Source organism: Ochotona princeps, chromosome 2 (assembly GCF_030435755.1).
Source record: "Ochotona princeps isolate mOchPri1 chromosome 2, mOchPri1.hap1, whole genome shotgun sequence".
In the NCBI taxonomy this organism is placed as follows: domain Eukaryota; kingdom Metazoa; phylum Chordata; class Mammalia; order Lagomorpha; family Ochotonidae; genus Ochotona; species Ochotona princeps.
In genome coordinates, this window is record NC_080833.1 from 119,185,068 (window position 1) to 119,256,178 (window position 71,111).

Genomic DNA, 71,111 nt, shown 5'->3' on the forward strand with positions numbered 1-71,111 from the left:
GACCGGGCAGGGCCAAGCAAATCTCAACTCACAAGGAAGAACAGAAATCAGGATGGAGCACAGGTCATGACAAGCTAGGTTCTTACATCGACTGGTTTGCATGAGCCAGGGATGCCAGGCTACTATCCAAGGCAAAGGCCAAGACAGGTGAGGGGCTATGCCAAGCTGGGTCAGAGCAACCACTGGCACATGTGCGATCTAGGGCTGGGTACAGCCTGGTTGGGGAGCTAAGAAGACACCCTTGCTGGGTTGGGGTTTCCACGGGAGAATGCAGGGACCGGAGTGGTGGCTGCATTCTGGTCTGGATATGGCTGCAATCTCCCTTGGCACAAGTGTGGACTGGAGCTGGGTGCACCTAACCAGGCTGGATACCAGCACCATCTGGTGCTCTGGAGAACCTGGCTAGATGTAGGACAGACTTGGCTAGGTCTCTGCCCCTACTGAGTCATGTGTGAGCTGTGTCTGGGTATGGACAAGCCTTGGCTAGGCTGAAACATTCAACAATAGGAACCAGATTGGATTGAAGGCCAGCAAGGAGGACTGGTCCATGGAACCACCAGTACACGCAAGATCTGGCATTGGGAGAGGTTCTGATGGAGGAACTTGGGAAACTCCTGTCGGAACACATTCCCTACAGATGAGCACAAGAATCACAATAGGGAGCAACCCAGACCAGGCAAGAGAAAGATACCCACCATCATACATATGGCATAGGTTGGGGGCAGACCAGGCTGACCAGTTCACATCACCCGCTGGCGAATCCGAGCACCAGAATAGAGTGTAGGTCGGGCCGGGCTCAGTCATGACACAAACCAGTGCACATTACAAAAATGCCAAGGTGGGGTGAGCTGTACCAGACTAGGCTGCTGTAAGGAGTTATTCCAATACCCTTCCCTGGACGGTGCCATTACTTCTTCCTCACAGCTCATGAAATTCCCGCTGGCCTAGCTACCCACCAATCAGATGTAACCTGGCTTTCCACCTGAATCCCACCTCCCAATCTTCCAGCCTCCTCCCCAACCTCGCCCACTCACCAATCATCCCCAGGCACTAATCCCCTGGGGCCTGCCCCCAAGACCTCCCAACCCCGCCCCCACACCTTGCGGGCCCACCTGCATAAAAAGGCCCCAGGTGCTCCCTTCTCCCCTTTTTTCTTCTCCTCCTGATTTTCACCACCTCTACCCGTTCCTGCCCCGTTGGAATAAACCTCCTAAGATATACCTCGTTGCGTCTGGTGTGTTTCAGCTCACGGTAAAGAACCAGGTTGTGGGAATTAGCTGCGCGTAATAATAGCGTAATAATATCGTAATATCGTATGAACTAGAACTCTCATCTTTTTAAATAACTAACAGCTGCAGTGCCCAAACAGCACACATGAGAAGCAGGAAGAAGAGGGCAAAGCTGGCAGGGGGAATGTGGGCTCCCCTGCTGCACAACCACTCCCACTGAAGAGTGTGAGTTGGGATGGGGGCAGACCAGACCAGGCAGGGCTGCAGCACCTCTGGGTCTCATGTAGCTAGATAAAGGAAGGGCCAGGTTGGGCTGTTTCGACTGGTGCAAGCAAAAATTAGAGTAGGTGAGGGTTGGTTGGGCTTTGTCGCAGCATCAGCTGGCACATGCTGGTATACCCTAATTTTGTCCGGCTACACTGCAGAACCACTTGGAAAGTGCATGATCCAGGAATTGGAGTGGGCCCAGTAGGAAAACACTAAGGCACCTCCCTCTTGGGTTGCCACTCCGACTGGTGAGTATGCGAACCAGAACTGGAACAGGCATGACTAGACACAGTGGCACCCGCCAGCACATGTGTGAGCTGGATACTGGGGCTGGTTGGGTTGAACAGGCTTCAATGCCCATCGGCATCTATGAGAGCTAGATGGGATGTGGGACAGACTTGACCAGTGTGTGGTACATACTGGCAAGCACATGAACCACGGCAAGGGGAAGGCCTTGTGAAGGTATTGTGGGTCGCTACAACTAGGCTACAACTCCCACTAACGTCCGTGAGGGCCAAGTGTGAGGTGGGCAGAATCAGGCTTGACTGCAACACCCATTGGTTTGTGTGGAAGACAGGGCTGGAGACAGAACTGACCCAGCAATTGCAACCACCAGCATGTGCATAAGCAGACTGGGTGACGAACTGTGCCAGACCCTGTACTGGCAAGCACATACAAGAATCAGATCTGGGATCGCCTCAAACAAACTTTTTTGGAGATTCCCTCCAACTGAACTGCTGATCTCAGAATCCCAACCATGAAGAGACTATGTAAGCCAGAGGATTCTGAATAGATTTCATCACGATTGGAACAGCAAGACTGGCAGAAATTCAGGACTGTTAAACTATCAAAACTGCTTAGGCAGGACCCTCAGAGCATGCCTCAAATCAGAGACCTGGGAGGTGGGAGGCTGGGTGGGGCTTCTCCCTTTGTTTCTCCCCTGACCCCAGAAACAGGGGAAAAATTATGAGATTAGTATGGAAACAATGGTCTTACCCACTTTACTGTAGCCCTTGACCCTTTGTACTGTAATCAATTAAATAAGATTATTTTTAGAAAAAGGAGACAGGGCTGGAGACAGAACTGGCCCAGCAATTGCAACCACCAGCATATGCATAAGCTGACTGACACGATGGATGGTGCCAGACCCTGTATTGACAAACACACACAAGAATCAGGTCTATAACCATCCCAGATTTTTTCTTTGGGGATCCTCTCAACTGAATTGCTAGACTCAGAACCCCAACCATGGAGAGAATTGCAGATTTCATGGTCTGACTGTGGATTGCATGTGTCAGAGCTGGGCCTCCTCAGTGGCTTAGATGGAGCAGTGGACAGCAGTGGACATGGAGGACATGGCACTATGCTGGAGTCTGCAGAGGACACCTGGCACCACAACAGAGTATGGTGGACAGAACTAATTGATCAACTACTGCAGCCAAGTATTGGCAAGTTAATATCTAGGCAAACAGAGACTCTAGGGTGGACTGTGTCAGCTAGTGGATTCTGGACAGATTTCATCATGCTTGGATTGGTGAGATCAGCAGCAATGCAGAACTGCTGAACTATCAAAACCACTTGAGCAGGACCCTCAGAGCAGAGCCACACTGGGGAACCTGGGGTGGTTGGAAGGCTGGGTATGGCTTCTTTCCTTGTCTCCCCTATTTCCCAAGATATAGGAAGGAAAAAAGACAATGTGGAAATAATGGTCTCACCCACATTCCTGTAGCCCTTGACCCTTTTTACTCTAATCAACTATGTAAAAATCACCAAAAATAAAATTTAAAAATAAATTTTTTAAAAAGTGGAAGTTCAAGAAAATGAGTAATATTTGAAAAATGCATGGATTTCAAATTTTTTGCATCAAAATAAACATCTTTTTTCTTTTTTTTTCCTGTGTACATTTTTATTTTTTCAAGGTAACAGGAATTGTATATAAATGACAGTAGACCCTTGACTCTTTTTCTAAATAAAAGATAACTCAGGATGAATTCTCAAGAAACGAAAAAAAGCTATGTACACAAGGACTGTATCTTCCTTCATCGTCTACTTGGAACTGGTAGTTGTGTTGCCATCATAGAATCAGGAAACAGGCTGTGAGAAGCTGGAAGACATGCATATGCTGCTGTTATCATTTTCCCAGCAATCCACCTGCCATGCGATGCATTCACGGCAGCAACAGTTGCAGCAATGGGTGGGCACTTCACACTGTCCTGAGCTGAATTCTTGTCAGCATAAAATGAATCATTCCTCCATGTTTACTATACTCTTCAATCACATCATCCTTAATCCCTGTATCCCATCCAACTTCTTCTGTTTGAGGGTTAAACATGTCTGACAGCTGGAAACGCTGTGTTTCAAGTGGCTGAACAGAGGCAGCAGCACCTAAAGCGGAAGCTTCAGTCTGTCAGGAAAGTCTTGTTTGCAAATCTGCCACAGCACCAAATGCCAAAGAACCACTCATTTGCAGTGCTCGCTGTGCTGCCGGAGGAATCTGCAAACCCATATCCTCTGCAAGTCTTGCCATTAATTGCAAATGACCAGTTGTCCCCAGGCTAATTCCAGTCCTTTCCAGTCATCACTCTCCAAGAATGAACTAGCACTTGCCAGAGGCCAGCTCCAGCCGAGTTCAGAACTCGAGAAGGGTGTGTGGAGTCAGTGAAAAGAAAAGACATGGACACTGTCACTTGGTGCCCTCTCGTTACAGCTCAAGAAGCTGTCCTTTTTATTTTCTCAGACACATCACAAGCCTCTGCGCAAACGTTTGATTGCTCTATTTTTACTTCATGAATAAGTGGGTATGCACAGATGTTTGATTATTTTATTTTTGACTTCATGGTCAACCAGGTGCTTATAAAGATAATTCTGTAAGTTACCATAATCATCTTCTTCAAAGCAAGTCATTATTCATTCTTCAGTAGTAGCCATTGGACAGGACTCCAAGGCCTTCAAGGCACATGCGCTTACCTACTAATCAGTAATACATTCCTACTACATTTCTATTTCCACAACTTGCCCATCATTTAATTGGAGGAATATGTCACAAGGGAAAAAACATAAAAATCCAAGATGAAAGTTTCAAATATTAAATGCCCCTACAACTATAGATTCTACAACTCCATAAACAAATAATACTTAAAAGCTGTAAGGAGTTATTCCAATATCCTTCCCTGGACGGCGCCATTCCTTCCTCACAGCTCATGAAGTTCGCGCTGGCCTAGCTATCCACCAATCAGATGTAACCTGGCTTTCCACCTGAATCCCACCCCCCAATCTTCCAGCCCCCTCCCCAACTCCGCCCACTTGCCAATCATCCCTAGGCATTCACCTGCAGGCGCCAATCCCCTGGGGGCCTGCCCTCAATCCCTCCCAATCCCCACCCCCTATACCTGGCCGACAAAAGGCTCCCCCAGGTGCGGCTCTCTCTCTTTTCCCGGCTCTTATCCCTCCCCCTCTTACCCCGCTCTTACCCCTCTCTTCTCTCTCTCTCTCTTCTCCCTTGCTTTTCTTTGCTCTCCCGTTCCCCTCTACCCATTCCTGCTCCGTTGGAATAAAACCTCCAAAAGATACCTCGTTGCGTCTGGTGTGTTTCAGCTCACGGTAAAGAACCAGGTTGTGGGAATTAGCTGCACGTAATAATAGCGTAATAATATCGTAATATCGTATGAACTAGAACTCTACAATCTTTTTAAAATAACTAACAAAAGCATATCTCTTTAATAAAAGCATCCTTAATTCCTCTAATCAAAAATTGTAAAGGTGGTTTAAAAAGCTTCATTTTCTATGCTCCAAAGAAATTGCAAAGACAGGCTAGCCTTTAAGGTCAAGGTAACTATATTTATCGCCATAGCAGTTTCAGCTCATATTCCCATCATTTTCATTAATATTTAGGATATTTATCAAGCCCTTTCCCAGAAGATGTGTTACATGTCTGGGCCAGATTTTGAGGCAATAGTTAGGCACACAATAAGGTGTCCAGAAATGGCATGGGCTTAATTGTACTCCTGTGAGTAAATTATTAAAGGCCCACTCACCAAGACATTATCAGCAACATTAACTCCTGGGCTCCAGGTTGGTTGCAAAAAACATCTCACAAGGGCAAATAACAATGTCTTAATAGATTACAGAATTCTTAGTGGAGTGATTGTCCGTGCAAAAGGTGGCGAGATTGTGTCAAGGTTGTCGGAGAGACATCTGCTGGGCCTTGCCAAATGGCTGGAAACTCCTCTGGGCTTTGCCACACAGGGGAGCTGTTCTTTTCACACCTTCGTGTCATCCACACCGACTGCAAGGACCCCAGCAAGCACTGAAAGCATCAGCCCACTCAGTAACATGGTCAACCTGCATCGGCCTCCTGCTAATCCATTCAAATTCATTAAGTTGTTCCAAAGCCTTGTTGGCACATTCTGATTCAGAAAATGTAATAAATCCATATCCTTTCGAACGACCTGTTTCACTATCCATCATGAGCTGTATACTTTCAATCCTTCCAAAAGGTTCAAAGTTTCCTGCAAACATGTCTTCTGTTATGTTAAAGTGTAACGAGCCCACATAAAGTCTCATAGGTTCAGCACTCCCCTTTTGTAAATTGTTCGCCATTGCTGCAGCTCTGCTTTTTTCTGCCTGTGAGGCCTGTACTGTGATTGGCACTCTTAAAACTTGCTGGCCGGTTAACTGTACTGCTAGAGGCACTGATCTCACATCAACAAACACCACATAAGCAGATCCCTTGGAACGTCTTGAATTTCTATCAGAAATCACCGTCCTATCTCAAACTTGCTAGAACATGTCCCACTTAGTGAAAAAAGGCCAAGCGGTGGACACTGGCCCTTTCCTACTGTTGAAAGGAATTCTTCCAAATTCCGAATATCAGGCTCCAAGGGCAGCTAGGCTGGAGCGAATCTAGAAGTAGCAATGGGATTACAGGAGCCCACGTGGGACAGCAGGATGGCGGCTTTGGCAGCTCGAGATCCACCCCTGGATCCCGTGGACAAACTCCCTGAAATGGCGGTTGCTGCATCCCCTTTACTCACACACACAAACACACAGGGCTTCACTAAACATCTTTTTTTTCATGAAATACTTGTGTTTTCATACAACAATTAATCATGTAACAGCTTAAATTAGTCACTGTTTACAAAGAAACCTCCATTTGGCTCATGAGAAAATTTAAACAAAGGTGACAAGTATTCTGTCCAAGATCTTGTGTAAGGTAAGTGTTGATACCTGGCTTGTAATCTAGCAAAACAGGATCCACCAGACTAATCATATTACTCCGTCTTAAAATACGAACATCTTTTAATTCCATGTTTCCAAGAACTTCTTTTAATGTCTTGTGCATCCAATAATAAGCATAGCATTACTTGTGAGTTTATGGGAATTTGACACACTGTTTAAGATAAGGCTTTGGGGCTGGTACTGTGGAGTAGCTGGCTAGCCCACCTGCAGCCCCAGCATCCCTTATTAACACCCATTCAAGTCCTTACGGCTCCATGTCTGATCCAGCTCCCTGCCTATGGCCTGGGAAGGCAGAAAAGCATAGTCCAAATTCCTGGGACTCTGTACCCAGGTGGAAGACCGGGAAGAAGCTCTTGGCTTCAGATCAGCTCAGCTTTTGTCACTGTGGCCATTTGGGAAGAGAATCAACAAATGGAGGCATGCTCTCTCTGTGTGCCTCTCTTTCTCTATAACTCTGCCTTTCAAACATAAATAAATAAACCTTTTTTTAAAAAGATTATGCCTTGCTAAGATATATTTTCTTTTACACAATAGAAAAAGATTGGAAGAATGTACACAAGATGGCAGAACTCTAATAATGCAATTATAAATTATTTTATTCTGTTATGCTCCTGATTTAGATTTCCTAAAGCTTGAACTATAAATATCTATTTTTCATTTAGAAATATGTCTCTTATATTGAAATATGGTAGAAACAAGGCATAGACATATTTGACTTTTAAAAGTGAAAGAACAGAGAATCAAGATAGCAGAATAGGGTAAGGACACGTTTAAATGGGTGGAAAAACATTTAATCAGGATGAAGCAGAGAGGTCATATTCAAGGAAATAGGAGAGGACAGAACAACAGCAGAGGGGTACCTGGAGACTGACAGACACAGGAAAGCAGCGGACACAAAAGTGTGGTGTTGCAGTGACTGATACTCCAGCAGCATTCAGCTAATAGCAATCTGAACTCCACCAGCAGCCAGAACTCCACCAGCAACCAGGTGGGAAGGGACTTTCACTGCGAGCTTGGGAGGTGAACCCAGACTAAGAACTGTCTGTCCTGCTTGTCCGTTTGATTTGACCAGGAGCAGAGAGAGAGCAGCAGATCCCAAATGGGCAGTGCAAGAACAGCGTGGATTACACAGCCCAGTCAGCCCCCTAGAGCCGAATTGGGTGCCATTTTGCGTAAGGAGGCAAAGGCAAGGGAAAATACTGAGCATACACTGAGCTGGGAGTGAACTCATTTCTGACTTGGTGAACTGCAGCAACGTGGCGTTCTACAGGTTCCACCCAAGACAGGTCTGGGTAGCCCTCAGACATGATGGCCAGCAGATCAAGAATTCCAGTAGTGGTACATCAGGCATCATTTTGTACACTGTGGCAATAGCTTTAGGACTGCAGGGACAACAGTGAACTGCGCATGTGCTGAGCTCGCGAGAACTCACTGAGGTCCGTGGATTGCACTGGTCCTGCTGCAAAGTAAGACCGACTGTGGCATTGTACCAGTCAAAACAGGTCTGTGTGGCACCCAGACCTAACGTCCAACAGGTTCCAACAAGATCAGGGTGGGTTGGATTGCAACACCTACTAGTTCACATGACACCTAAAGGTGGGCCAGGCTGGACTAGTTTACTGTACCCATTGGCAAGAGCTGGGACTGGAGTGGGCCTTGCTGAGCCAAGCTCCAGCACCTGCTGGCAAATACCAAGACTGGTGCAGGCCGTCCCAGGCCGGGCAGCAGCAGCCACTGGCATGCAAAGACTCAGGGCTAGGAGCATGCCTGGGAGTGGGGCTGGCAGGGGAACTGTGGACACTCCCCTGCTGGGCTGCAGTTCCCACTGGTGAGCATGAGAGCCAGGGCTGGGGGTAGACCAGGCTGGTCAAGGCAGCAGCAGCACCCATCAACAAATGTGGGCTGGGTCTGTGAATGCATCAGGCTGAGCTAAGCTGCAGGCACCCATGGGTGTACACAAGAGCCAGAGGGGATGCAGAATGGACTGTGTTAGGCCACAGTACATGCTTGCACCCACGAAAACTGGGGCTAGAGGTGGACCTAGTGGAGGTTCCTGGGAGTCAACCCAACTAGGCCACAGTGCCTGCTGGTATGCTTGAAGACCATGATGGGCTGGGCTGAGTTTGGGTGCAACATCCATCTCTTTGTGTAAGCAGTGGGGCTGAGGGTTGAACTGACCAGGTAATTGCATCCACGGGTATGTGGCACATGCACTGGTTGGTACAGGACTGACCCTGACCCTGAACTGGCTGGTGCACACAGAGTCGAGTCTGAGGTCACCCAGGCAAGGTTTTTTGGGAGACTCCACAACTACACAGCTAGACTCAAATCCCAGACACATGTGGTCCTGTACCAGAACCAAACCTCCTTAGTTGCTGATGCTTATGCACATTATGTTCAGATGCACATGCAGGACATGAAGGTCAGCTCTTCTAGGCCAGCAGGAAATGTCGAGTGCCTTGTCAGACAATGGAAAGCAGAACAGACTGGACCACTCTCCTGGACAAGCTTTGCAGCATGTCCCTGGGCCTGGGAATGCACTATGGTGGAACTGATCAGCCAACAGACCTTGAAAAGATCTTCTCAACCCTACAGCAACAAAACCAACTTCCTAGAACTACCAAAACCACATAAGTAACACCCTCAGAAATCTCTTCCCCACATCGGGGTTTCCAATGTGTCATCAAATGGCCATTCCTCAGCCCCCCAGGGGCTGATGTAGTTTGACAGCAAGGAAAGGCCTCCCTCCCCATCCCCATTGTGGACAAAGGAGAAAAATAAACCTGAAACATTTGTCCTTCTCACCTTCCTCCATACTTCAACTATCCCCACCCTAGTCAGAGACCCACATGTGTATGCATCCCTTTCAACTATGCAAACAATATTTTAAAAATATGGTAAAACTGTGGTATTAAAGGCTTTCTTGTTGATGAAGGGTGGGTGCTGTTTGGGGTTTGTTTGTTCTTGAGTTTTTTCAGTTTAAAAGGCAATGTTATAGACACACAGGAAGAGACACAGAGAAAGATGTTGCATCCACTGGGTTACTCCTCAAATGGCCACAGCAGCCAGGAGAGGGCCAGAGCCAAACCATGGTGGCAGGACTCAAACTCATGGGACATCGTCTGCTGCCTTCCCAGGTGCATTAGCAGGGAGCTGGAAGCAGAGCAGCCAGGACTCCAATCAGCACTCTAAGATGTCAGCATCTCAAGCAGCAACTTGATGCACTGCCTCACAATACCAGCCCCCATCCCTCTACAATTATTATTTACCATCTTACTAAAAGGTAGAGTTTTCTCTTATTTATTTACACATTTATTCAATACAGATTCACAAATCTATGTAGCTCAATGGTTTGTAGCTGTTACTACTACTCTTTATTGTGGTGCTGAAATCACCCCAGGTTTGTTCAGTGAAAGTTGCAAACCGACTCCCATGTCCTTTGAATAACGGGAGTAATAACACCCTTCTTATTGTTTCAGCAAGTTTTACTTTCTGGCATAAAAATATCTTCCAGGTTTATCTTATCATTACTTGTGCCATATCTGGAACTAATCTTTTATTCAAGGATCTCTGGGTCCTTTTCATGGAAAACAGCATTTGGAAACTAACATTCAGACCCTAGACATGTTCATTGCCTCTTGGATGCCACTGCTTTCATGTCTTCACAAAAGACAGTGCTAGAAACATATAAACACATAAACTCACACACAGCCTACACCTATCAGTTTGTGTCCACATTCCTGATTCCAAATCAATCCTATACAGTATTTTCCAGCCTTGGCCTTTTTCTATTAATTCACCTTTCAGATAGCAAGAACTGGGTTCCATTACTCTCAAGAAGGACACACAAGGATTTCTTTTGTCAGCACCCGTGTGCAACCAATCTTCTTGTTTCTCGGACTTTCTCCCCAGCCAGCCCCAACCATGCTGGCTGAACCATAGGTCCCTGTTCCACACAGGATGCTAACCACAGCCTTGGCACACTGGCTAATTCTGCAGCAGTGGAACCATCAGTTATACCACCTGATTTCCCAGCCCCTATTCTGCCGACCACTTTGGCTGTACCAGTCAAAAAGACCACATATAGGGGACCAGCACTGTGGTATATTGTGTTAGGCCTCTGTTTATGGTGGTGACATTCCATATGGGTGTTGATTCTAGTTTTGATTGCTTCACTTCCAATGCTGGCTCCCAGCTCATGGCCTGGGAAGGCAGCAGAGGATGGTTCAGACGATGGTGCACCCATGTGTGGGAATTGCAAGAAACTCCTGGATTCTGCCTAGCCCAGCCCCAGCTATTGCAGCCATTTGGGGAGTGAATCAACAGATGAAGGTCTCTCTCTTTCTCTCTCTCTCTAACTCTTCCTTTCAAATGGATAAAATAAATCTTTGAAACTAATTAATTTTAAATAAGCACATTTGCTAAAAATTCAGAAAATGCTGTCACAATTAGAACAGTATTGGACAATGAAAAAAATTAGTGAGAGATAATAGAGAATCTAGAAAGAGACCTAAATAACAATAATCCTTAAAGTGCATGAGAAAATGAAAAATGGCAACTTTATTTGGGTATAAAAATTCCTGTTCAGCCAGAATTCCTTTATTATATGCATTTTCAGTTAACTTTCTGAAGACTCTGCAGCAAAAATGCACGAATTTAATTTTTTGCATCCAAATAAATTTTCCCTTTCTCTTCTTTATTTTTTTTTTAAGTTTTATTTATTTGCTTCTATTTATTTGAGAAAAAAGAGTGAAGAATGAAGAGAGAGAAGCCTTCCATCCACTGGTTCACTTTCCCAAATTCCACAACAATTAAGGCTGGGTCAGACCAAAGACTACCACTGACTGGTAGGGAAGGTAGGTACCATTGACATGTAGGGTTCAAGAACCCAAATAATTGAGTCCTCGTCTTCTGTCCTCTAAAGTTCACACTGACAAGAAGCTGGACTGGAAATGGGGAGGGCTTTGGTCCCTGGCACTGTGGTATAGATGTAAGCATTCCAAGTGGCAACCTAACCATCTGTGCCACAATGCTCACCCCAACTTTTCTCTTAATTGATTTGAAAGGCAGAGAGACACACGGAGACCTCCCATCTGCTGGCCCACTCACCAAACACCCCACAAACAGTTGGTACCAAACAGAGTGCCAAGTTAACATCAGAAGCCAGGCCCTCCATGAGGGTGGCAGAGGCCCAACTACTTGAACCATCACCAGCTGCCTTTCTGGGCACAAACTAGCAGGAAATTGAAACAAGAAACAAAGCCAGGTTTCTAATGGGAGTCCCACTATGCCAAATGCCCATCTCTAAACTTTCCATTTTTAAAAAATCTATCTATTTATTTTCCTTTAAAGTCAGAGTAATGGGTGAAGCAGGGGAGGGAGGGGAAAGGGGAGAGACAGAGAGATGCTCCAGCCACTGATTCACTCTCCAAATGGTCGCAACAATCAGAGCTGGGCTGATCTGAAGTTGGGATCCAGGAGCTTCTTCCAGTTCTCCCACAGGGGTACAAGATCCCAAGGTCTCAGACTATCCTCTGTTGCCTTCCCAGGCAATTAGCAGGGAACTGGATCAGAAGCGGAGCAATCATTACTTGAACAGACACATATATGGGATGCTTGTGCCACAGGCAGAGGATTAGCTTGCTATGCCACTGCAGCATCCCCTAAACTTACCTTTTAATTCCACTTTCCAGAAATTTGTTTATGTACCTTCATATATACAATATTTTAGTTCATATACAAATGTTACTTCTAGTCAGCAAACATTCATATAATCTAGTCGATGGGTAAATAAAATATTGAGATTATTGGAGAAGAGTTAGGAAAAATAAAGATGGATTTCATAGCTCACTGTTTATATCAAAATTAACTGTAGATGTATTAAAGATTTGTGCATAAAGCAAATTATGTAATTTCTGAATAAAGCATACATGAATTTATATAATAATAAAATCAAACAGACTTTTCCAAATACATCAAGTCAGTAGTAAGACAGAAATTTGCTAAATTTAGCCACACCAAATCGGTACAATTTGGTTTAATCAAAAATAAATACATAAAGCCTAAGAAGCATTGGCAAACTGGGGAAAGATATTTGCAGTACAGTAAATCAATAATGAGTATCTTCAATTTAGCCATAAAGGTTGACAAAACAACAAATGAGAAACTCAAAGAGCTCATGCAAAACAGAAAAATGCAAGAAAGGATTCATAAGTAATTTAAAGAAAACAGTAGGCAGACAATATTTTCAGCCTTGCACAAAGGTAAAGAAATAAGTCTTGGGTCTGCACTGTGGCACAGTGGGTAAAACACCGCCTGCGGCATCAACATCTCATGTGGGCATTGATTTGAATTCCAGCTGCTCCTCTTCCAGCACAGCTCCCTGCTAGTGCAACCCGGGAAGGCAGCATACAGCTGTGAGTGGATTATCTTTTCTCGGGTTTCAAAAGCTGCTTCACAGCTGTCTGAAACATCAAGTGTGGTAGGAAAGCAGGACAGGTATTCTTATCTTTGCTTTCGTACTGGGGTCCTTTTGACTAAGAAGTCTTATGGAAGTTCCTTGAGCAAAAGAAGTTTCACTGCCTGATACATGATAGGAATGATTCAGAGATGCCCCCAATTCTGTACTCTGCCTGATCCTTCTCTACAGAAAATCAAGTCAGTTATTGTCTGGACTTATCTCACTCTCAATAATTCAGGTCCATAATCACTTACTCATAATTCCAACATCCAAAAAAAAAAAAAAAAAAAAAACCTCTGAAAGCGTTTTCTCTGCAGCTTAATTCTGTAACTGGTAACAAAATGAACTAAATCAGATGGGATATCTATAATCTTTACTTATCCCACTCTGTGTGAATAATTACACATGATCATACATTTCCCTGCAGAAAACAGTCATGTGATTGATTCTGAGATTCTACCGCAAACTTCGCTAGGGTATCTTGCACTGTATTAGACAATATGCACCCTGTTAGCTGCCTAAATCTTAAAAATTCTGAATTTGCAAACATCTGACTCCAAAGTTTGGGAAGCTGTACTTTGCTAAAGGCAGCAGGCAGCAGCCACTTATCATGAAGCTCTTTCCAATGACCTAGCCCATAAATACAGATGAAGAGGAAGTGGATATGCCTTCCCAACTAGCCATGCTGCTCAACTGATAAGTCAATGTTACAAATTTGACTCTTTATTATGACACCATTCCATTACTTGCTCCAGTTTTTGTATTTTAGAGTAATTTAATCAGTTCCAATAAACACAGCTTCAGATAAAATGATTCATAAAAAAAAATCCTAATTTCCCACTCACATAATTTTCTAGAGAACCTATTTCAGGTTGTCACGCAGATCTGCTCCACATGCAGAGAACGAGACCGAGGGTAGATCTGGCAGTCAAGAGGACTCAGCTCATTACCATCAGAGCTCAAGAGAAGAGAAGAGCAAGACCAGGTAGTGTATGTGTCAACTGCCTGCAACCCCAGGTTCCCAAATGGCCTGTTCCACTTCCAAACCCAACTCCCTGATAGCCTGGGAAAAGCAGCGGAAGACAACCCAAGTTCTTGGGCCCTTGCTATCCACACAGAAGACCTGGATGAAACTCCTAGATCCTGGCTTTGGGCTGGCCCAGCGCTGGCTGTTCTGGTCAACTGGAGAGTGAGCCAGTAGGTAGGAAATCTTTCTCTCCCTCTCTCCTTTTCTCTCTCCCTCTCTCTGTCTTGCTTTCTCTCTCTTTCTCCCTCTCTTCCTCTCTTCTTCTTCTTTCTCCCCCGCTCTCCTGATCACTCACTCTCTCTCTCTCTTCTTCTCTCTCTTCTCTCTCTAACTCTTAATTTCAAAATCAATAAATAGCTTTTTTAAAAATCTGGAAATAGAATGCTTCATTTTCCTTTACATTCCATTATGGAGCACTAGTTCACACAGCCTCGCCTATCTACAAAAGTGATTAACAAATGTTGTATAGACACACACAGCCACACAGCCACCACACAAGCAGTCCAGACTGGCACCCATCTGGCCTAGTTATCTGAGGGTTTTTTTTTTTGAGATAGAAAATGAAGCAGAAATAGAAGAGAAGAGGACCAAAGGTCATGTCCTAAAGAGAAAAATATAAAGAAAACCACGGAAAGGATTGACAGCACTAACATTAGATGAAAAACAGAAAGAAGTGGAAATGAGGCTTTTGATATTATTGTAATCCATAGATGCCTTTCATGATGTTTGGTAGAAATGCAAGAAACATTTGGATTGTTTAGAAATTGCTTTTTGATGAATGAGCATTCACAGAAATATTTCTTTGAGCTACAATGGGTCATGATTTACACACATAAAACAAAACGCCAAATGTAAAAGTTTGACTGGAACATCAAAATCTTAACACTTATCAGACAAAAAGGAATGCCAAAGCAATACCATGTAGAGAAATGCAAGGTAGTTTCAAAAAAAATAGCTAAATAATTAAAACACACCAAATTTTTAAAACATCTATTTTCATCAGAAAGGCAGATCAGATTTAAAGAGAGGAGAGACAGAGAAAGATCTTCCATCCTCTCATTTACTACCCAAATGGCCACATTGGCTGGAGCTGACCAATCTGAAGCCAGAAGCCAGGAGCTTCCTCTGGGTCTCCCACTTGAGAGCAAGATCCCAAGACTTTGGGCCATCCTCTGCTACCTTCCACAGCCCACAAACAGCGAAGTGGAGTAGATGGGACCTGAACCTGCACCCACATGGGATCCTTGCAAGGTGAGAATTTGGGCACTGAGCCATCATGATGAGCCCAACCATCCCCCCCCCCTTTTTTTAATGTTTGGGAGAATAAGTATTAGAAAGGATTTAGGGGGGTTCGACAGCGGGGCTTGTGTAAAGGAGCCCTCAGCACAGTGGCAGCTGCAGAGGGTACCCAAGCCACATCAGACCCAATGCCTGGGACTCTGGCCATGGACACTGTCACCACGCGGTGAGTGAGTCCTGAGTTTCTGGCTGGCCAGCTCGCCACTTGGTGCATGGTTCCACCTGCTGACCACCTGGCAGCGAGCTCTATGTAATTGCTGCCTAAAGACATCCATGGATAAGGTCAATGTGAGTGTAGGTGAGAGATGAATCCCAGCGACAGGGTCACTGAACTTGCTGGCAAGCATGGGGACTGAGACCTGAGGTTTGGAGAGGAGAGTCCGTAGATCTGTTTGGGTCAGACTGATTCACCAGCCCACATGGTAGTCCTGAGATGGGCTGTTAGTGCACAACATCACCGACTGCCACACACCAGCCCACGCGAATGCTATGGCGGAGGTCATGTCTGGCAGGGCTAGATCCCAGCACCTGACTGAGTGTTGGAACAGGGGATGGGTCACATGAGGAAGGGTCATGACATGACACCAACTAGCACACAAGAGAACCAGGTCTGGGGGTAGATTCCATGAGGGACTTGTGGGCCCAACTCTGTAGAAGTACAAGTCCCGCTGGCTAGCTTAAGAGTTGGAGTGGTGTTTCACAGAATCTGCCATCACTCACTCACGGGTAAAGGAACTGACAACAGTCTAGGAACATCAATGCAGCAGCACCTGAATATGCATCCTAAAACAGGGTGTAGGGTGGACCAGGCTGCAATGTTCACTAGTTCATACAAGGCACGAAGAAAGGGTAGATTATGCGAGGCACTGGCCTAACATCCACTGGCAGGTATGAGATCTGGGACGAGGAGTGGATCAAGTGGGGCCATAACTCCCATAATGATCACATAGTCCAGGCCTAGGGATCGGACAAGCTGGGCAAAGTAGCTCCAACTGTTGAATAACGTGTGGGTTGGTTATGGAAGGGGGCAGACCAGGCAGGGCCAAGCAAATCTCAACTCACAAGGAAGAACAGAAATCAGGATGGAGCACAGGTCATGACAAGCTAGGCTCATACATCATACAGGTTACTGTCTAAGGCAAAGGCTAAGACAGGTGAGGGGCTATGCCAAGCTGGGTCAGAGCAACCACTGGCACATGTGCGATCTAGGGCTGGGTACAGGCCTGGCTGGGGAGCTAGGAAGACACCCTTGCTGGGTTGGGGTTCCCACTGGTGAGTGCAGGGGCCAGAGTGGTGGCTGCATTCTGGTCTGGATATAGCTGCAATCTCCCTTGGCACAAGTGTGGATTGAGGCTGGGCACACAAGCTGGGCTAGACTCCAGCACCATCTGGTGCTCTGGAGGAGGACCAGGGTAGATGCAGGACAGACTAGGCTAGGTCTCTGCCCCTACTGAACCATGCGTGAGCTGTGTCTGGGTATGGATGAGCCTTGGCTGGACTGAAACATCCAACAATAAGAACCAGAATGGGTTAAAAGCCAGTCAGGAAAGGCCACTGTTCCTGCCAAAACAGGAGGTGGACTAAACAGGGCTGGCCCATGGACCCACCGGTACACATGAGATCTGGCATTGGGAGAGGTTCTGATGGAGGAGATTGGAAACTCCTCTGGCAGGACGCAGTCCCTGCAGGTAAGTGCAAGAGCCACGATAGGGAGCAGCCCAGACAAGGCCAGAGAAAGGTACACACCAGTATACATTTGGCACAGGTCGGAGGCAGACCAGGCTGAACTGGCAGACCAGTTCACATCACCCGCTGGCGAATCCAAGCACCAGTGTGGGCTGAGCCAGGTTATATTGCAACACATACCAGTACACATTAGGGCTGGGATTGGGTGCCATTTGGGCTGGGCTAGGCTGTAGCCCCCACCAGTGTCAGCTTGAATTAGGCGGGGACAAGGCCAGGCCAGGCTACAACACCCACTGGTAAATGCTGAGGCAAGGGGGCCGTGCCAGACTGGGCCACAGCACTCAACTAGCACACGTGAGAAGCAGCGGGGTGGGGGGGGGATGGGGCAAAGCCAGGAGGGGGAACCTAGAGGACTCCCCTGCTGGACAACCACTCCCACTGGAGAGTGTGAGTTGGGATGGGGTGCAGACCAGACCAGGCAAGGCTGCAGCACCTCTGGGCCTCATGTGAGCTAGATCAGGGAAAAGCCATGCTTGGCTGACTGTCCCTACTGGTACAAGTATAAATTAGAGCAGGCGAGGGTTGGTTGGGCTTTGTCGCAGCATCAGCTGGCACATGCTGGCACAGGGGACTCATTGTGCCAAGCTACACTACAGAACCGCTTGGAAAGTGCATGATCCAGGTGTGGGAGTGGGCCCAGTAGGGAAATAGTGGGGAACTCCCTCTTTGGTTATCACTCCCACTGGAGAACATGAAAACCAAGACTGGAGCAGTCATGGCTAGATAGAACGGCACCTACCAGCACATGTGTGTGGGCTGTATAGTGGGGCTGGTTGAGTTGAACTAGGCTTCAATGCCCATTGACATGTATGAAACCTTAATGGGATGTGGGACAGACTGGACCAGTGTGCTGCCCATACTGGCAAGCCTGGGAACCAGGGCAAAGGGCAGACCTGGTGGGAGTTATTACAGGTCACTCCAACTAGGCTGCAGCTCCCACTAATGTCTGTGAGGGCCAAATGTGTGGTGGGCAGAGTCAGGCTTGACTGCAACACCCATTGGTTCGTATGGAAGACATGACTGGAGGCAGAACTGACCCAGCAATTGCAACCACCAGCATATGAATAAACTGATAGGGGCGACGACTGTGCCGGACCCTGTATTAGCAAGCACATAGAAGAATCAGGTCTGGGACCACCTCAGATGAAGTTTCTTTGGGGATCCCTCTAACTGAACTGCTGATCTCAGAACCCCAACCATGAGGAGAAATGCAGGTTCCACAGTCTGACCATGAGTGTATGTCAAAGCTGAGCCTTCTCAGGGCTCAGATGGAGCAGTGGAGAGCATATCCAGGTACACATGGAGGATATGGCAGTCCATCGGAACCTGCAGAGGACACCTGACACCACAATAGAGGATGGAGGACATAACAAATTAATCAACTACTCCAGCCATGTGTTGGCAATGAAAATCTGAGCAAACGCAGAGTCTAAGGTGAACTATGTCAGGCAGTAGATTCTGGAGATAATTTCATCATGCTTGGAATGGCAAGACTGGCAGTAATTCAGAACTGCTGAACTATCAAAACCACTTGAGCAGGACCCTTGAAGCATGCCCCAGTTTGGGAACCTGGGATTGGTGGGAAGCTGGGTCTGGCTTCTCCCTTTATCTCCCCCTTACCCCAGATACAGAAAAAAAAATAATAATCTGGAAAGGATGGTCTGACCCACTTTCCTGTAGCCTTTGACCCTTTGTGCCCTAATCAACTATTCAAAGATTATCAAATAAAATAATTTTTTTAAAAAAGATTTAGGGGGCCCAGCGCCATGGCCTAGTGGCTAAAGTCCTCATCTTGAATGTGCCGGGATCCCATATGGGCACCAGTTCTAATCCCAGCAGCTGCACTTCCCATCTAGCTCCCGGCTTGTGGCCTGGGAAAGCAGTTGAGGATGGCCCAAAGCCTTGGGCTGTCTGTACCCGCGTGGGAGACCCGGTAGAGCTCCTGGCTCCTGGCTTCAGATTGGCGCAGCACCAGCTGTTGCAGTCACTTGGGGAGTGAATCATCAGACGAAAGATCTTCCTCTGTATCTCTCCTCCTCTCTATATGAGTTCGCAATAAAAACAAAATAAATCTTTTAAAAAAAAAAGGATTTAGGGAAAGGATTCTTCTGTACTGAAGCTCCCATCTGCCCTAAGGCATTCAAGTGGGTGATGGCTCCCACTCGCCATCAGCACAGTGAGACAGCCTGGAAGGCCTCCATTTGAACTGAAGAGTGCAGAAAATTCCATTCAAATGGGTGAGAGATGGGACTGCATTGGCAGCCAGCTCCTCTCCTTGGTGGTGAGGAAATGACCCACAATTATTTACATGGACCATCTGTGGCTCACAACAAGGAGCTGACCTAGAACCCTCTAAATTCCACATTCAGAAAATATTCTAGAAGTGGAGTGGGGCCTCTACAAAATGTCTAAATGATACTACAGAAAAACCAGAGGCTTAGAGACTGCAATACATCACCTGTGGCTGAAGAGGCATCAGCAAAAGAGACAGCAGGCTGGGCACAGGGAGTCAGTCATTCTCCCCCACCAAGCCAGGTTACAACTTAGTCCTAACCCCATGTGGGAGACCCAGATGCTGGAGTTCTGGACTGCTGTCTCTGGTCTGGCTCAGCCTCAACTGGTACAGGCAATTAGGGAGGAAATCAGAAGGTGAAACAGCACACACTGTCTCAAATAAATACAAAAATAAATATTTATTGTGCACCAACCATGTGCTAGACACTGTTTGAGGCTTTTAGCACATATCAATAGAGTCCACATCCTTTAAAGAAGTAGTGGGCGAGGAAAGTAAATTAAAAAGAGTGTGGTAAAATCCCTATGTTCTTGATTTCTAAATGTGTTTCTCAAGCTTAGCCCCAACAGCCAGATTCCCATTCCCACCAGCAGGTCTCTCTTTTCTTTGGGGTATCTGCCAAGCATCTCAGGATAAGAAGCGTTGGCACTGACTGGCTCACCTTTCATCCAATGCTTTTTGCTCAACATTTTCCAGTTTCCCAGGCAGCTAAAAACAGCTCTAGGGCAGAACAGATACAAGATAGAAAAAGCTTGGATTCATGAGTGAATGCATAAAGCATTATCCCCTGGATACCTACCTACGTTGAGCTGTTTGATAAAACGCATGTTCAGCTGCTACTGTTCTCAGGTTATTTGTAACACCATAAACCTACTCACACTTCTAAAGAAGTCCCAAACAGTTCTCCCTTGCCCAAATTCCTTCCCCCACTCATCTTCTCTCTCTTGGTCATCAACATCTTTCTTCAATCTATTTTTCTCTTCAATCTACACTTTTAGTCCAAAAGGTCTGTTAGTATTATATTTGTATTGTCATGTTTCCAGAACAACAAACAAATCCAAACTCTCAGTGGATAACAATAAATACGTATACTTTTTTAAGAGTTGGCTTTCCCCAGCTGTAGCCAACTGCCTAGGTTGCCTCATACCTATCCAAGTGTTACACTGCCAGATGAAAAGCTGCTAATGGATCACGGGCACTCTGGGCCTGGCTAATGCCAAATCTATGTTAACTATACCAGTATGCCAGGGTCATTGCCTGTTCTTTCTTTTTTTTTTAAGATACACAAGGAACTCTCTGCACTGACCCAAAGGAAGGTAAGCGACACCAGGTCAGGACATACCACCTCATATCTCAGGCACCTGGCACATTGCTAAGCTGCAGGGCAGCTGAATATTGCCCAGGAAAGTGGATCTGGGCACATGTTGGAGTGGGGGCCACTGGGCACATGTTTGACAGGGAAGAAATGACTTCTATGGAGGTTCCACAAACCAGATCATTGTATTTGCACACAGCAAGGGAGCTGAGACAGGGTGGTTTAGAGGAGGAACCCAGAAGGCATGTCTAATCAGACCAAGGTGCCCGGCCACGTGGGAGACCTGCACTAGGCCAAGCGGTAACTCCTGCTACCTGTCCGCACATGTGAAAACTAAGGCTAAGAGGCATGCCCACCTGGGCTAGGCCACAGCACCTGCCCAAAAGTTTCAGGGCAGAGGACAATCACATCAGGCTGCGCTGCAGCACACATTGGAATGTGAGAAAACTGGATCTGGGGGCAGATTCTATAGGGAACTGTGGACTCACCTCTGTAGGATTGTAGAACCCACCAGTTCTCAGAGGGATGGGGCTGGTGATAAGCTGAGACAGGCTGGATCCTGGAACTCACAAAACTATTGGGAGTCAGGGCTGGAAGGAGGCCAGGTTAGGAGAGGCTACAGCACCCACCAGCACATGCAAAGGCCGGGACTGTGGAAAGGTCAATCAAGCAGGGCTGCTGCTCTCACCAGTACACATGAAAACCAGTGCTGGGAGTGGGTCTGCTAGGGGAAGTTGGAGAACTCTCCTACTAGGCCACAGCACCCATTGGTGAGCAAGAGAGCTGAGGCTAGGGGTTGGTGGGTCAGGCAAGGTTGCAGCATTTGTCAGCCTATGTATGGGCTTGGTCTGGGGGCAGGCCAGGCTGGGCCTGACTGCAGCATCTGCTGGCACATGCAAGAGACAAGACAGGGTACGGGCTGTGCCTGGCTAGGCTAGGCTGCAATACCCACTAGTGAGAGATGATACTGGGGGTGGGCCATGCCAGGCTGTGTCAAAGCACCCGTTAGCATGTACAAGATCCACAATTGGGAATGGGACTAGTAGGAGAACTTTGTAGACTTCTCTTCTGGGCCGTAGCTCTTACTGGTGAATGCAAGAGCCAGAACTGCAGGTTGACTGGGCTGCACAAGGTTACATATGAACTGGATCTGGTGACAGACCCTATCAGGTTGGGCCAAAGAACCTGCCAGCATATGCCAGATCCAAGCCTGGGTGTGTGCCTGTTAGGGGAACTTGGGAAACTCCCCACTGGGTTGCAGACCCTGATGATGAACACGAGAGCCAGGGGTGGGGACAGACCAGTTCAAGCTGGCCCACTGCACCTGTTATAGGCATACATGTGAGCCAGATCTGGGGTGGGACAGGGTAGGCCTGTCTATAGCACATACTGGCACAAGCAGAACCAGGAAGGGGTGAAGTCCCGGCCAACCTCATCGGCCAGGTCTTGTGAGCATCAGGGTCAGGAAAGGGCCAGGCTGAGCCAAGCTGCCTGCCGATGAAAAACCAGTACCTGCAGCAGGCTATGCCAGACTGAGCTAGCAGTCTGCTAGCATGTGCAAGACCTGGAACTAGGAGTGAGCTGGTAGGGGAACCTCAGGTAATGCCCTGCTAGGCTGTTGCTTCCACTGGTAAGTGTGAGAGATGAGACTGGATGCAGGCTGGTCTGGGCAGGGATGCAGCACCCATCGGCCAGCATGTGGACTGAGTTCAGGCACCAGCCAGGCTGGGCTAGACTGCCACATCCACTGGTACATGTGAGAGCCAGAATAGGTGCAGGTCAGCCAGGCTAGGCTACAGCACCCATTGGTAAATGCTGGGATTAAGTGTAAGTCCTGTCGAGCTGAACCACAGTACTGCTGGGTACAAGGGTACACACAGGATCCAAAGCTTAGGATGGGCATAGTAAGGGAACTGTGGACACTCTCCTGTCAGGCTGTAGCTCCTGCTGGTGGGCACAAGAGCCAGGACAAAGGGTGGGACAGGATGAACAAGGTGGCAGCATCCAACAGCATACTTGCGGGCCAAATATGGGGGTGGGGAGGTCTGAACCAAGCCGAAGCACCCATGGGTATGCAAAAGAATCAGACAGAATGTGGGTCAGGCTAGGCACAGTGTCTGCTGGTATGCATGAGAACCTGGCCTGTGAAGGGTCTGCAGTATCCATCAGTTCACCTAAGAGGTGGAGCCTGAGAGATGCAACTGACCAGGTAACTACATCCACTGGTGTGTGGCACGTGCACTGATTGGTACAGGACTGAACCTGACCCTGCACTGGCTGGTACACAATCAGGTCTGAGGTCACCCAGGCAAGGTTTCTTGGGGGATTCCTTAACTAGATGGCTGGACTCAAATCCCAGACACAGGGAAAATCACAGTACATGTGGTCTGACCTCAGAGTGCAGGTATCAGGACTGATGCTTGTGAAGTACACAACACGGCCAGATGCACATGCGGGACAAGACGCCAGCTCCTCTAGGCCAGTAGAGCACACAGACTGTCTAGTTAGAGAAGAGAAAGCAGAACAGACTGGACCACTCTCCTGGACAAGCTTTGCAGCATGTCCCTGGGCCTGGGAATGCACTATGGTGGAACTGATCAGCCAACAGACCTTGAAAAGATCTTCTCAACCCTACAGCAACAAAACCAACTTCCTAGAACTACCAAAACCACATAAGTAACACCCTCAGAAATCTCTTCCCCACATCGGGGTTTCCAATGTGTCATCAAATGGCCATTCCTCAGCCCCCAGGGGCTGATGTAGTTTGACAGCAAGGAAAGGTCCCCCTTCCCTTCCCACTGGTTGGACACAGGAGGTGAAAGAAAAAGAAAAAAGAAGAAACCTGAGCATTTGTCCCATCTGCCTTCCTACACACTTCAACACTCCCCACCCTAATCAGAGGCACACACGTGCAAGCATCCCTCTCAATTATGTAGACAATATTAAAAAAATAATAAAATTTCAAAATTTTTAAGGTTTTAAAAATGGGAATGAATTTACTCTCACAGCGTCCAACTGTTTATCATTTGATGATATGTCAAAAAGATCCTTGTCTCCGTCCAGTGCCTTGATCCCGCACTTCCCGTACTCTACAACAGCAAGTAACAATTTCTGCTCTTCACAAATCCCTTAGTGAAAGGAATTTTTTTTACAAGTGCAAAATGCCCATACACAATCACTTCAATGATTACCTTTCTGTTTCTACTGACAGGTTCCTTTATTAAAATGTAAGTTCTCTTCATCTCTAGTATCCAAAAGGCACTTAGCAAATGCTTACAAAATTATATAAAATGGGAAGACTCTGGATATGGGTGCTTGACACAATGGTTAAGTAGCTGCTTCAAATGTCTGCATCCCATATTGGAGTGCCTGGTCCAAGCTCCTGCTTCCGATTCAGTTTCCTGATAATGCAAACCTTGAAAAGCAGAAGATGATGCCTCCAGTACTTGGGGCCCTGCCTTCGATGTGGGAGACCTGGATGAACTCCCAGCTCCTGGCTCCAGCACAGTAGCTGAATGGGTTGGGATTGAATATGGACACCAGTCCTTATCCCAGCTGCTCTGTTTCCTATCCAGCTTCCTGTTTATGGCCTGAGAAGGCAATGAAGAATGGCCCCAAAGCCTTGGGACTCTGAACCCATGGGGGAGACCTGAAAGAAGCTCCTGGGCAGTCGGGGAATGAGGGAACAGACGGAAAAGATCTTTCCCTCTCTCTCCTTCTCTGTAAATCTGCCTTTCTGATAAAAATAAATGAATCTTTTTTGAAAACAAACTAGTAAGGAAAAGGGAAGAAAAGGGGAAAGGAAGGAAGGACAGAAGGGAGAGAGGGAAGAAGGGGAAAGGAAGGGAAGTGAAGAAGTGAGCTCCTAGCTTCAGCCTGATTCAGCCCTACCTGTTACGGCACTTGGGGCAAGTCGATAGCGGCAAGTTTTGTCTCTGTCTGTCTTCAAATAAAATAAAAATAAATTTTAAAGAATGGAAGATGTTGGAAGAAGAGTTTGACATGCAAGGATGTGGAATTGCCAGGTTTGAGAATTTAGCCTTCACCCTACAGGCACGGGTCACAGATGTGGGAGAGAAGTTTTACTGAGAGAAGGATGACTGTGATGTCAGGTGGTGATGAGTTTGGGAAAGAAGCCAGTTAAGAGTTTTGTACACTTGTCCAGGCCAGCAGAGATCGAAGGCAGAGTAACTAGAAGGGACCCTCCCGGGATGGGCTGTTGACACAGTTTGTTATTAACTGCCTCCAGAGGACCCGAAGCCCAAGTCTATCTTCACAACAGCCAAACAAAACTGACACTTCTCTATTAATTTTGCAGATACAGAGCCAAAATACATTTCAGAGAACATATGTAATTGCCTCCCAAAGTTGTACAGCTGAATAAATGGCTCTTTGGGGGTTCCACCATAGGACTGATACCCAAATTTAAGGGGTGAACCACAGAGTGATGCCAAGTTTCTAGCTAAAGTAATTATATGGATAACGTCATTTTCTGAAATACATAAAGGTTTTATCGGAAAGGCAACGAATGTAGCTTTGGACACGCAGAGAATAAGACACCTGTAAGTTGATGGTCCTGCATGAAACAGAAACTGACTCTAGGTAACTTGCTGAACAGGTTGCTTGGAAGGTTATGACTTCCCATAGCCCAGGCTACCAGTACAGGCTGCATAAAAAGCTCTGGAACCCTGGGAGGCACAGAATGCCAGGCAACCAACACAGGCCAGTTAGTCACTCATGAAATGAACAGCTACTGGATGCCTGCTGTAGGCACTAGGGGAATGCAGTCAACAGACAGCCTGTGAGTCTCACCTTCCAATGACTTACACTGGAGTAGAGTAGCTACAGAATAAACACTTAGGATTGAAGTGAGCTGAGGAGTGCCTTTTTTGAGCTCACAAAGGTCTGTTACACCTACCACTGCCCCTACAAAGAATGAGCCCCCAAATGTCCCCAGGTCATTGTGCATTGTCTCAAGGGACAGTCCTGGAAGTATCATAACTGGAAAAGCCAAAGGCACACGTGTCTGGCACCTTAGCTCTTCCAAAATGAAGGTGAGGGAGAACCGGCCTTTAACTTATGTACTGCAGTAGCGACTACCTTCATAAAACAAATAAAAACTGAGGCAGTTTCTTAAAAGAGAAAGGAATTTGGATTCTAGAAAACCAAATTAGCTACAAGAATGTTTGTAATCACTAAGGGGGAATCAAAGAAGAGACACAAAAGAAAGAGGAAGAGAAAGAAATAAACAGTAGTTCAGAGTTTTGTTTTCTTTTAAGATGTATCCATTTATTCAAAAGATAGAGTTATACAAAGACAAAGGAGAACCAAAGAAAGGTCTTCCATCTGCTGGTTCACTTCCCAAATGGATACACCAGCCAGAGCTGGGCCAGGCTGACGCCATGAGCCATGAGCTTCCTCCAAGTCTCCCTTGTGGGTGCAGGGACCCAAGGACTTGAGCCATCTTCCACTGCTTCCCCAGGCACATTAGCAGATAACTGAATCAAAAGTGGAGCAGCCAGGCCTCCAGCCAGAGCCTAATGGGGTAGCAATGCTACAAAGTGTTGGCTTACCTCACTGAGCCACAGCACCTGCCCTTCATTTTAACAGATTCAGAGGTGAGGACAGGTGTTTGGTTTAGGCTTACGTCACTGATACCGTATCCGAACGCCCGGCCTTGATCCCTGTCTTCGCCAGTGTAGGCAACTGGAGGCAGCAGATGATGAGAGACCCAAGCTGAGTCCTAGGCTCCTAGCTCTGCTCTGGCCCAGCCCCAGCTGCTGAGGACATTTGCAAAGTGAACCAGTAGATAGCAGCTTCCTTTCTCCCTTTTTCCTTTGCGTGTGGTGTGTTTGTGTCTCAAAAAAAAACAGAATTTCTTAAAAAGAAGGCAGGAAAATAGAAAAGCACAGGAGAAAACAAAGGAACTAATGAGGGGAGAGCAGCATTTGTGAATCCAAAGATAAAGCCCACAGGGCAAAGGGTGACCTGTGAGAGAGCGGTCTGTGAAGAAGTCAGACTGTAATGGAGAAGGCATTAATGGTGAGTGAAACAGGGGCAGAGCACTCCCAAGCCAATGTGTGCCATAGTAAATCATGTTGTTGCAATGGGCCTTGCCGACTACATTACCCTGAGACAAAAAAGATGCAAGACTTTTGTGTAGTTCTTGGTACTCACTTTATTTGAACTGCACAATAACCTGGTGAGGCAAGGCTTACTGCCATTTGTTAACGGAAGGGGAAAACCGATTTATTTATTTGAAAGGCAGTTACAAAAAGAGATGGAGAGATCACCCATTTCCTGGTTTACTCCACAAATAGCTTCTATGGTCAGGGCTGGGCAGGCTGAAGCCAGGGGCCTGAACTTAACACCCAAATCTATTCTATGGGTAGCAAGGGACCAAATGCTTGGGCTATCATTTAACGCTTTCCCAGATGGATTAAACGGAAGCTGGATTATAATTAGGACAGCTGATACTCGAAACAGTATTAGTGCTAGCACTGCACACAGCAGTTAACCACTGTGACATGCCTTTTCAAGGAATATTCACTACTGGGAAATATTATAATATTTTCTTGGAGTGTCTTGTTAACAGATATTAAGTGACATTTAAAGCCTGTGTTCTTTGACCCTGAAAGCATTTAGCCAAAATAACCATAAACATATCAATTTACCAAGGTTGAGCAGAACTAGCCGTAAGACTAAAAACACGCCAGCTGATGAGAACTGCTATGCCCATGCTACGAAACATGTGATCATCATCAAATAACGCTGCAGAATGAACTGTCCAAGAAATGAAGTCATATACAATTTATGAAGTAGACAGGCTGATCACAAAACACCATGTACTGTGATTCATGGTGTGTATGTGCGTGCACACGCTTGCACGTGCATGTGTGTCCTTTGGGACTTTTCTGTGTTTTCCCAAAACGAGGCTTTTGGAATGAGATTGCTTTAAGATGTATTCTTTTGGAAGCAGAATTTTAGAGAGTGAGGGAGAGCCAGAGAAAGATATTCCATCTGTTGTTTTCTCCACAAATGCCCACAACAGTCATGGCGGCATCAAATCAAAGCCAGCAACCTAGAACTTCAACTTGGTCTCCCACGCTGGTGGCAGAAACCCAACTATTTGGGCCATCATTCACTGCCTTCCCAGGTACACCAGAAAGGAATGGATAGGAAGCAGAGTAGCCAGAACAGCCAGGACTCCCACGAGCGCTCTGATACAGTGTGACAGCACTGCAAGTCGGCCATAGTGCCACAATACAGGTCCCCATGGAATGAGATTTTTACTTGCTTAAAAAGTTAGAGAGACAGATCTTCCTTCTGCTGGTTTACTCCCCAAGTGGCAAAAATGGCCAGGAGCTTCATCAGGGTCCTGCCTGTGATAGCAGGGGCCCAACTATGTGGGCCATCTTCCACTGCTTTTCTCAGACTACCAGGAGCTGGATCAGAAAGGCAGCAGCTGAGACACAACCCCATTTCCACATGGGATGCCAGCGTCACAGGCGATGGCTTTACCCTTGATGCCACAACATTGGCTCCAGTGAGACTGTTTATAGAAAGATGTATTTATCTTGAAAGTTAGAGAGCAAAGCAAAGACCTTCCATTTGCTGGTTCTGTGATCCAGAGAGAGCTGGGGAAAAGAAAAGCCAGAAGTATCCTGATTTTTCAATCATTTCTTACTATCTCAGACTGCCTTTTCATGTACAAACAGTAGGCAAGGGGGAGACAATTAGTGCGTCCAACCCGAGCCTCTCCCCAAGAAGTGCGGCCCAGACAACTCCGTTGAGCACCAAAGTTTATTGAGGAGGCCGGTAAACAGACCAGCCGGCTGGAGCCAGCTCTCCTTTGTTTCAGAGACAGACCCCGGGATGACGGTTAAAGGGGTTTTTTATAGAATGGGTGAGTTAGGCAGCTATGGGAACCAAGTGAGTTGCAGAGCCATGAGAGGCAGCTGTGGGAATCAGGGTTACTGGCAGCACAGGTTGCACCTTCTGCTTCTTGAAAAAAAGAAAAGGGTGGGGAAAGCTGGCAAAGCATTTTATACAGAAGCAAAAAGAGCAGGTTAGCAAACTTACGCAGGCCTAAACCAAAGTGACTCCATTTTGTGAGTGGCTTCCACATAACATCCACTGGTGTCCCAGAAACATCTTTTCCTATTTGCTTCCTCTCAATGTTCAGTCAAAACCAACCCTGTTCCCTCAACACGCCAGAAACCAGATTATAAGACCTTGCAGAGGTGAAAGCACGAGAACGGCTAGAATTGCTGAAACAGCAACAGTAAAGTTTTATAAGCCTCACAGCACACCTACACGTGCGCATATGACCGCCAATAAAAAGGGGCACACACCCAGCGACTCCTGCCTTCCCACACCTTACAATGATGCGGCTCCAAGCCCTCTACCTGCGTGGAAAAGCCCCCAGAGTGGTCACTCGTGCAGGGCCTGCTCATGGCATGCCATGGGAGGGCTGGGGTGCCCAGAGGAAGGGGCGCCTCCTGGGCGCAGCTACCTCGTGGAGTTCGCAGCACGCTGGGCATGTTCTTCTCCAGAGACCAGCCCGGCTCCGCTTCCAGGCCGCCCCGCCACGGCGGCGCCCACCCTCCGCGTTCTGAGGATCCCTCAGACAGAACTTGGGCAGCGAGCAGGAGCCCCAGGTCACGCCATGGCGCGCGCCACGACGGGCCGGGGTGGGCCCTGACCCTCTGCAGCACCACAGTAGGGATTACTGACGGGAATTCATATGCCCTGGCAGTCCTAAAACCTCTTCAGACCTTGCACGCCTACGCTCCCGCGCCCCAGACACGTGGGACCTGCGGGTTCCTACTTCCGCGCCTTGTTCGGACCACTGAGCGCCCACAGCCGTGCTACGGCGGCTCAACTTAGGATAAATTGCTAGCCTACCTCCGCTCCGCAAACTCCATGCAGCCAGAGTGGAGCACCTGCCCAGAGCTTTGAGGAAGGTGACCGACCACGAAGGTGGTTGGCACTGGACTTGCACATGTTAAGAGCAAGCACGCGGACATCTGAGGGAGCGCGCGCCCTGAGCCGCCTAGCCGGCACCGTAAGGGCGCGCCCGGCTTGGAGAGCTCCGCCTGGGGGCGTGGCCGTGCGTCGCCCCGCCCATCAGGGGCCGGCCCGGCGCCCGGCCCCGCCCAGCGCCGCTCCGTCTGCCGGAAGCCAAGGACGCCGCACCCACATTGCGCTGCGCCGCACCGTTCTGCAACAGCCTTGGAAAGGAGACCTCGGTGAGTGCGCGCACCCGCGGGCAGCACGGACCCCCAGCCGTGAGCTGGAAGGGCAGAGGGGCCTCAGCTCCTGCGTTGCCTGGAGCTGAGTGGGGAATTCGCTTGCTCTCATACCCTCCCCACCCCCGTCTGATCAGGACCCTGGAGCTGTGCATGTCCGGCCCTTTCGTCCTCCGCCTGCCCCGTCTCCTCCCCTCTTTGGTCGTGTGGGTTTGGAGAGTCCAAGAAGGGGGTCTCGCTGCGTGTAACTCGGGGATGCTGCCAAGCTCAGGCCCTTCCTCGGTTTGCTCTTTGCTTCTCCTCCTTTCCCCTGGGCTCCCTCTTTGTGCCTCGCGCAGTGTACCTGACCTTGCCAGCTGCGTGCAGCTCTGGTGCAGAGGATGGGCGAGCCGGGCGCTGCAGGCCTGATAGCTAACACAGGTTGCTGAAGTGGTCCGGGGTGCTGCAGTGACTGCGGCTGGACTTGGATGTGTTGCTAGGGACCTCGCGGGAGAGCCTGGAGGGAATTGTGTTTGTTTTGCTCCCGCCCGTAGAGATCTGCAAGTGGCTGGTTTCCTACCCTTTTCCTCTCCACCCCGCCTGAGAGAGCATACCCCTGGGGGCAGGGAGGGGAGGCAAGAGGAGGAGTGACCGGGAAGAGGGCACCTGCTTTGCAGGTATCTCTTGGGTTGCAGACATTTTCCTTGATCTCCCGTCTCCCGGCCCAGGGCAGCTGCAGGGCGGTGGCAGGAACGCGAGACTGTTAGTGAGTCATTCCCCCCCAAGTGGTGGCTACTAATACTTTCCCTGGGAGTCACGACTTTTACTAGCCGCATTGTAGCCTAGAGTAACCCAGATGGGGCGGGTTAGGGAGGACTTGAATCCCGCAAGTGGGAAAAGGAAATGCCCTGGAAAGGTAGGGGAGGAGCGGGCCGCCTCTGCAGAGGGCGCAAGATGCGGCCCTGAGGTGTGGTCTGGCGGAATAGCTGCAGATTTTAGAAGCTTCCTGGCTTGGCGCTGGAGCAAGGGTTTCTCCAGGGAAATGAGTGACTCACCTGGCGCCTGTAGTTTGTGGAAAGTGGTTACAGGCGGGGTGTGCTTCAGTGAAGGTGTTAATGAGAGACTAGAATCTGAGTCTGGGGACCTACAACGTTTATTCTCACGGGAGTTGGACGAAGGAGTTAAAGTAACATCTTAACATCCAAACAAATCACTTTGATGGGAGGAGAGACGTTCTGTTAGGCTTCCCTCCTGACACAATGTTACAGAAATAGAAAACTTTGTCAAGTGATTTTTATCTTTGAGCCAATGTTACTATATTTAAACAGTAGGACACCATGACCAGCTAAAGAAACAGGGTTTCCCTAGGTTAAGGGACAAACCTGGAGAACAGTCTCACCCCTTATTTAGACTTTGTCCTGCCAGCCTGGCTGTAAGGAGACAGGATCCTGAAACCAAAATTGCCCTCCTCAGGGTTAGCACTAACAATGAATGCACAGGAAAGAGGAATTGTGCCTACTGTCCAGAGAGATGCTACTGTCAGGCCCATCAGTCCAAAGAAATTTAGAGGCAGGCATTTGGTGCCATGGTTCAGAGACACTGCTTAGGATGTCTGTATCCCACCTGACATGCCTGGGTTCCTGCTGACCACAGGGGACACCCAGATGGAGTTTAGGTGAGCCCCGGCTGTTGTGAACCATTGGAGGGTGTTCTAGCAACTGGGATACTCATTCATTGATTTAAACATTTTAAGGTAATTTAGTGTCTTGTACATGTCTAGCTGTATTTAAACATACTGTTTCCTCTGTTTATGTTTAAATGTTCTAAATCTATATTTAGAATACCGTTGCTGGCTGCAGTTAGCCAAGAGCCATTTAGCATTTTAAAGCAGTGTTTCTTTAGTAAAATATACTGTTTTTACAACTGCGTTTATTAATTCTACTTACGAATGTATTACTCTGCTGAACATGAGCTTCATGGTTTCCATCAGGATTCTCGCTGTGTAAAACCAAATATGTTACAGTGTGAGCCTGTCTGACCTTGAGGAAGGAAAAGCAACAGTGGAGCATCTGAAAAATGCATCTTCCAACACCTGGAAGGAGTTCAGCATTTAGAATTGGTACTGCTGCCCTCTGACTTCTTTTTGGAGTTGATTTGCTCATTAACTAGAACCTGGATTTTAAGACTTCAGTGCTTTCAAACACTCTTGACAAAAAAAAAAGTGACATTTTACGTGTTTAGCTTAAGAACTGTGCTCATTGAAAAGCTTAGTGCAGACCATCGTGGAAGAGTCAAACCCCTGTTTCAGGTTGGAGTCAGCAGGCAGGCAGTCCCTTCCCTGGAGAGGAGTGGTACCCTGGGGGGGGGGGTTGGGGGTCGAGCTGCTGCTAAGCCTGCTCCCGTTGCTTGTGATGGAAATCCAAGTCCTAGCAACATGACTCAATCAAGATGTCTTTCTCTTCTGGAAGTTACAGCTTGATTACCCAGGTTCCTTTGTAACCCCAGCTTCAGAGATCGATAGCTGGCAATCATGCACTAATGTCAAGGTGCCAACTTCTGTGTCACCTTCTCCTTGAAAATCTGCCTGAAAGGTTTTAAGATGACGTTTTTCTTCCCGTACGGCCTACCACTTGTGTCGTACTGCAGTCCTGGCAGTCATTCCAGTGAAAGGCTCTGTTTGGGATCTGTCCCAAGTTGCTTATTCCATCCAATTAGAAACATCTTGTGCTCTAGGCAGCCACAGGCTCGGAGTTAATTATTACCCCTCTCGCTCTCTCTTCTTGTTAATATGTTTGATGCTCAGGAGGGGTCTGGGAACGTGGAAATGTTTCAGAAGAGGTCAGATGTTGCCAAACTTGCTCTTCAACTTCATTGAGAGGCAGTTTAGCCAAAGGTGGAGAGCCCAGCTGGAGCCTGAGCACCAGGAGGTGTGGGAACCCAGGCTTGGCTCTGTGACACCTGTGCGACCTTGGACAGATTAATAACTTCTCTGATGGTTAGCTTGCTCAGCTGCAAAATGGAAGTAATGGCATCATAGAGGCCCTGTGAGGATTAAAGTGAGTTCCTATTTTTTCTTAAATTTTTTTATTTTAAGGATTTATTTTTTTTAAAATTGGAATGGCAGATTTACAGAGAGGAAAGACAGAAAGATCTTCCATTCCCTGGTTCACTCCCCAAATGACCAGAGGCCAGAGCTGAACCAATCCAATCTGAAGCCAAAACCAGGAACCACTTCCAGGTCTCCCACCGGTACACAGAATCCCAAGACCCCGGGCCATCCTTCACCCTCCTCCAAGGCCATAAGCAAGGAGCTGGACAGGAAGTGGAGCAGTTGGGACACAAACCAGCGCCCATAGGGATTCTGGTTCATGTAGGCAGAGGATTAACCAGTTGAGTTGTTGTACTGGATCCATGCTGTTGATGAATAATATGGAACAGGTTTGACCCCTCTGGGATAACGTGCACATTATTGATAATTAGTGTTAATAGGCTGTCGTCAATTTCTCGTGCCACCCTCCCTCCAGTCTGTGTCATTAGCCCTCAGACACACTGAGAGTACTTTTCCCCCTTATGAGAGTACTTCAGAAAGTCCATGGAAAGTGTAAATAAAAATTTATTTTGAAATCACACAGTTTTTTTCAATAATACATTTTCCATGACCTTTTTGAAAGCTCCATGTACACATCAAGCCATTTCCCCTCCAGATTCTTCATCCCAATCTGCCCCTCCCGTATAGCTTCTTTTTAATGTTTATTTTTATCTATTTGGGGGGCAAAGTGACAAAGAAACAAAGAGCAAGACACATCTTCCACAGGCAGGCTCACACTCTCAAATGCCTGCAACAGCTGTGGCTGGGCCAGATTGAAGCTGGCAGGTAGGAACTGCATCTGGGTCTTCCCCTTGAGTGAGCAGCCAAAGGGCTTCGGCCATTGTCCTCTGCTTTCCAGTTTATGCATTAGCAGTGAGCTGGGTTGCAAGTGGAGTGGCCAGATGCTGCTGTGTGGGGTGGAGCCATGCCAAGCAGCAGCTTAACCCTTGCTCCTCCTGTTTTATGGCCCTTTTCTGCTTCTGTGTCTCTCTGGAAGATGTGTGTGTGTGTGTGTGTGTGTGTGTGTGTGTGAGAGAGAGAGAGAGAGAGAGAGGCAGAGGTATAGAAAAAAATGGAGCAACAGCTTTTCCATCCGTTGGATCAATCTCCAAATGGTCTCCCTGACTCGGGCTGATCCAGGCTGGAGCCAGGAACCTGGCACTTCACCCGAATCTGTCACATGAGTAGCAAGAGCCTAGTACCTGGACTATCTTCCACTGGTTTCTCAGGCGCACCAACAGGGACATTCAGCAGCCTTCATATAGGATACCAGTATGGCGGGCCCAACCCACTGCACCACAAGTCAACCCCTATTGTCTGTCACAAAACACACTTGCCTCTGGATGTGGAGGAGGAATGACAGGACCTTCCTTCTCAGGCCTGATGACTGTCAGGATCCTATCCATGAGTATGTGGCAAGCAAACAGCCTGAGAAAACACTAGAGGAGATGGTCAGAATAAAGGCTTGCTTTCCTTTGGGTAAAATGATTTTATCTTGCATTGCATTGAACAAATCAACTCTATTCCATGTATCATGAATTGGTCTTTGTTTCCTTCTGTAGCCCAGGGCTTTCTCCCCCTTCTTCCTGCTGCTCCCCAGGGTTTCTTCCTGTGGGCTGCCCCTGGGATCCCATCTCCCAACAGACTCAGCTCCAGATGGTCTCACAGGGCCCAGACCTTCTAGGTCAGATGTCAGGGAATTCTCACCCATAGAACTTTGGCTGTTGAGACTCACTTGGGAAACTGTGTCATCATACCAGCAAATCTCTGAGATTTATTCTCTCTCATTATGAAAACCAGCATTCTTACTCTATGTTTGGTATATGCTTGCAATGGGGAAATCTCAACTGAACTTGAGCTGTGGTTATGCAACAAGGTGGAGGAATCCACCATGGTGGGAGGGTTTGGGGAGGGGTGGGAAGAACCCAAGTATCTATGTAATTGTGTCACATAATACAATGTAATTACTGAAGTTAAACAATAAATAATTAAAAAAAAAAAACAAAAAAAAACAAAAAAATAAAATAAATAAATGTTTAAAAATATTAAAAAAAAAAAAAAAAAAAAAAAAAAAGAAAACCAGCATTCTTAAATTTCTGAAGAGTAGAACTACCAGTTTTTCCCAAGGGAGAGCCAATATCCATTCAGGCTTGTGTGATTAGTGCCTTGTCACTCAGAAGCCAAACTCCAGAGAAGGAGAGAGCCGATAATTTGCTGACCTGGCCTTGGCGAAGTTTGTACTGGTGTACCCTTGATCCTAAGCATCATGCTGAGTCCTCCCTCCCCCACTCACAGCCAGCACAGTCATTCATCACACGGTTGTTTTCAGGGCTGACAGTCACTGTTCTTTTTCTCTCCCATCGTGGAAACAGGAAACTATGTTTGCAGAGGTTCTCTCCAGGTTCTCACATTTCTCCTTTGAGCTTTGCCCTAGCTCAAGAGGGCCCACTACCTTGATAATTATCAGTCTTGTTCCTTTATGAAAGTATCTAGAGGTTGGGAAGCTACCCAGGGAAACTGAGTCAGTGGAGCCCTCAGAACCACCCCAGCATCCTCTGCCTACCATCCAGGTCTCTGGGGCCTGGCCAAGTCCACAGGTATGATCAGATCAGCCATTTTAGTTGCCACTGTTATAGGTTACTCTCAGTAAAAATGTTGATTTTTGTAATGTAAAATAGGTACCTTATATAAGGAAACCGGGACTAGTAGTACAGGCAGCCAATTAAAGATTGTAATGAAATTTTGAGGAGTAACTCCAAGTTGATCTGCAGATCTTTTGTAACTGTGTCAAGTTCCTGGTGGCGTTAAAAGGTGGGGGATTCCCAGAGCATATGAAACTGTCACATAATGCATAATAATTAATAAAAAAAATTAAAAAAAAAAAAAAATCACTTGACCCAGCGTGGTGGCTTAGCGGCTGGGGTCCTTGCCTTGAACGCTCCGGGATCCCGTGTGGGTACCAGTTCTAATCCTGGCAGCCCCGTTTCCATCCAGCTATCTGTTGGTGACCTGGGAAGGCGGTCCAGGATGGCCCAAGGCCTTGGGATGCTGCACCAGCATGGGAGACCTGGAGGAAGTTCCTGGTTCCTGGCTTCAGATTGGCACAGCGCCAACCGTTGTGGCCACTTGGGGAGTGACTCATCAGATGGAAGATCTTCCTCTCTGTTTCTCCTCCTCTCTGTATATCTGACTTTGCAATAAAAATAAATTAAATCTTTAAAAAAAAGAAAGAAAGAAAATAACAGCTGAGAAATTGCAGTACAGTTTGGGGAGAACAAAATTACAAATGCAAGTTGGGTTACCATTGTTCAATAAGTATTTGCTTTTTCAGATTTATGTATTTGGTTGAAAGGCAGAGCGACAAAGGAAGAGACAGAGTCATGCTGAGAGAGGTACTCTGTCATTCTCCAAATGGTCACAACAATCAGGACTGGTAGGCCAAAGCCAAAAGCCAGGCCCCTGGAACTCCATCCTGGTCTCCCACAATGGTGACAGGGACTCAAGCGCTTGAGCCAGCACCTGCTGCCTTTCTAGGTGTATTAGCAGGGAGCTGGACTGGAAGCAGAGTAGCTGGACGTCAAACTGGTGCTCCGGGAAAGGATGCTGATACACAAATAGCAGCCTAACTGCCATGCCCTGATGCCAACCCCTCAACAGGGGCAGGCTTCATTTATTTAGAAGCAAAAGGAGATGAAAGGCAACAAGCATCTGTCTCTTGAAACTCTATCAGTTGATAAAAGACAGGGTGATGTAACTTCCTGGCTCAGAAGTGATAGATACATCATTAGGAACAAGTGCTCAAATTCATGAAGCTTGAGTTTTACCCCGTTTGTGCAATGCTAATTGTGCACTGGAGAATTTCCTGGGCAACCAAAGAGGAAGTTGGGTCAGTAGGGGAAGACAGCTTCACCCCAAGAGTTTTCTGGATACGCCTAGTTGTAACTGAAAGGACCCTGCCCCAGTGAGATAAGGCAAGTGCTGGCAAACATAAGAATTAGAGAGAGGGTTAGATGAAGGTTTTAGGGGTGGAATAATCGTAAAGGAGAATTCTGTTGGCAAAATTCCTAGAGGAGAGTGCCTCAGCCAGAGATCCTAATGTAGCCTTGCATGGCTAATGTATGTGGAGCACATCTCCTGGGGATTAAACCAACACTATTTCAGTCTGATCGCTGTTGAAGTGAGACCTGGCCTTGGTGTCTTGTAGGTTTCTTAAAATCCTCAAGTGTCTGCAGATTCTGGCAGCACTCAGAGGGGTAGTCAGAGTGATGATCCACCCACCCAGGAGCCTCGAGGCCCCCCTGACTACCATAGCACTGCGGTCTTCCTGAAAACCCCCCTGCAGGCCCCCCATGACTGCCCTCAAGTCCCACACCCCACCTGCTTCCAAATACCATTTCTTTGCATCTTCCCTCAACCTGATAAATCATGTTTCATACATCATAAATACTTCGTAAGGTTTTTTTTGTAAATTTTGTTCAATGTTTATTTTCATTTATTTGAAAGGCAGAGTCACAGAGAGAGAACAAGAGAAAAAAGAGAACTTTTTGTGCTCGCTTCAGCAGCACATATACTAAAATTTGAATGCTACAGAGATTGCCATGGCCCCTGCACAAGGATGACATGCAAATTCGTGAAGAGGGTCTCTTATCTACTGGTTCAATCTCCAAATGGCCTCGACAGCTGGACCTGAGCCTAGTCAAACAGGGGGCCCAGAACTTGTATCTGGGTCTCCCACATGGATGACAGGAGTGCAGGCACTTGAGCCGCTATGTTAAATCCAGCATTAATAAAAAGCTGGATTGGAGTCTAAATAGCTGGGACTCAAACCCAAGTACTCCATTATAGGATATGAGTATCCCAAACAGTGCCTGAACCCACTGTACCACAACACCCACCACATAGTCTAGGGCATTTTTGAAAGTTGCAAGTGAAATGCTGCTGTGTATTTAAAAATGAAAGAATTAGGTCCACCGCTAATGTCATATTTAATAGTGAAGTCCTGGGGCTGGTGCTGTGTCACAGCACTCTAACCCTCCAGCGTGTGGTACCAGCGTCCCATATGAGCGCTGGTTCAAGTCCCAGCCGTTCCACTTCTGGTCTAACTCTGTGCTCATGGCTTGGGAAAGCAGAAGTAGATCCCTGAGTTCTTGAGATGCTATACCCACGTGGGAGACCCAGAGGAAGCTGTTGGTTCCCAACTTCAGACCAGCTCAGCTTTGGCCTTTGCAGCCATTTTAGGAGTGAACCAGTGGATAGAAGATACTTTTCTCTGTCTCTCCTTCTCTTTCTCTGTGAAATCTGCCTTTCCAATAAAAATAAGTAAATCTTAAAGTGTAAATAGTGGAATACTGACTGCTTCCTTTCTAAGTTGGAGAAGCAGGCAATTTTCTCCCATTCAGAGACACAGGTCTCATTTTGTATCAGTGATCCATGGTCTCCCGGTGTCCTTGAGACTGCCTGTGCTATCTCCAAGGAAGTGTGTCAGTTCCTGCCAGGCCCATCCATCAAGATGGCCTTTGGTCATCAGTCATGGCGCTGCATGGTCAGATTTGAGATATGCTGGGTGCATGGCATTGGGGACAGTGCCTGAATAAAGAGCATCACTCCTGAGAAGGGAAAGCCTTAGAACCGATGAGTGGGTGAATCTAGTCTGGAGCGTGACCATGATGGAGAAGAGAGTTCTAGAAACCTGGAGTCTGGTGCAGGTTGGGCTCACAGAGCCACGACAGGAGAAAATTAGCTGAGTTTCCTGTCTTTTGTCTTGAGCATTCCATTAAAAAAAGATAGGCTTGCTGATGGGAACCCAGCAAGTGTGTCAATGTGAAGGGTTTAGCTACAGTTTGTTCTGGAAAACAACCCCTGGCCTCATCAGCCCCACTGTGTTCTTGGAGACAAGCTAGACCCCATGTCACTCGGACAAGACAGTGTCTGGTTTTGCATTGGAGAAAATCATCTCCTGCAGTTTTTGTTTGTTAATTTTTGCCTGATACAGTGGAGTTTTTTACATCATTGTTATTATTTATTATCATTATCATTATTGTTTTCCATGATACAATTTTGTAGGGATACTCCTCTTTCCTCCTTCTTATTTTCCCCCTCCCACCACTTTCTCCCCATATATCACAGTGGTATATAAGTCCTTTAGTAATAGTTTCAGCTTAAACAGCAGAATGCTAAATTTGTAACACTGGTTTTTGAAATGTGGTTCCCCAAGGGCAGACACAGCTGTGTAGCAAGGTCATTCCCCACCTGCAGTGCCGCATCCCATGTGAGTGCTGGCTGGTGTCCTGGCTGTTCCACTCCTGCTCTAGTTCCTTACTTGTATCCTGGGAAAGCAGTGGAGGATGGCTCAAGTGTTTGGGACCCCGCACCCACATGAGAGAGCCAGAGGAACCACTTGATTCCTGACTTCAGACCGGCTCAGCTCTGGGCATTGCAACCATTTGGGGAGTGAACCAGCGGGTAGAAGATCTTTCTCCGTGTGTCTCTTCTTTCCTCTGTAAATATGCCTTTCCAATAAAAGTAAATATACTAAAAAAAAAAAAAAATAGTAGTCTCACAGCCAGCCTGCTCAGCCACTCCCAGAGACTTGCTAGAAAGCATGTTCTCAGGACCCACCTGAGACCTCCTGAGACAAAAACTCTGGGGTGGGGAGAGTTCCAAACAAACTGTGAGAACCCCTGACCCAGCGTGTGAATAGCAACACTCTTGCGTTTCTATAAAATATGAAAATGAGAGATTAAAATCTCATGTACTCTGTCCTGAGAGAGCATTCAGTCTGCTGGGAGGTATAGATATTCCTACTGATCCATGTTCAAGTACATGTTCTAGTAGGGAATGGGTCAGTGGGAAAGGCAGGGGGCAGCTCTCAGAGGCAAGCCCTTTGCAGTAGGTTTCTAACACAGTGTAGGAGATAGAATCTAGGAACCAGACCCCACCCTGCTTCAAGTCCCTTATCTTGCTGGGTCCAAGAAAAAGGGCTACCACTGACCTGGAGCAGGTAGGCAATCACCAAGATGCCGTGTGTGGTTCCTATGAGTGTGCCTGCCGGAGAGAGGCTGTGTGTCAGTTATCAGCTCCCCAGGCCCGTCCGTGGGAGCTATCTGCTGGCTCTAGGGCTGCCATGGCCCAGGGTGTGGTTCTGACTCTGGGGAGTGGCCACTGAACTGAGCTGGCTTCCCTGCCCAGGACACACCCTATACACACAAAAGTCACCCTGTAAAGCCGGGAATCGCCATGTGAATGGCCATGTCCTTTGCCCTGGAGGCATCAAAGAAAATAAGGCTTGGCAGTTAGGGAAGTGTTTTTTGGTTGTTGTCCTATAACCTTGAATGAATTAAGGGCAAACCTTGACCAGTTTTACTTCCTACTGGATTGATGCTTTCAGCAGCAATATTGACAGAGCTTTTCTGCGTCTCAGCTCCTCTTTCTGGAATAATCCATACATCCAGCGTCCCTTGTGACTGCAGTGGGTTATTTGAGGGAAGAAAAGGACACTTAAGCTGATTAGGTGCATACTTCACGCCACGCATCGTGCTGGCTGGTGAACTTGGTCTCCAAGGGACGTGTGCTGGGAGAGGCAGGTCACTCCTGAAAGCTCCCCAGAGTTGCATCTCACATCACTTATGCCACAAGCATCTTGAGCACTCACACTCTTCCTGGATGGCACAGGGGGCTGCTCTGTTTTTTTTTTTTTTTTTTTTTTTATAATCTATTTTATTGTGTTGTTATTGACAATCTTTACATAGTTAATTACAGTTAAAGAAAGAAAAAGAAAAGAAAGAAAGAAAAAAAAAGGTTCAGGGGGATAGGGAAGTGGGTAATACTATTATGTCCACATTGTTTCCATCTTGTATCTGAGGTAAAGGGGGATATTGAGGGGGAAGCCCCACCCAGTTTCCCGCCCACCCCGAGTCCCGGATGTGGGGCATGCTCTGAGATATGTGCTCGAATGGTGTTAATAGTTCTCTGGTTATAAATCGCTGCCAGGTTCGCTCGATGAGGTCGTCCACTGATTGATATGGTCCATCATAAAGTCTCCGTTTGCCCCATATATCGCTGCCAACATATAGCTGAGATGAATGATTGATCTGCTCTGTCTTCTGTCTTTTCTTGATTAGAGTTCTGAGTCCAGCAGTTCGATTAGGGAGATCTCCAAAGATACTTTGAGGTATTCCCAGACTAGTTTCTTGTATGCTCTAGCAAGCACAGGGCCCGGCACAGTCCATCACCACGATCAGCTGGTGGTTGCAATTGCTGGGTTGGTTCTGTTTTCAGTCCCGAGTTGCACTGGAGCCAATGGGTGTTGCAGTCCAGTCTGGTTCTGCCCAGCACGTACTCGGCCCTCACACAAACCAGTGGGAGCTGCAGCCTAGTCGGGGTGACCCACAATAACCCCCACCAGGCCCGCCCCCTACCCTGGTTTGCCAGTATGTGTAGCAGAAGACCAGTCTGTCCCCCATCCCGTTTGACTCTTGTACGTGTCAATGGGTATTAAAGCTTAGTTCTATCTAACCAACTCAACCATCCAGCCCTCACGGGTGTTGTTGAGTGCCTCTCTATCTAGCCATCCCAGCCCCCGTCCCAGTCTTCATGCCCTCCCACGGGAATAGTGACCCAAGAAGGGGGAACCCACTTTTTCCCTCCCAGGTCTCTCTGTCCCGGTTTATGCACTCTTTAGGTGGTTCTGTGATTTGACTTGACAGAATTGGTCCCCAGTGCCAGCTTCTGCGGCTATGTCCAAACATCCCTCACCCACTCTAATTTATGCTTGCACCAGCAGGAATAATCAGCCCAGCCTGGCTTTTCCCTGATCTAGTCCACATGCAGTGCACAGGCGTTGTAGCCTTGCTTGGTCGGGTCTGTCTCTATCCCAGCCAAAACTCTCCAGTGGGAGTAGCTGTCCGGCGAGGGAACCAGCCCCTTAATCCCCCTCCGCCAGTTCTGCCCCTCCCTTCCTTCCTGGATCTCATGTGTGCTGGTTGGGTGCTGCATTCATATCCAGTACAGGCAACCACGCCCTGGCATTCCATAATGTGTACTGGTTTTGTCGCGACCAAACCCGGCTCATCCCACACTCTGATCTGGTGATCGGATTTGCCAGAGGATGACATGAACTGATTCAGCCTGGTCTGCTCCTGACCCATGCTGAATGTGTGCCAGTGGGAAACTTTCCATGGCCTATTCTGGGCTGTTTCCTATCATGCTTCTTGCGCTTACCTGCAGGGACTGTGTCCTGCCAGAGGAGTTGCCCAGGCTCCTCCATCAGATCCCATCCCAAAGGCAGGTTTTGCGCATGCCAGGGGGTCCTTGAGCCAACCCAACTCAGTTCACCTCCTGCCCTAGCAGGAACAGTGGCTTTTCCTGGCTGGCTTTCACCCCATTCTGGTTCTTGTTATTGGATGTTTCAGCCCAGCCATGGCTCGTCCTTACCCACATACAGCTCACGCATGGCTCAGTAGGGGGTTGAGACCCAGCCTAGTCAGTCCCACATCTACCCCCTGGTTCTCCATGCCACCAGATGGTGTTGGGGTCTGAACTGGCCTGGTGCATCCAATCCCAGCCCACACTAGTGCCTCGGGTGACTGCAACTGTTTCCTAGATAGAACGCAGCTCCAATTCTAGCACATACGCCCTTTGGTGGGAACCTCAACCTAGGTAGGGTGTCCCGTTACCTCCCCGATTGGGCTTGTTCCTAGCTGTAAATCATGCACCTGCCCGTGGTTGCTCTGGGGACCAGTAGGTGCAAGAGCCTAGCTCGGTATGACCTGTGTTCCATGCTGGTTTCTAGTTTTGCTTGTAAACAAAGGTTTGTTCAGTCCTGCCCAGTACATTACGGTTCATTACCAAGTTACACATTTTGGAGCTACTATGCCCTGCTAGTCTGACCCCCAGATTTGGACGGCATGTTCACCAGCGAGAGCTATGACTCGCCAGGGGAGCTTCCCAAGTACCTCCACTTGATCCACTCCCAAACCCAGTTTACATACATGCCATTGGTTTTTAGGCCAGTGCCCGCTGTACTCTGGCCTCCCATTTGGCTTTGTATGAGCTGGTGAATGTTGCAGCCCGGCCCACCCCACAGCCTATTCAGGATGCACATTTGGGTGCTGCTGCCTTGCCCAGTCCAGTCTATGGTGGATCCCTTCACCTGTGATTGATGGCAGGCTCCTTGGTCACACCTAGCTTAGTCCATAACCACCTAAAATTTAGGTTTACCAGTGGGGCCAAACTTTCTACAGGGTGTGGCCCACACATCCTGCACAGAGTCTACCCCAGTATAAGGTTCTAGAGTGCTAGTTAAAATTATGGACCTGCCTGATGTGACCAGTCTCCTGAACCAACATCATGTCAGGCAAAAAAATATCCTGCTAGACAATCCGGGGTTTATCTTTTGCATTATAGGTGTTCAAAGCTCAGCATTATTGAGTGATTAGAAGTTCTCCAAAAGAAGAGTTACTGGCGTTGGGAATCTTTAGGATTGACTCAGAACCCAGAAACAGTGGGGTCACCCTAGAGCTATCTAAGCAGCAATTCGGACATCCATTACCCCAGAGCTTCCCGGCCGGGCGGCCAGCAGGCAAAGCCTGGCACCACATGGTGCACTGGCTGCCCTGGATGAGGCCGAGGACTCGTTCACTGCCTTGCGGCAGTGTCTTTGGCGTGAGGGGGCTGCTCTGTTTTAAGTGCAGGTTATGACACACGAAGCAGGACTCCTCAGTGAGCTGTCATGCTTCTCACAGTGGGCCTTGCACCTACATCTGCACCTGCACCTGGGAAGCAATGCTCTGCTGCTCCCAGCATACCCTGCGTCCATGACTGATACTGCAGCACCTGCTGCAGCATCGGACTCTGAACCCCTGGCTGCTTACACTCTGCCCTTCAAAGGCACTTGTTCTTCCAGGCTCTGCTTCCAGGTCATGCTCCCAGCAGCACATCACTGGAGCCAAGTGCAAGCAGAGCAACGTACAGGAGTGCATACAGGTTCACCCTCAGCCTGGGTTGTCCCATGGTAGATGTTAATATTTATCCACAGATCGTGGCACCGTTGCTTTCTGGGCGTTTCTTGCCTGTGCAGCCATGTGTTCCAGGAACATTTCACCATCTTGCCACCTAGTCCCCTCGGGCTCTTACGAGTCACCGGAGCACAGGTCAGCAACTCAGACACCAGATCCCAGTGCTTTGCCTGGGTCAGCCAGAGTGTTGTGCTCTGGCCTTAGATCTGCTCCCATTTCTCCAAGTCTCTGTTCCCTTTTCTGCAAAGCAGAAGTGTTGGGATGTGAGCGAAGATTAAGCCTGCAGTGAGATGAGATGGTGCTGGGCTGCCAGGGAGCCAGGCCTCCGTCCAAGGGGAGGCACTGGTCACACACTCTTGACTTGCAAAGTTTAGCTGAGAGCAGATATGCTTATCTTGGCTGTCCCTCAAACAGACAGCTGCTGAATCTTAGAGACAGTTTGGTGTTAAAAGGCCCATTTGACTCAAAAGTGTTGAGCTTCAAGGATATCAGAGAGGTTGCAGGACTCAGTCATGTTCATTTCTTCTCAAAGAGGTGTCCAGAGTTCGGACTGTTTTGAGTAACTACTCCTGTAACTTCTTCCCTGCACCTGGGGAGAGGATGAGGGCAGGGAGGCTTGGAGGGCAGCCAAGGACTGTTCTCTGCAGTCACACAGACACAGCCCGGAGTCCTGGTGTGTTGAGTCACAGGGCCCTACCCAGGGTGTGTCCAGCTGAGGAACTCAGAGGGTAAACCAATCAGAATTGCAGCACAGCACGTTAAGCCACCATTTGTGACACCCCCCCCCCCCATATCAGAGTGCTTGGTTTTAAGTGTTGGCTGCTCTCTGCTCTGCTTCTGATCCAGCTTCCTACGATGCATCCCAAGGGCAACAGGTGATGATACACTTTCATCCGTGGAAGTTCATCCTCTTGCTCCTCTTCCTTCCTCACAGTTTCCCCCTCCCACCATTTCCCCCTGAATTATCATAGTAGTACAGTCTCTCAACAGTTACAAGTTTACCTTTCTTTTATTTAAAATGCATCATGGCATGGTAGATATAGACAAAGGTATCAAATCTAGTATCATACTGTAAAGGTATATTTAAATGTTTGATTGGGCATCCTCCTTTCATTCAGGAGTAGAAATATGCAGTGAAATATATCTCCATTTACCAGTATGCTAGTCTCCATTGTACAGTTCATCTATGAGAATGCATGTGTGTGTATATATATATATATATATGTATGTTTATCTATAAATATGTATTTATTTTATACTTTACCTAAAGGTTATCTTATGTCAGAGAGAAATATAGTGTTTGTCCTTTTAGGACTAGCTTACTTCACTAAGTGTAGTATCTCCAGTTGGGACCATTTTGTTGCAAATGGTTGGATTTTACTTTTTGTGGCTGAGTAGTATCCTGTAGAATAGATGTACCAGGACTGGTGCAATGTCTCAACTAGCTAATACTCCATCTGCAAACACAGGCATTCCATATGGCCACCTGCTCGTGTCCCGGCTACTCCACTTCCCATCCAGCTCCATGCTTATGTCCTGGAAAAGCAGCAGAGGATGGCCCAAAAGCGTGGGGACCCTGCACCCACATAGGGGACCCGAGAAAGCTCCTGGCTTCAGATTGACTCAGCTCCAGCCATTACAGCCTTTTGGGGAGTAAACCAGTAGATTGAAGATCTTTCTCTCTGTCTCACCTTCTCTGTTTAGATTTATCTTTTCAATAAAAGCAAATAAATCTTTTTTAAAAGTATATACCACAGTGTCTTATACATTCCTCTTTTGATGGGCATCTGGGTTGCTTTCATGTCTTCACTCTTATGGATTGTGCTGCTTCCAAATACTGTGTTGCAGGTCACACTCTTGTTTGCAGATTTCGTTTCATTTGGATATATCCCCAGGAGTGGGCTAGCTGGCTCATGTGGTAAATCCATTTTCAATTGTTTGAGCACTCTCCATGTTCATTTCCACAGTGGCTGCCCTAGTCTGCACTCCCACCAACAGTCAGGTACTTTTCTCCCCATATCCTTGTCAGCAGTTGTTTGTTGATTTCTGTTGGTAGGCCATTCTCTCTGGAACTAGGTGGAACCTCAATGTGGCTTTTATTTGCATTTCCCTACTAGCTAGGAGCCTGAGTATTTTTTATCTATTAGTCATTTGAATTTGTTCTTCTGGAAAACGTCTGCGCGTGTACTTTGCCCATCGCTTCACAGAGTTGCTTGCTTTGCTGTTGATGAGTTTCTGAAGCTTTTTGTAGATCTTGGATATTCGTTTGCTATCTGTTTTGTGGTGTGCAAATGTTTTCCCATTCTGTTGGTTGCCTCTTCGCTTTGTTGATCATTTTCTTTGCTGTACTGAGCATCTTGGTTTTATGTAGCCCCATTTGTTCATTTTTACTTTGTTTGTTCTAAGAAGTCTTCCTACTCCTATGTCCTGTAGAGTGTTCCCTATTGTCTTGAAATGATCATTTGATGGGCAAGTGGCTGCTCATAACAGCTGGTCAAAGTGATTGGCAGCACAACAGGCTGAGGAGCCATGCTCTGCTTTCCCAGCACTCTCTGAGCCTTCCTGTGTATGGGATTGCTGCTGTATGACACATTTGTCCCAGGCAGAAGGGAAGCCTCAAGATGTCTGCCCTCGCACTGGGCCCTGCCAAAAGGCAAAAACTTGGAATGGTTTTATATCCTGTTTCTCTCTCCTTCTCCCTCCCTCCCTCCTTCCTTCTCTCTCCTCTCTCTGTAATTTAATGTATCTTTTAGCATTTTATCATGTTAAATATTTTCTCAACACTGTGATTTCCATTGGCTCATTCTATAGCAGTGACTGCTGTAGTGGTGCAGATAAATCTCCTGACTATAGTATTGATCTGCAGAACCCAAGCACAAATGAGAACACATGACACATGATTGAATGCTTTCTGTGTGTATGCTGCACACTTAAGTAATTTTCAAGTCTAGCCGCATGACATATAGCCGTGTCTCTAGTGACCCTTTAGAAACCTGAGACTGACTCACAGCTCTGTGTGTTCCGCATGTGTGCACCTGCTGGTTGAATAAGGCAATGTGGTCCTTAAGGCCTCGGGCCATGACTCACCCGGTGCCAGGAAGTGTCCTTATGTGCTATTTTTTCTCGTGCAGAACCAACATGACCGTCCTCTCTAAGGAATACGGTTATGTCCTTCTGACGGGTGCTGCCAGCTTCGTCATGGTGCTTCACCTAGCCATCAACGTTGGCAAGGCCCGCAAGAAGTACAAAGTGGAGGTGAGTGAAACACAAGCCGAGTTTTCACAGGCTGGGCTGGGGCCACAGGCTTAGCTGGGAGCTTATTTTTCAGTTAGGGGTACGGGGGAGTGGCAGGAAGCTGGAGGCAAGCAGTAGCAGTTTCAGCACTGCACCTGTTAGAAATCCTGCTGCGTTGCAGTAGGAAAGAGGCAAGCGACATGGGCCAGGAGGAGGTGGGAGGGAATGACAGAGGGCTCATTTCCATCCAGCTTTACTTAGTCTCTTCCAGGGAAAGGCCAGGTATGCTAGCTTTAGAACAGTACCCTTTGGCTGGACCTAACTGCCAGGAATAGAGTTATTTTGTAAAGAGGATTACACGGCAACACAGTTTACTCATGTGCCACTTTAAAAATCATGTCTGAAGGTGATCTTTCTCTGTCAGATGCTTAATTTAGCCTGAGCTTGGGCAGTAGACACAGAGAGGAGATCTATAGCATCTTGCTTTAGTTCTGGTTTAGAAGTGCTAATGGCTAAAGTGGTCCCTGGGGAACAATTTTTAAAAGTCTGTTTCCCTTTAGCCACTTACAATGAGAATCCCTCACTGGAGCATCTTTTAAAATTTTCCAATATGTCCTTCTTCTTTGTCATTGTCTTTTTTAGTTTCTTCTTCTTCTAATGGACACATCCATTACATTCTCACATGCTCAATCATCCACTCCCCCATCAAGGGGAGTTGTAGAAGGTCATGGTATTTGGTGACTGTTGGGAAACAGTCCCTCCGTGTCTTTATACTGCCCCCCAAATCTCTCAGAGTTGTGTAATAGCAGACTAACTCGGGTGCCGCCATCCTTGTGCAAGCACAGAACAAACAGATATTTATATCATAGAAACATTGACTCTGCTCCTGAGAGCTGCCATCCTTGTCTATGTAAATAGTTAAGCAGAAATCAGATGGTCATCTTCCAAGTGTATGATGGAGGATACTTTGGGACATATTATTGTTAAGGTTAATTTTGAAGTTCAGCACCACATGCTACTCTTGACTGCCTGATCACTGTTTTGTTGCAACAGTACCCTGTCATGTACAGCTCGGACCCTGAGAATGGGCACATCTTCAACTGCATTCAGCGAGCCCACCAGAACACGTGAGTGTCAGCCACGCTGGGCACCTGCAGATGGCTGCAGAGTGGGTGTGTGCTGTCCAACAGCTCTGCCATTGGTGACAATCACCTGCCGAAATGTCACTGGAAAACTGTGTACGCAAACAGACTGAGAACAGAGAAAAATTGAAAGTTGACAGAATACTGGGCTCTTGGAATCATCTTTTCAAAGCTGTCTTGCATTTCCTGGTACAGAGCTTGCAAACGTGTGTTGTGTCTAAACTGATGCCAACATCCTGGGCTGGGGAGGCCTTGTCATCTGTAGGGAAGGCCACTCTGATTCACCACCTCCCTCATCCATTTGGGGTGTTGGAGGTCCTTTTACTCGGCGTCTTCTAGGTTACCTCTGACACCCACAGAGCAGAAGAGAGTGGGCATGATGGGCCAGGGCTTCTCCCCCAGTGTTAATTTTGCCTTTTGAGTTGCTGCCTTGGCACATAACCATGTAAGGGACTCTTGCTTGAGCATACTTCAGTGGGACACTTTTTAAAATTTCCTTCTGGGGATTGGCATTGTGGTATGGCAAGATAAGCTGCCAAGTGCAGTAGCAGCATCCCATATGGATACTGGTTCAGATCCCTGCTGCTACACTTCTGATCCAGCTCCATTGCTAATACACCTGGGGAAATCCGTGGAAAATGGCCCAAGAGCCTGAAACCCCTGCACCCATGTGGGATAACCAGATGAAGCTCCTGGTTCCTGGCTTTGGCCAGTACCAACCCTCACCATTATGGTCATTTGCGAAATGAACCAGTGGATGGAAGATGTGTGTTGTGTGTGTTGTGTGTGTGTGTTGAGTGTGTGTGTATGTTGCTTCTCTCTCTATAGCTCTGCCTTTCCAAATAAATAAATATGTTTTAAAAAATAAAATTTCTTTCTATTCCAGGTTGGAAGTATACCCTCCCTTCTTGTTTTTTCTGACTGTTGGAGGTGTTTACCACCCAGTAAGTTTTTCCTGAAGATGGGGAGTGTAATCTGTTAGAATTTAGCTCACTGAACAAGTATGGGACAGGGGGAGGAAAGGAACGGCTTCTGGACACCATGTCTATACAAGAATGTTATTTAATGATTTCTTACAAACTCCTACAAGTGAGTGAGTAGCTGGTGTTTCCCCACCCCACTTTTCCTTTCAAATAAAAACAGCTTCTTGCAGACTGTCCAACTTCCATAAGGCCACATGGTTCCAGAGCAGATTCAGACCGTAAGGGCTTTCATGTGGCACACTCATGCATTCAGCAAGCACTGACTCTCCCAGGAGGCTATAGCAGTGAAGGAAACAGGCGCACACCTGATTACATGCAGCTGCCCCCTTAGCTGGGGCCACAGATATCAGCAGAAGCAAATGTGCCATGGTTTTTAAAGATTCGTTTATTTTCTTGAGAGTCAGAGTTACAGAGGTGGGGGCAGGGAGGGTGGACAGAGAGGGAAACTCTTCCATCCTCTGGTTCACTTCTCAAATGGGTACAACAGCTAGAACTAGCCATTCTGAAGCCAGAGAAGCCTGGAGCTTCTTCTACCAGGTCTGCCACATGGGTGCAGTGGACCAAGCACTTGGGCCATTCTCTGCTGCTTTCTCAAGCTATTAGCAGGGTGCTGGATAGGAAATGGAGCAGCAGCTGAGACTGGAACCAGTCGCCACAGGGGACGCCAGTGCCGCAGGTGGCAGCTCCACTTGCTATACCACAAGGCCTGCACCTGTGTATTTGGAGGTAGTAAGCCTCCAAAATGAAGGAGGAAAATGAAGCAGGCAGAGCAGAAAGGCAGTGTGAGGAAGGGCACGCTCAGGAGGGTTGTTGGTGCAGGTGACAGGAGGAGAGGGCACAGGAGCTCTGTGTGACTGCAGGCCACGGGCACTGCACTGTCTGAAGGCACCTGCTCCATCAGTAAGTGAGCACAAGAAGCCCACAGTGGAGTGAGGTGAAGGGTGCGGGCAGACCCTGGACCTTAAAGGCCTCTACAGGTGGCCCTTGTGACCCGTAGGCATGGCCTACACTTAACCGTGCCTACAAGGCTGATTGGTTGCTATCTTGCACAGAAACTACTCCTTTTCCAGGAACCAGAATATCCCTGAAATGAGCTCTAGTCAGTGTCCAGACACTTTGGACTTCTACATCTAAGCCCTTCATAACCACCGTAACCATCACTACACCTGCCACCTCCCACTCCGCCCCGCCCCGCGCCCATCCCCCCACCCTGGTAGGTACCTAATGGCCCTGTGCTTTGGTCACTAAGTTGCCACAACAGCCACCTGATGTCTTTGAAGGCTTGTATTTTTTTTTTTTTTCTAAGAAACATCAGGCTGTTCTTGCATGGCTTAGAGAAAAGTGTTTCTTTCTGATGCCTCTGGGGCACCTCCGTCCTAGCAAGTGGTTGCCCTGGCTGCTTTCAAGAGCCTGTTCTCCCTAGGGTAGGTGTCAAATGATGCCCCGTCATCCCCATCCTGTCCCTCTTCCCTAGTCCCCTTCAGCTGCCTCATTCTGAAAAAATATATATATATATACAAAACTCTTCTCAGAGGCTTACAGTCAGTAGCTGGGCAGGGATTGGCACTGTGGTGGTTGATGAAGCTGCTGTCTGCAGCACTGGCATCCCGTATGGGCACCGATCTGATCCAGCTCCCTGCCAGCATGCCTAGGAAAGCAGTAGAGGCTGACCCAAGTGCTTGAGCCCCTGCACCCCTTAAAAGAAGCTCCTGGCTCCTGGTTTTGAATCAGCCCAGCTTCACCTTTTGCAGCCATTTGGGGAGTGAACCAACAGATGGAGGAGCTCTCTGTGTAACTCTGCCATTTAATTTTTTTAAAGAAGAAGAAAAAGGAAAGGGAAGGGGAGGAGAGGGGAAAGGAAAGAAAAAGTAGTTGGACAGAGGCCACAGAGCTGATGGAGACTTAGAGGACTGCTGATATTTAACTCGACCCCAAGTCAATTCAAACTAAAGCATGGAGCTGCTAGATGGGAAGGCAATCACACACCCTCTGGTTTGATGTTTTTTTTTTTTTTTTCCGTCTGATTCCTTTCAACCAGATGAGAGGATTGCTCCTCTTACCTAAGCTTTTTTATTATTATTATTTTATTTTATTACATTGTATTATGTGACACAGTTTCATAGGTACTGGGATTCTCCCCACCCCTCCCCAAACCGCCCCCCCATGGTGGATTACTCCACCTTGTTACATAACCACAGTTCAAGCTCAGTTGAGATTCCCTCACTGCAAGCATATACCAAACATAGAGTCCAGCATCTTACTGTCCAGCCTAGTTCAACGGCTTCTTAGGGAGACCCTTCCAATATACCATCAGCAAAAATTTACATCATTATGGAATTAGTTGGCATAGTAATGAGTAACCAATATGTTAAAAATGAATGCGTGTTCTTAACCACCTTCTGTGACCACCTCATTGACATTTCAATTGTAGTTTATACCCCAGGCCCAGACGGCTTCACTACAGAATTTTACCTAAGCTTTTGATCTCTTTCTTCTCCAGTGTTGTGGAAAGGGAGGTTTCCCTCCCCAACTACATGCTCTGGGCTCTCTCTGCTCTGTCCTCAGAGAGCCACATCCCAGCAGACAGGCTGCAGAGCCACCTGCTTACAGTTCTTCCCGGGATGACCTCTCTAAAGACTTGCCCCAAGCAACTGGCTGAGGTTCAAAGACTAATCGGGGATAGCAGGGCTTGCCCTCGGGTCCTGAGTCTAGGTTAACCACCTCTCCCCTCTTACTGCAAGGACCCTGGACCACCTGTACCTCTCCATGGCTCTAGCACAAGTTCTTCTAGTTACACAGGGAAAGCTGGGAGACTATACGTCCTAACTGACTTGGAGGCCAATCCTTAGCGCCCAGTCAGCAGCAATTGATAGGAGAATCACAAATTTTTTATTTCCTTGGCTGAAACCAGGAACTAAACTCTATCTTAACTTCAATGGGGAGTATTGTAGCAAAGTCCTAAAATGATTAACGTTCAGATAGTGCATTACATAACCAATCCTAGGTGTGACTCAAGGTTGGCCTGTTGCCTGAATGCCAGTCCTAACATGGCACTTTTCTCACAGCGTATAGTTTCTGGCCTGGGCTGCGCCTGGATCATCGGGCGAGTGCTTTACGCTTACGGCTATTATACAGGAGGTAAGTGCCTATTGGCAAGCATAAATGAAGCATATACGTCTTACATCTGCTCTGTTCTTCTTGAAGCACAAGTAGGTTGTTAATGTATGTGCAAGGTCTAAAGTTTGTTTTTACTAACCTTTGAAAAATAAGTTCATTTTTTATTGAGCATTTCCTCTGGGCCAAATGTTGCTCCAAGAACTTCATCTATGCTACGTAACTTTATAAGCAGTTTATAATATAGATAATATCCCATTCTATAGACAAGGAAAGTGAGGCTTGGAAAGTTGAAGGCCCTGTGTCACACAGCTCCAAAGAGTAAGTTTACTACTAAGGCAGTACACAATTAATTACCCAGGCAGTCTGACCCAGAGCAGTGTGCCATTACCCAGGCAGTCTGAACCCAGAGCAGCAGTATGCTGGAGGCCTTGTGAGTCTGCAGCAGCCCCAGTAACCTGCTGTTCCTTCTTCTTTTGCAGACCCCAGCAAGCGGTATCGTGGAGGCGTGTCCTCCCTTGCCCTCCTGGCCTTGATGGGCACCACTGTGTGCTCGGCTTTCCAGCATCTTGGCTGGATTAAACCCAGTTTGGGCAGTGGATCCAAGTCCTGCCACTGAAGAATTATGAGTTTTAAAAAACTCCTTCATTTTGAATGACTTATTTCCAGTTACCTTTTCTTTCTGTCTTCTGAATGTAATAAACTCTTACATGGCATCAGCCTCATATTCCCTAAGCCTCCGACTTCCTGTTTATTCCCTATTGCGTCTTTTTCAATAACTGGTCTGCTCCTGGGAGAGACAGAGGAGTCGCTGGAAGTGCAAGCCCCTCCTCCCCCTGGCAGCAGCTGTTCCCAAGGCATGTGGAGCTGAGAAGTATGCATACCACAGTCCAGAACTCTTTTAGCTCTAGGAAAGACATATTAGCTTACCACTTGCTGCAGATACATAGGATTTTTATCAAATCTTACTCCATGGTGCTACTATTGCTTAAATACTAAAGCAAAGGGCCAGTGTGGTAGCTCAATAGGCTAATCCTCCAACAGCAGCACCCGCATACCATATGGGCACCAATTCTATCTGGTTGTTCCACTTTCAATCTAGCTCCCTGGTTATAGCCTGGAAAGCAGTGGAAGATGACTCAAGTCTGTGAGCCCCTGCACCCAAGTGGGAGATAAAAAAGAGGCCCTGGCTCCTGGCTTCAGATCAGCTCAGCTCCGGCCATTGAGGCCAGCTGGAGAGTGAATCAGCAGGTGAAACTTCTGTCTCTCCTTTTTTTCTATAAATCTGCCTTTCAAATAAAAATATCTTTTTAAAAATAAAAAAGAAACTGAAGTGATAAACTAAAGTTTTGGAAACAAGAACTTAACAAGGGTGAGTGTAACTGTTTTTGGATAGAAAGAGCTGATTTTATGGATGTGAGAGGGGAGGCTTAGGTGCTGTCAGATAACTTAGAGAATGATGTAAGTTGGAAGCGTAAGATAGTTGCTCCAAGCTAACATGACCATAGCATTAGCGTCTCTGACCCTGTGCTAACACAGTAGCTGCTAGCCACATATGGCTACCCAAATGAACAAAAGGTCAGGGCAACACAAAAATCAGCACTTTGGTTGTACTAGCCACATTTCAAGTGTTCAGCAGTTGAGGTAGGACTGAACTTGGGTCTAACTCTGACATCTGCCATTTCCCACTGGAGCAGTCTTGCCTGAACCCTGGAGGGGAAACATGTACAAAAGGAATGCTATTAGGGTCAGCCCCTGGAGATGGCCAGCCTTGGCGGGATGGCCAGCTGGAGCCCTGGACTAGGTCAGCACAAACTGCAGTCAGTTCTTGAGACACTTTCCTCTAATCCAGAGAAAAATGAGGTTTCTGCTTCACAAAGCCTTTTTAAAGTTGTTCCTTTGTGGGCCAAGCACAGTAGCCTAGTGGCTGAAGTCCTCATCTTGCATGCGCTGGGATTCCATATGGGCGCCAGTTCATGTCCTAGCTGCTCTGCTTCCCATCCAGCTCCCTGCTTGTGGCGGACAAAGGTCTTGGGACCCTGCACTCACATGGGAGACCCAGAAGCAGCTCCTGGCTCCTGGCTTCAGATCAGCTCAGCTCCAGCCATTGTGGCCACTTGGGGAGTGAATCAGCAAATGAGTCTTTCTCTCCATCTCTCTGTAAATCTGACTTCCCAATAGAAATAAATTAGTCTTTTTTTAAAAAAAAAACTTCCTTTGTGAAGTCATGGCTATAGAATATGATAGGTATTTTTTTTCTGACTTAAAAATGCTATAGGTAAGAATCTGCAGTGTTGGGTTTTATTTCATTGCTGTTGTAGTTGTTGTTTCCAGAGAACTGGAAGGAGCTGGAGAACTTGCCAAGGTTTCCTTCCGCCCCAACCCCCACCCCGCTCAGACCCCAGGCACCAGCAAGGCAGAGCAGAATAGAAACCAGTGGAGCTTTACACCAGGAACCCTGGGAGGTGAAAGGTGCTGTGGCTGGCTTGGCCAACTCAGGGTTGTTATCCAGTCACAGCACTGCCAGGAAACCCGTGAGCTTGGCAAAGCCCATGTGGCACATGGCAGTTTTCCAGAGAATAACCCTGCCTGCCAAACTGGGTGTGTTCATTCCCCCAGTCTTTGGGGGGAAAAGCAGCACTTCCACTAACTAATGTATTAGCAATGTACATCTCAGAGTACATCTGTTCCCAGGAGAAACACATCCTGAGCTGTACTGTGCACAGCTGCAAATTAGAGAGCCAAAGCAGCTTGTACAAGCCCAGCTGATCACACTGCACCGCCACCTGCAGTTAGCTGTGTGTCCCGGGGCAGTTTATGTGCCTCGCTAAGGGCTAGACTGAGGGTAATGGTTAAGTTCCCAAGGGTCTGACAGCCCTGCATGCACAGCACCTAGCAGGCTCTGGTCCAGTATCAGCTGTTCTAGGAAGCATGGGTGCCACCTTGTGGTGTAACTCAGTAAGCCAGCAGCCAGAATATCTGGTCTACTGACTCCGACGTTTGCTTCATTTCTTTCACTCATTAAAGCACTCAAAACTGCTCTCTTAACTTCATCCAAAGTCATCCACAGTCTCCCAGCTCCCTCCTTATCAGTAGTACTGTCCAAACGGATGTTCTGATACGGTGAGGAAGGGCTGTGCATCTGCCTCGTCCAGCTCAGCAACCACTACCGTGTGTGTGTGGCTCTGGAACACTCGGAAGGTGGCTACAGCAACTGGTCAGCTAAGCTTTAGTTCCATTTGAATGACTATATTTGTGTAGCTGCGTGTTCCGAGTGACTATGTGGATAGCACAGCTCTCAGAGATGTGGTTCTCAATCCCAGCCACCTGTCGAACTTGCCCCCAGGGACCTTTAGGACGCCAGATACGCAGAGTAAATCTGCCTCAGTGTTTCTGAAGCTCTCTCTGGGCAAGTCCACCGTGGACTGAGAAGCACTGTTCCAGGGCAGTGCCTGGCAGACGAGCGTCGACCATCCCCAGGGGCTCCTGTTGAAAGGGAGGTGCCAGGTGAGAACAGGGCCTGCCTTCCCAGCAGGCAGCAGCTGTGGGTCCTGCCTGGGCCAGCCCAGCCTTCCGCTCACAAATGCCAACACTCACCAACTTGTCAGAGACTCCGTGGCGCTGTCAGTGCCTGCTTTCGGTTTTCTTTCTATTTGACAATGATACAGTCAACAGTTCCAGATAGCACTAAATGCTTTGAATTAATAGAAGACAGTAATGGAGAAAAGCTGGACAAAAGCGTGTACACAGCTACTTGAGCTTGAAGGTCTGCAGGAGAGAGCAGTGAGCGAGAGCAAGCCTGCCGGAGGAGTGAACAGGCCAGTGGAGAGTGACGGGAAGGGCCAAACCAGAGCAAGGTGAAAGTTACGGAAGTTTAGATTTTATCTGAACACCAGTTAAAATTCATAAGGCTCAAGCACATGACATAATCTGATTTTCTCTTTGTTCTTCACGGCATCTAACTGCAAAGCATCTTTTATTCCATGGCTGACTCCTGTCCCCTCCCCACCCTGGATGCTAAGGTAAACCAAGACTGGTGTTCAGATACATGTAAGAAAAGCCAAGGGATTCATTTTGCCTCAGAGGACAGCCCAACACACAAAAGGCATTTCAGGGACTCAGATCTTGTAAAAACAGGCCAGGATGTAGAGAGCTCCCCCTTCCAGGAGCTTTGGGTCTGTCTGAGAGGCTGGGAGACAGAGAACTCCCATCTACTGCTCCACTCTCCAGATACCCACGATGGCAGCGGTGCCCGGAACACAATCCATACCTCCCACAGTGTGCCTGAGTCCTGATTCTCAGAACCAGGGAATGTTCCCTTAGATGGCAGTGAGGACTCTGAGCAAGATTAGGCTTAAGGAGATGAGGGATTATTATGAGATTCAGAAGGCCCCTAAACTCCATCATAGGCATCCTTCTAAGAGGGAGGCAAGGGCAGCATTTTTAGTCCAGAAGATGCCCACATATCTCAGTCCCTGGGTTCAATACCTGCCTGGTACTGATGCAATGGAGATGGCTTGGATGATTGGGTTGCTGCCATCCACACAGGCAACCTGAATTAAGTTCTTTGTTTCCATCTTTGACCCCAGCCTGGAGCCACTGCGGGCATTTAAACAATGAACCAGCAGATGGAGGAGGGTCCATGATTCGTTCTCTCTCATAAACAAGTAACTTCCAAAAGGAGAGGTTTAGGGACTGGCACTGTAGCACGGGGGGCTAAGTCACAGCTTGTGACACACCAGCCAACCCATACCAGAAAACTTGTATGCTCTACCTCTGGTCCAGGTTCCTGCTACTGCGCCTGGGAAGGCAATGGATGATGGCCCGGGTGCTTGGGCCCTGTATCTCATGCGGAAGATCCAGGTAGAGTTCCTGGCTCCTGGCTTCAACTTGAGCCAATCCCACACAGTGTAGCCCTCTGGGGAGTGAGCATCCCCCTTTCTCTGTCATTGCCTTCCAAATAAAATAAAATAAATAAAACAGAAAGGGAAGTTTGGTGACTAAGAAAAAAGAAGGCAAGGGAAGCAGAGGTCTGAAGCCCCTAGGCTATGGGTTTAGAAAATCAAGGACAATGTCACAGCCAGAGCACAGGGGTCGCAACTCCAGTCGGAGAAGACAAAGCAAGAACTCCCTCCAGGGCCTTTGGATGCAACGTGGCTGCCAGTTCCTTGTTTTCAACCAAATGAAATCAGGCTGGACTTTGGCCCTCCCAATGTATAAGATCATTGATCTTTGTGGCTTTCTGCTGCTGGGGTTGGTGGTGGTTTGTTGCAGTAGGCCTGGGAAGCAGCAGAGCGTAAGCAGCAGGAAGTTCAGGGACCTGCTCCTCAACTGACTGCCTTGCTTAGGACCAAGCGTTGTCCAATACTCAGATGCTTCTGAAAATCAGGGATAAGGCCTTCCTTAGGATCAATTTGTTAACATGAAGGGACGAGGCAGTCAGACACAGCGAGTGGTTTGCCACTGGTCTCCATCCCTCTGCTGTTTCCCCCTAAGGAGGAACTGTGATCCGTGTCTTCTCCCTGGAAGCTGCTGTTGACGCTGCAGAAGGAACCCCTAAGACACAGAGAGAGAGGAAGCAGCTGGCTTGGCCCGGTGTTCGCTGTGCAAAGAAACACCAAGAAAGGCCTGCTCGATCCCTCTCAGGCTCTGAACTTATGGCATCTGCCGTGGTAATACCAAAGCAGATTCAGGCTCAGCAGCAGCCGACTATTCAATTGGAACCCTTTTCCCTGGAGGAAGGGAAGGGGCAGGGAGAGGCCCTGCTGGATCAGCCTGAGGAGTCACACCAGCTGCTGGCTCCCAGGCCAGGCGCCGCTCACTGTGGTGGGGAAAAACAGGCAGCCCAAAAAGTTCATTGCAGCAGCTGAACCCACCGTCCTGAACCTACTGCAAAGAACACAAAATCCCCTCTACGTTGTGGTTGTAACTCCAGCCCTGTCCTCTCAGATGTGTTTAGTTTCAGAATACAAAAGTAAAAAGATTTAACGTTCCGATTCAGTTTAATCTTCCTCTACAACACCAGCATACAGCTCACGTATTTAGAAGGCGACTCTTCCGTTACAAGGGCAAGGGTGGTTCCAGGAGCAGATGTTAAGTGGGCTAACCCTGTGGCAGCACGGGATGAAAGCAAAGTGCTTCCTATGGCACACTGATCTCTGCACCCCACTTATCTATGGTCTCATCCCCTACGATGTCAGTGAGCAGGAATCCACTCTACTGATTCTATCAAGACCTACACAGGAACAGGTTCCCTAAAATAAGCTAGAGAATCCCCACTGTCAGCAGATGACTCGGGTGGGAGCACAACCCCCCCCCCCGTCCTCTGGAACACTGCTGCTGGCTCTTCTGGATTCAGCCATTTGCTCTGAGGAAAATCACAACTCTCCTGATTGGAATCTAGAAGGCACTTCTGCACGGAAGGTTCTGGACTGAAAACAGCACCAGTTAACAAGAGAGCTGACTCCTTCGCCCCACAGCTGGTCATTGTCAGCAGCCCTCACTTGCAGATTTTTTTCAGAACGTGGACTCCACGTCACCCATCTCCACGCACACGGTCTTTAGCTGTGAATAGTACTCGATTGTCACACGGCCGTTCTCTCTGCCAAAGCCTGAGAAAGGAAGAGCAGGCATCAGTGTGAGGCATCAGTGTAGCAGTCGGCAAGTCACAGCATCAGTGCTGGGTCCGGCCCAGCAGGGCTGGGCAAGAAGGCACCGCATTCAGGCTCAGGGCGCAGCACTGACTCTGCATGGGAACTGTGGAGCCAGACACAGGAACTGTAACACACCGAGACAGGAAAGCACACAGGTGCACTCCTTACCAATAGGATTCTGAACCTCAGGAATCTATTCTCCTGGGTTCATATCTGAAAAATGTTCAAATTTTTATCCAGAGTTAGACAAGTCTCTAACTTCAATCAACCTAATACCCTTAAAAGTTGGTGCTGATTTCAAACTTAACTCTCCCATGTTCTCCTACACTAAATCTGGAGGAGAAGCTTCACATTTATGCCGCATGCACTCCCATAGGGGAGTAGACACTTTGGGGCCCTCTGATGACTCACAGTGCGTGAGGTCGTTGTGTTCAGAGCACAGCAGCTCATGCTTGCCCTTTCTTGTGCACTCTGTCCCAACCTTAGATACACAAGGCCCAAGTTCCCCAAGACTTATTTCTGGGGGATAGCATTCAGGATGACACACACTGGACCAAGGGCTACTCGGCAAATCTGTCTTCATCTTTTTCTCAGCCCATGAGCACATATCTGAGCCACACAGGACAAGCTCCCCAGAGGCCTAAGCTAAAGAATAAAAATTCACTGTCCACTGCACTGAGGGCTGTGGAGCAACAAAATGGTGCTTTGCCCCCAGCTTGTGTTTGTGTCTGCCTGTGCAGCTTCTCTGAGTCCCCCACAGGAGTACGGCAGCTAGGGGAGTATGAAGAAATGCCAGGATGAGGCAAAACTCAATTCCAACCAAAACTGGCAAATGAACACCCACACCTCACTATCTTTGCCAATACTGTGGCAGCCACAGAGACCAGGGGTTCAGACTCCTCAAGTGGTGCCACTTACAAGGGCCAAGGTGATTCTGCCTGAATATCGATGACTAGCATGCAGACAAATTCCAAACAATGGCTGTGGTCATCCTGAGCCCTGACCTGGCAGACCTGCACCTGTGCCATGCTGAGTGACACGGCTCAGACTGATTACTGGTAAGTGAAACCAGTGAGCAATGGCTTGGATCAAATGTCTCACAGGTCCTTACGGGCAAACATGATGACTCAAAGGAATCTATATGTTAAGAAATTCTTATTAATTTCGCATCATAAAGAAAACAAGCTTCCCGGGATATTACTTGAAAGACACTTTACCTAAACCAATCTAAAACCTCCCCAGTGAACAGTCCTGGCCACGCCCTGACATGGTATCTCTAAAGGAGTGGTGACACACTTTAAGTGATCACAGACCATGAATAAACAACACCTCAGGGCCAATGCTGGGGTGTAATTGGTTAATCTGCCACCTACAGTGCTGACATGCCATATGGACACCAGTTAGGTGTTCCACTTTTGATCCAGCTCCCTGCTAATGGCTTAATAAGGCACATGAAGGTGGCCTAAGTCCTTGGGCCTCAGCCACACAGGTGGGAGACCCACGAAACTTCTGGCTTCTGACCCCAGCCTGGTCCAGCTTCAGCCACTGTGGCCATTTGAGGAATAAACCAGTGGATGGAAGATGGCGCTCTCTCTCTCTCTGAACTTCTACCCACAAGGTAATCCAGAGATACATCCCAACCTTTCTCAAGTCAGGCTACTCAACAGAACCCTCTGAACAGCTTCTGTTGTTGTGGGCAGGGCAGGGAGTGGTTGTGGAGAAAGCTTGTCTTCCATTCCCAAAGATGGATGCAGAGGGTCTGGAGAGGCCCAGCAGTCTGTGTACTTCCCCTGGGGGGTTTTGATTCACCATCAGGTTTGGGGACCCTGGTCTTCAGTGTGCCTAGAAACCTGGTGGCCTCCACACTCCCCAGCTCCTCACCTGACTTCTTGTATCCGCCGAAGGGCAGCTCCACTGGGCTGACGTTGTAGTTGTTAATGAAGCACATGCCAGCCTGCAGCTCAGCCACCACTCGGTGGGCCCGCTGGATGTCCCTGCAGAGGCGAGAAATGCAGGTCACTTGGGGCTTCCCAGGCTTCTGCTCTCCCCAAAGGAAAAAGCAGACAGTCAGTTCTAAGGGTCCCAGGTCTTGCCAAATTCTTCTGTCTTCAAAATGTTTTACAATCTTCCATCACAAGGCAAGAGACACAAAATCTGGGGTGTGCATTTTCATCGAAAAGGCATTTATAAAGTAAGTGGCAACATGGCTGCCAGGGTGAATTAGGGAAGGAAAAGAGTCTTCCACAAATGACCCTGGAAAAACCGGCAGGCGGCATGCCAAAGGGCAGAGGTGCGACCCTTTCCTATGCCAACACAAAAAGGAACCCAAATGGATCACAGACTGAAAACATTGTCAGAGTTCCCAGGAACACCCCTTCACAAACCTGGGACTGGATGAAACCTTCCAAGATCATGAATACAAGCCTACTTCAAAACATATTCATGGGACCCCGGCACAGTAGCCTGGTGGCTAAAGTCCTCGTCTTGCACACGCTGAGATCCCAAATGGGCACCAGTTCTCATCCCAGCTGCTCCACTTCCCATCCAGTTCTCTACTCGTGACCTGGGAAAGCAGTTGAAAATGGCTCAAAGCCTTGGGACCCTGTGTCAGTGTGGGAGACCCGGAGGAGGCTCCTGGCTCCTGGTTTTGGATCAGCTCAACTGATCCATTGTGGCTGCTTCGGGATTAAACCAGGAAGTGGAAGATCTTTCTCTCTGTCTTGCCTTCTTTCTGTATATCTTCCTTTCCAATAAAAATAAAGTAAATCTTTTTTAAAAAAAATCATGGAAAATAGGACTCAACATTATCTTGTTTGGGTGCAAAAAATTTTGAAATCCAGGCATACCAGTCTGTTTCCAACAGAAAAATGCTTTACTCAGATCAGAGCCTTATATGCTTAGAATGAACAAAGAATGAATAAAAGGAACAAAATCTTCAACGAAGTGTATCACTCAGCTTTAAACTCAACAGCTGCAACCTGTCATCTTTTGACTTAAGCTGAAGCAAACAGAAAATGCCAAAGGCTCCAGTGAGAGAAAATTCCCATGTGGGACTGAGGTCAATCCCATACCCAAGCCGGCCCACAGCCCTCCGAGCAGCCACAGGCCACCCTCTCTGTGCACCTGGTAAAGACGCCAGCAGCCAGTCCGTAAGTGGTATCATTGGCTCGTTCCACAACCTCAGCTTCGGTGTCAAAGGATAAAATGGACATAACTGGCCCGAAGATCTCCTCTTTCACGCAGGTCATGTCATCCCTGCAGTTAGCTGCAGACATTCATAATAAAACCAAATATCAGCGAAGGCCTGATTAGCCCAACACTTGAAAACATCTTCTAACTCATAGTAAATGATATACATAGTTTTAAGCAAAAATTCAGTTACACATCACCAGAGCCAATATCAATTGGAAATCACGCCTGGCTATTTACTGGTGTGTATTAAAGAGTCACAGCCTTTGTATATATAACTCTGCATCTGTTTAATTCATCACAAGGAACTCACTTCAGCATATAAAAATTTATCTAATATATCCAGGATAATCCATGGCATGGTTGCTAGGTTCACAGCTCTGAATCTTGAGCAAGGGTTAAAAGTTAAAGGTTAAGCTGTGATATCCGGCAAGTGTTAATATCTAACACCACTGTCAACCTGAGAGCTCAAAGTCAGCTTAACTTATCTTCAAGATGGTGAAGGGGGTTACACAGCATAAAAAAAAAAAAAATATATATATATATATATATATATACACACACACACATATTTCTTAATATCTACTAAAATTGATATTTTTACAAGGGATACTAAGAACCATTGTGAAATGATAAAGAAAAACATGAGAACAATAAATAAACATTAGAAGTGTGGATCTCTTCCGAAGCAGGGAAAGCAGATGGACCTGAGCAGGGGGATCACATACAGAAATGACTGCCCAAATGAAGGTGTTTCCAGATTGAAGCGAGGGAGCTGGCACAGTGGATGAAGTGTAGCCTGCAATGCCAGCACCCAGGACAGACACTGGTTCAAGTCCTGGATCCAGCTCCCTGCTGACAATGTGCCTGGGAAGGTGCAAGACGGCCGCAATCCCCGGATCCCGGCATCTACATGGGAGGTGGAGCTTCAGGCTCCTGGCTTCAGCCTGGCCCAGCCTGGCCATCTGGGGAGTGAACCAGCATGGAAGATTCTCTCTGCCTCTCTGACTCCACCATTCAGATAAATACTTAGATCTTAAATTTAAAAAAAGAAATTGGAGATGCTAAAAATTGAGTCACATGATTTTTTACCAAAAAACCAACATACTTTCTGAAGAACTGGTTTTGTTATCCTATTGATTTATATAGCTCCAATGACAAATACTCTTAGGGGCAGGCATTCAGTAGCAATTAACATGCTACTTGGGATACCGCATGCCTGCTAGAGAGTCTAATTGGAGCCCTAGCTCCTGCACTTCTAATCTAGCTGCCCAAAGGCAGCAGGTACCGGCTGAAGCACTTGGGCCCTGCCACCCAGGCAGGTGTGCCAGACGGTGCTGCCAGCTCCCAGTGTTAGCTCAGCCTTGCTCGGGCTGCGACAAGCATCTGGGGTGTGAGCCAATGGGTGGAGGATCTCTACCTTCTAAAAAACTATTCGCCATTTTCTCGAACAATTATATTCATTACCTATTTTTCAACAGATGTGTACTTCATTTTTTGAACCCTTTATATGCAGAGCCAGCCAACAGGTATTTCCCAGGTAAACCAACATGCTTAGCTTATCTACAGCAAGTGACACAGAAGCCCTCAAGACAATCAGGATTTGCACTCCTCAAACCTGGACAACAGGAACAGAGTCTGAAATACTTACTTTATTCATAAAAACAGGGTCTTCAAAAAGTTCATGGAAAATGTGGATCGCAGAAAAATGATGCATGGGTTTCAAAGCACTTTGTACTGAAGCCAACATCTTTTAATTCCATTTTCCATCAACTTTTTGAAGTACCCTCATACTATAAAATATTCCATCTATTCAATGTTTAATCGAATTATATACAGCAAAGAAGACATACTTAATATACAAGGTCTCATGTAATAGCCATCCTTTAATTTGGGGTCCTTAGGTTCATACAGATCTCCACCACATAACACTTTAGCACCCTGCCAAAAAAATAGGAGAAAAACCAGGTTCTGTATTAGACAACACAATGCACACTCCTGAGGCCTTAGTGCACCCTGTACAAATGCATTCACCCTACTGTTGGCAGAAAGCAGAACTATGTTCAGGACCCCACTACTCAGATGGACAGTAATATGTGGTAAAGGCACATGGTCAATAGCTTGGGATAATGTGGGCCCCCACTGCCCAACTGCCCCACCTCTACTTCTTCTCACCTGCTCCTTTGCCACTTGAATGAACCCCAAGACTCGTTCCAAGTGTGGTCGGTTGATGAGTGGCCCCATCCTCGTATCTTCCAGAAGGGGGTCGCCAATCTTTATCTTTTGGGTCTGCTTCACCACTTCCTCGGTAAATTTATCAAGAATTTCCTTTTGTACAAACACTCTTGTGCCATTGCAACACACCTAAAGGACAGACACAACACCAGTTCACACATAACTAGACAGGGAAGGAGAAAAGGAAATAACACAGTACCTTTAAACCTAAAACAGGAGCACGGCATTTTTGAACACACATTTCCATTGCTAAAAACTGCACCGCCCCTCAAACAGGAAGTATCAGACATGTAACTGGACACACCACATCACAAACACAATCTGCCCATTCAGATCAAAGCTAACTCCTTTAACTTTCTCAAGGGTATTATTACACCCTATAAAAGGATTTCTAGTTCTTCATGGCAGCTGTTCAAAAAAAATTTTTTTTAAAAAAAGCAAAAAAACTCAAAGAACAGCAATAAAAGTTTTAATTTGATTTTAAAAATTGAGCATTTTGGGCCTGGCGCGGTAGCATAGCGGCTAAATTCTTCACTTTGCACGTGGGGATCCCATATGGGTGCCGGTTCTAATCCCGGCCATCCCGCTTCCCATCTAGCTCTCTGCTTGTGGCCTGGGAAAGCAGTCAAGGATGGCCCAATGCCTTGGGACCCTGCAACTGTGTGTGAGACTCAGAAGAGGCTCCTGGCTCCTGGCTTCAGATCAGCTAAGCTCAGGCCGTTGCAGCTGCTTAGGGAGTGAATCATCAGATGGAAGATCCTCCTCCTCTATATATATCTGACTTTGCAATAAAAATAAATCTTTTTTAAAAAACTGAGCATTTCAAGTCTGTCTCAAAGTCACAAATAATCACTATTTAGATTTCTCCCAAAGAAATTAACATAATTGTTTTAAAAAAATAGATTTCTCTTTTATTTGAAAGGCAAAGTGACAGAGAGAAGGGGAAGGGAGAGAGATTTTCCATCTGCTGGTCCATTCCCTAAATGGCTGCAACGGCCAGGGTTGGGGCCATATCAAAGCCAGCAGCCTGAAACTCCCTCTTGGCTTCTGGAACAAGCATTTGCTTCTCACATGGGCAGCAGGGGTCCAAGTACCAAGGTGCTCTTTAACTGCCTTCCCAGGCACACCATCAGAGCAGCCAGGACCAGAAATGGCATGCCAATACAAGACACCAGGATCACAAATGGCAGCTTAACCCACTGAGCCACAATGCCAACTCTGAAATAAATGTAAATTATGTAGTCAATAACTGTCCCTGAAATTAGAAATAATCATTATTTAATTATTCCATCAAAAGGACCATGTATGGGCCCAGCGCAGTAGCCTAGTGGCTAAAGTTCTTGCCTTGCACACGCTGGAATCTCATAAAGGGTGCTGGTCTGTATCCCTGAAGCACCACTTCCCATCCAGCTTGTGGCCTGGGAGAGCAGTCAAGGACAGCCCAAAGCCTTGGGACCCTGCACTTGTGTGGAAGACCTGGAAGAAGCTCCTGGTTCCTGGCTTAGGATCAGTTCAGCTCTGTCTGTTGCAGTCACTTGGGAAGTGAACCAGCAGATTGAAGATCTTTGTCCAGCTATACCGTAGAACCACTTGGAAAGTGCATGATCCAGGAGAGGGAGTGGGCCCAGTAGGAAAACACTAAGGCACCTCCCTCTTGGGTTGCCACTCCGACTGGTGAGCATGAGAACCAGAACTGGAGCAGGCATGACTAGACATAGTGGCACCCGCCAGCACATGTGTGAGCTGGATACTGGGGCTGGTTGGGTTGAACAGGCTTCAATGCCCATCGGCATCTATGAGAGCTAGATGGGATGTGGGACAGACTTGACCAGTGTGTGGTACATACTGGCAAGCACATGAACCACGGCAAGGGGAAGGCCTTGTGAAGGTATTGTGGGTCGCTACAACTAGGCTACAACTCCCACTAATGCCTGTGGGGGCCGAGTGTGAGGTGGGCAGAATCAGGCTTGACTGCAACACCCATTGGTTTGTGTGGAAGACGGGGCTGGAGACAGAACTGACCCAGCAATTGCAACCACCAGCATGTGCATAAGCAGACTGGGTGACGAACTGTGCCGGACCCTGTACTGGCAAGCACATACAAGAATCAGGTCTGGGATCGCCTCAAACAAACTTTTTGGAGATTCCCTCCAACTGAATTGGTGGACTCAGAACCCTAACCATGTAGAGAATTGCAGGTTCTACTGTCTGACCGTGCAGTGAGTGAGTCAGAGCTGGGCCTCTTCAGTAGCTTAGATGGAGCAGTGGACTGCACATCCAGGTTCACATGGAGGATATGGCAGGGCATTAGAGTCTGCAGAGGACACCTGATACCACAACAGAGGATGAAAGACAGAACAAATCAACCAACTACTGTAGCCAAGTGATGGCAGTGAACACCTGAGGAAATGGAGACTCTAAGGTGGACCATATCAACCAGTGGATTCTGGAGAGATTTCTCTGTGCTTGGAGTAGAGATTGGCAGTAATTCAGAGCTATTGAACTATTGAAACCTCATGATCAGGACCCTCAGAGCATGCTCTACATCGGGGACCCTGGGGTGGTGTCGGGTGGCTGCCCTCCATCGCAGGGTGCAGAGGCATTTGGAAGGCTGGGTGTGGTTTCTCTCCTTCTCTTCCCCATTCCCCCAGATACAGGAAGGAAAAAGAGAATATGGAAATGGTGATTTCACTCACCTTCCTGTAGCCCTTGACCCTAACCAACTATGTAAAAATCATCAACAATAAAAACAATTAATTAAAAAAAATCTCTCTCTTGGGTGGGTGTGCCACCACATGCAATGTTGGAATCCAACAAAGGCACCAGTTTAAGCCGCAGGTACTCCACTTCTGATCCAGCTCCCAGACACTACTCCAGGACAAGCAACAGAAGATAGTCACGCACTTGGGACCTTGCTGCTCATGTGGGAGACCGGGACAGAGCTCCTGGCTCTTGGTTTTCATCTGGCCCAGTTCTGGTTGCTATGGCCATTTGGCAAGTCAAGTTTGGATGCAAGACTTCTCTGTCATATTGTCTTTCAGATAAATGAATCATTACAAAGCATTTGAGAAATCTGCCTTAAGGACCGTAAGACTACCTTTCACTATTTGTGCAATTTTCCTGTAAGCCTGAAAGTGTCTCACAGGACAAGGCGTTGAGGCACGCTGTTCACTGACAGGGTGGGACCTCCTCCAGAAGCTTTCCCAGGGACGGGCACACACCTGGCCTTGGGTGAGGAAGTTGGCCATCAGGGCTCCGTTCACAGCATTCTTCATATCACAGTCTGAGAAGATGATAAGTGGAGATTTGCCTCCGAGTTCCAAGGTCACGGGTTTGATTCCTTTAGCTGCCATCTCCATGATCTTCCCGAACAAGAACAAAGCATTGTTCAGAAGAGGTCTACAAGACCCTGAACCTACACGCCCACCTGTAACTGTAGACCTTATTCTCATCACACTTGGCCCTTTATTTAAGACATTCCCACTCAGACAACTTAAGACAACACAAAGGCCTGTACTTTACATCTTGAAGTGAGCATTCACTTGAAACTCAATATCAAATCATGGGACTAGCATTTCACTAGAAATTCTTTCATGTTACTGTCATGGTGCTGAAGGGTGACAGAGCTCAGATGACAAGCTGAGGTAAATTAAAAAACTGAATGTTAAATAAAGTGAGAATCCTTCCAAGTGAAGTCAAGTCACCCAAGCGTACAAGTGGCAGTCCAGGCCTCAGCCCCGTCTGCCACCTCACCTCTCCAGCAGGAGACGAGGGCCTAACGCAAACCACCCCCTGCAAGCCCCACACCTCCACCCCACTCTCACAGGAAGCTCTGGGTCTTAGCTGTCCCGTTCCCAGCATAAGTGAGGCAAAATCAGGTGACTCCTCCGAGATACACTCTGGGGAAGCCTGTCTTCGCCCTCTGGCTGCCCTCTGTGCTAACCAATGCTGGCTACCTCCTCACCTTTGAGCCCGTGGGCACACTACCAGTGAAGGACACTTTGGCCACGTCACGGTGCTGACACAGAAGCTGGCCTGTCGCGGCCCCTCCCTGCACCACGTTGAAGAGCCCGGGGGGCACACCTGCCGCGGTGTAGATCTCGGCCAGCAGCAGGACAGACACGGGGGTGAAGGGAGACGGTTTATAGATCATGGCGTTACCTGCACAAACCCAAGGCACAAAAACTATTTAGGAATGGTGACCCTCGGAACACAGAAAAAGACGATTCCAGTTGTTTCTTGTTCTTCCTTCCAGTCCCAGACCAAAAATGCTATTAATAACTGAATATATCCTGCCCTTCCAACCTTCATTGCTCATACATACATATATATATATATAAAATTTTATTTTAACTTCTTTTTAAATTAAATCACCTTCACTTCTCTTATTACACAGACCCTAAATCATGGATTTGCCTCAAACACACTTACATGTGTAACCTTTTCACAAAGACACTTCAATACGTTGTTAGAAAAAAGGATTAAAGCTGCACATGCAGGCATCTGGCGCAGCAGTGAAGGCACCCCTGGGATGGCCGCACTGCCTGTGGAAGAACCCCAGCTCTGCTCCTGACCTAGCTTCCCACCAATGCACGCTCTGGGGGACAGCAGAGATGGTTTCAGTATCTGAGTCCCTGCCACCCACAAGGGAGACCCAAAAGAAACTCCAGGCTCCTGGCTTCAATATGTCCCTGCACGGACTACTGCAGGCATTGAGGGAGTGAACCAGAGAATAAAAGATCTATTCACCTGAACACCTCCCCACACTCTCCTTCTGCCTTCCAAATAAAAAGGAGTATTTTAAGAAGGTATTAAAAAAAATATTGATGGCACAGTAGCCTAGTGGTTAAAGTCCTTGCCTTGCATGTGTCAGGATCCCATATGGACACGAGTTCACATCCCAGCTACTCCACTGCATATCCAGTCCCCTACTTGTGGCCCGGGAAGACAGAAGATGATGGCCCAAACCCTTGGAACCCTGCACTCGCGTGTGAGACTCAGAAGAAGCTCCAAGCTCCTGGCTTTGGACTGGCTCAGTTCCAGCCATTCAGGCCACTTGGGAGTGAATCAACAGATCTTTCTCTGTGTCTCTCCTTCTCCCTGGAAATCTGACTTTCCAATAAAAATAAATCTTTATTAAAAAAACCTTGAAATTCATAACTTTTTCATAAACTGCATTCTGTGATTTTTTTTTAAACGATTTATTACTTGAAAGGCAGGGATACAGAAAGAGAGAAAGAAAGAGATCCGCCACCTGCTGGTTCACTCCTCAAAAGGCCACAGTGACCAGAACTAGTCCGGTCCAAAGCCAGGAGCCAGAGGCCTCTCACAGTTCCCCTATGTGAGTGCACCTGGACCACTTTCCAGTGCTTTCCCAGGCACATGAGCAGGGAGCTGGATCAGAAGTAGGACAGCCGAGACTCAAACCAGTGCTCATGTGGGATGCCAGCACCCCAGGCAGCAGCTTTAACTGCTACACCACAGCACCGGGTCTTTCTATAAATTTTTCTATAAATCTTTCTCTATAAAATCACAGGCATAGATTTCAAAAATTTGCATCGAAAGAAACTTGTTTTAATTCCACTGTACACAAACTTTTCGAAGTACCTTCATCTGAACTAATACCTTCAAAAGCCAGTAAAGTAGGTAGGTAAGGTCTCATTTTTTAAAAGTTGATATTGAGGACCAGAAAGGTCCAGGCGATGAGTCTGCCCCAGAGTCAGTGACAAACCTAACAGAATCTCTCTATCACAGCTCTGTCTCAAATAAGAATGTGCTACTATATTCACAGGCAGTTAGCAAAGGGGCAAAAGCTGCATTTCAACATCATGTCCTAAGAGTAGGGCATTTCTAATATTATAGCTTTTCCTAAAATACAACTTCTTCTTTTTCCTCAGCTACTTCTCCTCAAACAGTACAAGAAACTCCTTTTAGGCCAATGAGCCAATGTTTCCCCGGGGCAAACCTTTCTCCTCCATTTCTCTCAAGACACCAATGAACAGGGAGCTCATCTGCTTCCCAACAGGTGCACCCCTTGGCGCAGCCTTCTACAGAAACAAGAGCTCACAAGGAGCACAAACAGAATTCAATTTAATGGAAAGTTACATGTCTTCCTTCTTATGTGCAAAAATAAACTAGGTCAGTAGAAGATGACAAGATCTAGACCTGAACTGTAGGCTCCTTGAGCAGCGAGGCAGTGGGGGGCTGGAGGGAACTGTACCCCCTCAGCTCTGATGTGTGTTTCGGAGAGGTGAGGGCAGAGAACAGGAGAGAACCAATGGCTCTCCAGGGGATGAAGAACTCACTCTTACCACAAGCCAAGGCGGGAGCAGACTTCCAACAGGCGATCTGAAA

The 71,111-nt window shown here is 47.5% G+C and overlaps 2 protein-coding genes, 1 non-coding gene and 1 pseudogene across 3 annotated transcripts in view; 2 read left to right on the forward strand and 2 right to left on the reverse strand.

Annotated features, from left to right (window-relative positions):
• Positions 1-3,535: 3,535 nt before the first annotated feature.
• On the reverse strand, positions 3,536-29,417 carry LOC101525917 (RNA-binding protein 39-like; annotated as a pseudogene).
• A 553-nt stretch (positions 29,418-29,970) lies between these two features.
• MGST3 (microsomal glutathione S-transferase 3) lies at positions 29,971-53,407 on the forward strand. The gene is made up of 6 exons (XM_004589143.3): positions 29,971-30,125; positions 47,339-47,462; positions 48,495-48,568; positions 49,470-49,527; positions 52,632-52,704; positions 53,163-53,407. The coding sequence occupies exons 2-6, from the start codon at positions 47,346-47,348 to the stop codon at positions 53,297-53,299; spliced, it is 459 nt and encodes a 152-aa protein (XP_004589200.1). The 5' UTR covers positions 29,971-30,125; positions 47,339-47,345; the 3' UTR covers positions 53,300-53,407.
• LOC118758692 (U6 spliceosomal RNA) lies at positions 37,739-37,842 on the forward strand. Its single transcript, XR_004995789.2, has one exon. It is a non-coding gene; the product is annotated as a U6 spliceosomal RNA (small nuclear RNA).
• A 5,477-nt stretch (positions 53,408-58,884) lies between the features above and the next one.
• ALDH9A1 (aldehyde dehydrogenase 9 family member A1) overlaps positions 58,885-71,111 on the reverse strand; it is a 20,345-nt gene continuing 8,118 nt past the window's right edge. The window contains exons 4-11 of the mRNA XM_004589144.3: positions 71,069-71,111; positions 68,722-68,918; positions 67,979-68,119; positions 64,698-64,886; positions 64,376-64,463; positions 62,457-62,598; positions 61,215-61,327; positions 58,885-59,291 (exon numbers count right to left, since the gene is read on the reverse strand). The exon at positions 71,069-71,111 is cut by the window's right edge and continues 92 nt beyond it. Of these exons, the coding sequence (XP_004589201.2) occupies positions 59,197-59,291; positions 61,215-61,327; positions 62,457-62,598; positions 64,376-64,463; positions 64,698-64,886; positions 67,979-68,119; positions 68,722-68,918; positions 71,069-71,111 (1,008 nt within the window). The 3' untranslated portion in view covers positions 58,885-59,196. The remainder of the gene's footprint in view (positions 59,292-61,214; positions 61,328-62,456; positions 62,599-64,375; positions 64,464-64,697; positions 64,887-67,978; positions 68,120-68,721; positions 68,919-71,068) is intronic.

Bases quoted from the DNA above. Each gene is read 5' to 3' on its own strand.
- MGST3 (XM_004589143.3), top strand. From the start codon at position 47,346: ATGACCGTCCTCTCTAAGGAATACGGTTATGTCCTTCTGACGGGTGCT. The intron at 48,569-49,469 runs GTGAGTGTCAGC...TTTCTATTCCAG, and splicing joins CAGCGAGCCCACCAGAACAC to GTTGGAAGTATACCCTCCCT. The intron at 49,528-52,631 runs GTAAGTTTTTCC...CTTTTCTCACAG, and splicing joins TTGGAGGTGTTTACCACCCA to CGTATAGTTTCTGGCCTGGG.